General features: G+C 42.9%; 3 protein-coding genes and 1 pseudogene across 25 annotated transcripts; 1 reads left to right on the forward strand and 3 right to left on the reverse strand.

The window, feature by feature from the left end:
• Positions 1–2,029: 2,029 nt before the first annotated feature.
• LOC118999280 (40S ribosomal protein S6-like) lies at positions 2,030–3,025 on the reverse strand (annotated as a pseudogene).
• Positions 3,026–3,526: 501 nt separating this feature from the next.
• LOC118999253 (IST1 homolog) lies at positions 3,527–19,173 on the reverse strand. Of its 10 annotated transcripts, none has more exons than XM_037063712.1 (10): positions 19,154–19,173; positions 16,283–16,321; positions 15,049–15,161; positions 11,962–12,142; positions 11,211–11,298; positions 10,648–10,731; positions 9,662–9,772; positions 6,515–6,703; positions 4,802–4,844; positions 3,528–4,327 (listed from the first exon to the last, which is right to left on the reverse strand). In XM_037063712.1, the coding sequence occupies exons 3-10, from the start codon at positions 15,134–15,136 to the stop codon at positions 4,140–4,142; spliced, it is 972 nt and encodes a 323-aa protein (XP_036919607.1). In that variant the 5' UTR covers positions 15,137–15,161; positions 16,283–16,321; positions 19,154–19,173; the 3' UTR covers positions 3,528–4,139. The 10 variants fall into 10 exon arrangements, with proteins under 10 accessions (XP_036919610.1, XP_036919609.1, XP_036919608.1 ...); XM_037063710.1 differs by lacking the exon at positions 19,154–19,173 and adding an exon at positions 18,462–18,496; XM_037063707.1 differs by lacking the exon at positions 19,154–19,173 and adding an exon at positions 18,229–18,450.
• ATXN1L (ataxin 1 like) lies at positions 18,640–29,515 on the forward strand. 5 transcript variants are annotated; one of them, XR_005069069.1, is made up of 4 exons: positions 18,640–18,728; positions 20,636–20,700; positions 21,887–27,876; positions 27,919–29,515. XR_005069069.1 is itself a non-coding variant. In XM_037063704.1 (4 exons), exon 4 carries the CDS (start codon positions 22,003–22,005, stop codon positions 24,064–24,066), a length of 2,064 nt encoding a protein of 687 aa, XP_036919599.1. In that variant the 5' UTR covers positions 18,640–18,728; positions 20,636–20,700; positions 20,808–20,918; positions 21,884–22,002; the 3' UTR covers positions 24,067–29,515. The 5 variants fall into 5 exon arrangements, 4 of the variants coding, with proteins under 4 accessions (XP_036919599.1, XP_036919598.1, XP_036919600.1 ...); XM_037063704.1 differs by adding an exon at positions 20,808–20,918 and having other exon boundaries at positions 21,884–29,515; XM_037063703.1 differs by adding an exon at positions 20,808–20,918 and having other exon boundaries at positions 21,887–29,515.
• Positions 29,516–33,882: 4,367 nt separating this feature from the next.
• Positions 33,883–52,602, reverse strand: ZNF821 (zinc finger protein 821). Of its 10 annotated transcripts, none has more exons than XM_037063721.1 (9): positions 52,151–52,602; positions 50,738–50,800; positions 48,949–49,619; positions 48,162–48,278; positions 40,386–40,511; positions 37,708–37,853; positions 36,952–37,056; positions 35,603–35,769; positions 33,883–34,830 (listed from the first exon to the last, which is right to left on the reverse strand). In XM_037063721.1, the coding sequence occupies exons 4-9, from the start codon at positions 48,199–48,201 to the stop codon at positions 34,176–34,178; spliced, it is 1,239 nt and encodes a 412-aa protein (XP_036919616.1). In that variant the 5' UTR covers positions 48,202–48,278; positions 48,949–49,619; positions 50,738–50,800; positions 52,151–52,602; the 3' UTR covers positions 33,883–34,175. The 10 variants fall into 10 exon arrangements, with proteins under 10 accessions (XP_036919616.1, XP_036919618.1, XP_036919613.1 ...); XM_037063723.1 differs by lacking the exon at positions 52,151–52,602 and adding an exon at positions 51,476–51,755 and having other exon boundaries at positions 48,949–49,098; XM_037063718.1 differs by lacking the exon at positions 52,151–52,602 and adding an exon at positions 51,476–51,755 and having other exon boundaries at positions 49,532–49,619.
• Positions 52,603–60,878: the final 8,276 nt, after the last annotated feature.

Raw genomic sequence — 60,878 nt, forward strand, 5'->3', positions numbered from 1 at the left:
CTCCTTCCCCTCTAAAGATAAATAAATAAATTTTAAAAATAAATAAAATCTTTAAAAAAATATTAGCTTTCTTTAGGATAAATATCACCCCCACTTTAGACACGAGGAAACAGAAGCCTAGAGAAATTAAATGATTTGTTACACCTACATACAGCAGAGACCAGAATCCAATCTGGACCTTTCAACTTGGAGTGTATCTTTTGGTCCATTTAGTAATTGTTCAGTGAACATGCTGCCTGACTCTTTCCACTGTACCGCACAGTTCCGGGCATACAGGATCTGTAATAGACATTTCAAAAGAGACTGTCCCTACTCCCCAGATAGTAATAATCTCTGGGGAGTAGGGATAGAGGATAATCTGAGGAAAACTAGATTTTTTAAAAATTCTCAAATACAAAAGAAAATTAGTGATATTATTACTCAGTACATAAATCCTGGTTCCAAACAACAACAACAAAAAAAGCAGAAAGGTGAGAGATCACTAGATCAGTGAAAGAGGGCTTTCAGAAGACATGACATGAAGTTGGAATCTGTGGTTCTGGAGGCGAAGGGGGTACCCTCTCTCTTTAGTAGGGATCTCAAATGGCTCAGTATCATCAGCTAAAACCATATGACCTTTACAGCAGATAAGGAAAGCCCTCTCTGCAGAATTGTCAGTGTCTTTCACAAGGAACTCTTCCTACTCTCCATCTACTAGAGACCTCAGCAGAGAAAGGACAGTGCAGAGGGGATACAGCCCTGTAGGAAATACAGGGACCTGAGTCAAAGAGGCAGTTCCACTGGCCTGTTTTGTTATGGTTTGAGTCATCTGAATTTATAAATAAGCCAGAAAGTCAGACAGAAATCAGTCCATCTGTTGTTTATGTAATGCTCTTGCAAAAAGGATTTTTATAATTCTTTTAAGCAAGGTGACTACTCGTAGTTTATCCTGGCTAGGAAATGGTTTAGGAATTAACACTTCGGTTATGACAAAAACCAGAAGGGAAGTAAAAATTACAATTCCATACACTCCACATACTCTTTGACCTCCAACCAAGAATATCGGAAAATGTACTACATGTCCCTGCAAAGCGAAGGCTAAAGCCCAGAAGATATCAGGCGCAGCCAAGCACCTTCTTTGCTTTAGAGATATTTTAAAAGAGGCAGTTCAAAGTGCCTATACCTGAGATGTTTTATGTCATATTTATATTTTTTGAAGAGTAGTTATGCTTGATTTTCAAATGCGTCTGTATTATGTTGGCACTTTTGGAATGAAAAATTACACCAGATACGAGACTGCAACCAAGTCAAACTCCAACTTGAGGAAACGGTGCCATTCTCCCATGTAGGGAAGAGGAAACTGAGGCCGCCGGGGAGCGTGCATTGCCCAGAAAAAGAGCAGGGCTTCAGACTCATTGTAATTTTGTTTCTTTAATATGGGCATTATCATTTGCCTAGAAGGATCCATAGTAAATTGGTTTTGTTCTCCTTCAAGTGAAGAGCCCCATCCTTGTTTCTTTAAAATCAGTCAGCCTTTCATGCTGCTTTAAAATCAGCCTGGGAAGTCCAAAAAGTGTTGAGACACCTTTGTAACTAGGGCCACCAGTTCCTAGTATCTGGTTCAGGGAACACCAGACGGCTCCTCCACCAAGCCCCTCACACATGCCTGACAATGATAGGGTCCCAGCAGATGCCGGGGTGAGGTGTACACTCTTGAGGAGAGGCAGCCAGATTGCAGCGCAGGTCAGGCCCTGCCCTTGGATTTCAAGGATCCTTCCTCTAACCCATATTCTTTGAATGAACTTGTGTTTTGTAAGGAAAACCTTAGAATGAAACACTCAAGACAAACTGATTTTTTTAAAAGAGAGAAGTTGGTATACAGGCATCACTTTTTCACATGCAAAGGGGGCAATGTAAACTCTCTCAGACTCAAAATAGGAATTTGAAATAGAGATTCTGCGTAACTAGTAATTGCATTTAAAAATTAATTTGGCTTTTTTTTCTTTGAGATTTGGTGTTTGTTCTTATTTACTATTCCTCTTAGAAGACCTCATTTTTGACTGGGCTCAGACTTTAAGGTAGAAGCTCTCAGAGAGGACAGCCTATGTCTCTCCGCAATCTGTTCCTGATGTTTTTCTTTGGCCTCCTTCATTCTTTTAGCCAAAAGTGTAGCATATTGTGCAGCCTCTCCCTTATTTTTCTTTGTACATTGTTTCTTCACAGCAATACACCATTTATGTTGCGGGACATATGGAGTAGCAATATGCTGAATCTTGGGTGCTTTGGTCTTAGGTTTCTTACCTTCTTTGTTTAGGGGCTTTCTCACAACATATTGGCGGACATCATCTTCTTTAGAGAGAATGAAAAATTTGTGGATTCTGCCCTGACTGGTGTGGCTCAGTGTATCGAGTGCCAGCCTATAAACTGGGGCAGGGAGCGGGTATCCATTCAATTCCCAGTCAGGGCACATGCCTGGGTTGCAGGCCAGGTCCCTGGTTGGGGGCGTGCAAGAGGCAACCAATTGATCTATCTTTTGCACATTGGTGTTTCTTTCCCTTTCCCTATCTCTAAAAATATATAAATAAAAAATTTGTTTTAAAATATGGATTCTACTAGCTCTTTTGGGACCCAAGAAACAAGGCACAGTAATATCAGTGAGACCAGGAATATCTGCCCTCCCCACCCCCTTTTTTATGATGACCAAGTTGAGAACACAAAGACTGGCATCCACAGGGCAACCCTGAACACATTTGTCCCTTCTCTCTCCAGTCCTCTGTGATCTGTACAGGAATGCCCCTTGCTCAGCAGCAGGCGGACATGGCTATGCATCAAGATATCCTATTTCATGGAAAGACCTTGTTCGTTTCTACCACTAATTCAAACCACATGAACCTCCCATTCTTCTCCCAGAATTTCTGCAGTAACTGTGGCCATACACTTCTCATAAAAGGTATGAAGTTTGAGTTCATTATCTACTTCAATGAATTTCTGGCAGCCAGTGGTTGGGAAAGAGATGTTTAGCTTCATCTTGAAGCAGCTGATCGCCTCTGAGCCACCCCCCAAAAAGGAGAGAGAGAGCATTTGGTAATTTTCTATGAACCTAAAGTTGCTCTAAAAAATAGTTTCTTAAAAAGAAAAACATTTCTGGCTGGTGTACCTCAGTGGATTGAGCGCGGGCCTGCGAACCAGACGATCGCGGTTCGATTCCCAGTCAGGGCACATGCCTGGGTTGCAGGCCAGTTCCCAGCAGGGGACACATGAGAGGCAACCATACATTGATATTTCTGTCCCTCTCTCCTTCCCTTCTCCTCTAAAAATAAATTAATAAAATCTTAAAAAAAGAAAAACAAAAATACCAGTTACACAAGAAACAAACAAAAATATCATTAATTTGGCCAACTTGTTTTCTCAGCTTCTCCTTTACCTAGTCTCACAGAATCACTAATATTTGGTCCAGTAGAACTTGGCAAGCAACCAGAACGGAAATTACTATTTATTGAGCACCTACTAAGTGGTAAAAATCTTTACATACATTATTTCTTTTAATCCTCATTATTTTCCCCATCTTACAGGTGAGGAAAAGGAAGCTTAAAACTAATAAGTGGCAGAATCTAAATTTGAACCCAGGCATAGAAGATTCCAGATTTTTGGAAAACACTTCTTTTATTCACTTTTAGTGTTTGCACATTCCTTAAAATACTCATTTTTAAGAAGACGCGCATTCCTCTAGTTCCTTAGCTCTCTCATGCACATCTGACAGGAGGTACCATTTGCCAAAAGTCTTATTTACAACTAGTAAGTATAGGGATGAGATTTGAATACACACCATTCTGCCTCCTTGGAAAAAGTGATAATTATGAGAGAAATAAGAATCTCAGAGAAAATGAAAGTTTATCGACTAAAATTAATAAAACTCTGTAGGTCAAGAATGTTCATCTAAGAATTACAGAATTTTAAGAAACAGGAATAATTATATGATCAGATGTATATGCACACAAACAGAGACATATGCACATTATTACAGACAGAGAACCACACATTTTAAGAGATGAAAGGAATTCTAAATGAGAAAACTTCAGACGGACACATCAATGGCCATATTAAAATTTGTGCACAAGAGCCCTAAGTCCCAGGCAAATACTCAATCTAGGACTAAGGAATTATGTGGCTTTCTTCAGCATTTCAAGTCTCCGGTCAAGATCTTCAAAATCAACTTCCTCCGAATCATAAGGGTCAATGGAAACGCTTGCTTGAGGTTTGACATCAGGCAAATCAGGCATCAAGTTATCGAAACCAATCTTGGTTCTTGATGCTGCCTTTGGAGAAGTTTCGGGGGTAGGTCCAGAACCTATTCATTTCAAAAAATGTGATTTAAAAAGTCACACTAATATGTACTCCAGAATGAAATTCCTGCCTTAAAAACAATAGGCTATTATTGCTATTGAAAGAACAGTACATAGTATGGCTGGAAAACTAGACCATTCCCCCAACATGGAAATGGTGGTAATAGTTACACTGTGATGATAATCTCCTACAAGGACGGTCTGAATTTTTTTAAAGGCACAATTTTTCAAAACATGTAATAAGGTGATCTAGTATAGTAGTGGTTTTAAAACTGTTTTTGAATTAAAGATCTGTTTCAGATCCTTATCAACTTTGCAAACTACTACTTAGCTACTACAAGTAAACATACTGTCATCCCAATAAATCACTAATAAACTCCTCCCACCAATGGAGGAATGACTCATCTTATAACAACAGAAATATCTTTAATGAATATCAAGCAATATTACCAACTATTTCCAGCATTCCCTATACTTACCAGGAACCAGTACAGGAAGCAAATTGTTCTGATAGGAGTCATTCTGAAAGAAAAAAATCACTGGGAAGCAACTGGTTTGAGTTTCCAACATATTTTTTCAGAGTAAGCCTTGAATAAATATTTCTTAAAATTAACGTAAGTGAACTTTGTCACAGTCAAGCTTTCTGCTTGTTTGAAATGAAGGGTTTTTCTGCCTTTTGGAAATCAGCCTCAGGAATGACTATGGGTTTTGCTTCTTCTGTCACATACAGCCTCATACAAGAATCAAGGAATCCTTTGTATTTGAACCTAGAGACTACTTGTGAAAAAATGCTTCACTTTAATAAAATCAAAGGACTCTTTCTCCAACAAATAAGTGGCAAGAAAAAACAAAGAAGTAGGAAGAAGGAAGGATTAGAGATGAAAAGATTTAAGAGATATATCAACCATATACAATGTGTGGATCTTTTGGGATCTTGAGTTCAACAGAATAACTGTAAAAACACATTTTTGAGACAATTAGAGAAATTTAATTTGGATTGAGTATTATACAATATTAAGAAATTATTTTTCATTGTGTTGGCTATCATAAAGACATTATTTTATATTATAAAAACAAAGGGGGCCTGGCTGGAGTGGCTCAGTGGACTGAGTGTCAGTCTGCAAATCAGAATGTTGCTGGTTCAATTACCAATCAGGGCACATGCCTGGGTTGTGGGCCAGGTCCCCAGTGGGGGGCGTGTGAGAGGCAACTGATCAATATATCTCGCACACATGATGTTTCTCTCCCTCTGTCTCCCTCCCTTCCTCTCTCTCTAAAAGTAAATAAATAAAATATTTAATAAAAAATAATCAATAAAAACAAAGGGTATATGTTAGAAATATATAGAGAAATATTTACAGGTGAAATTATATAATGTCTGAAATTTGCTTTAAACCCTTTCTCTCAAAAAATTAGAAAGAACAAGACAGATGAAATAAGAACAGCATAATACTGATAATTGTCAAAAATGAGTGATGTGTATGTGAAAGTTTATTGTATTATTCTCTCTAATTTTGAATGTTTAAATTTTCCATAGTTTTCTTTCTAAATTAGAGAACTTGCATTCCAAAAGCAGAAGCTGAGTAATACACAAGGTGTTATTCAGACAAATAATTTCAACAAGGAAAATTAGAATTAAGTTATACCTGAAATATAACATTTTAAAAAAAGAATTTCATGGGGTCAGAAATGAAAAGAATGACACAATTTATTTTTGCTTCATACTGAAGGAACAAAGAGTAAAGAAGATTAATGTCTGCGGCTCTTTAGTTTTTACTTACCTGACTTCTCTAGATTTGTGTATGTACGCAGTTATGAGATTTTTACCCTATTTTCAACATGAGAATAAACTGTTCTCGCTCCATATAAATTGAATATATCTAATCTGAAACTTGAGTCTAAATCTCTGTGCATTCAAGACTTCTAGATGTGTCCAGCTCATACAAGTGTTCTTCGTAGTCTACAGTGTGGTATTGTCAAGCAGTTGATGAAAAGCTGTGTGTAGCCCTATTTTCTCATGAATTCAGCATAAAAACATATCAAATGTGTTTTTAAGCTATATTATTACAAATATGCCCCTGGCCTTGAAAACTTCACAAAGAACATTTTACCATCCAAAAGACCCATGTAGAAGTACTTCCTAGCACTACTTAGAGCATCATTTCAGATTCAGTATCCTTAGCCATACAGACCTGTCTTTCATGAGGAAGGGATGAGGGACCAGGAACTGAGGATGGCACAGGTAAGGCCCCTGATGCAGATACTGGCAATGCCTGAAGTGGATCACCAGGTCCAGCTACAGTTCCACCTCCACTGCCACGGGCACCTTGCTTGACATCATCGGTAAAACCAACACTAACCAGGTCTGCCAGGTCTTCAGCCTGAAGCAAGAGGGTAAGAATAATACTGGGTTCTCAATTTATTATGTATTTGTTTATTGCATACCTCCTACATGCCAAACACTATTAGAAAGCACTGGGGAAAAAACTGTGTAAAGGAGACGTGTCTCCTGCCCTTATGAAGCGGTGAGTCTAGTGTAAGTCAATGACAGTTAAAAGTAACCTTCGGGCTTTCTGGCCCTCACACTTCATTGTCTCTGTTTCAATGACTGTGTTCTGAGTGTCTCAGGTCAGGCACTGGTGCACCAATGATTAAGAGCTAGATGTAAATATGCATAGAGATGTCTCCAAGAAAGTTTAGCAGATCTTAACAGTGGTAAACACTGGATTTACTCACTCATTTGCAAACTGTATTGACTACCTAATATAAATCAGGCACAGTACAGGGGATAGCACAGTAAACAAAACAGAACAAAGTCCCTGTGCTCCTGGAGCCAACGATATTCCAGTAGGGGATACAGATAATAAACAAGATCACTAAGTGAACTGCATAGTGTGCTAGATAAAGATAGGAGTGATAGCGAAAAATTATAAAGCAGAGAAAAGGGAAGAGGTGGACAGTTTAGAAACGATAGCCAGTAAGGGCCTCATACTGAAGAAAGTGAGGGAGGGGCCAGGCAGATAGAAGAGAACACAGAGTACAGGAGGTACAAAGGCCCTGAGGTGGGAGTCAGCTGTGTGTCTACGAAGAAGCGTGAGGAGGTCAGCGGACAGTGTAGCTGAGGCAGAGTAAATTGTGGGAAAGTGGAAGGAATGAGGCCAGAGACAAGAGGTGAGAGTAGGTATGGGCAGCCTCTTCAGTTATGGTGAAGCCGTTGCCTATTATTCTAAGTGAAATAAAAAGCCACTGGGGGATTTAAAAGCATATGTGTGAAAAGATCTGACTTAGGTGATACTAACCAGATCTCTGAAGGCAGTATGAAACATCAATAAACGAGGAAGAAGAGTAGAGAAGCAGAAAAGCCAGTTAAGAGGCCCTTGAACCATCCAGGGAAGAGATTATTACAGGTTAGGCCCAGGCTACTGTCAGCAAAGATGGTGAGAAGTGGCAGAATTGTGGATATATTTTGAAGGTAGGACTTGCCGAAGATTGGCTGGGGGCTAGCAGTTGTGAGAAAAGGGAGAGTCAAGGAAGACATTAAGATTCTTGCCCTCACCTAGATTTGCCGTTAACTGTAGAAGGAGTGGACTCTTGCAAAGGGTAAGAGCACTGTTAGACATGTTAAATTTGAGGTGCCTCTGAAATATCCAAGCAAAGATTTCAAGAAGATGGGTGTATATATCAGCCTGGAGTCCTTATCAGCCTAGAAGTCTTAGCTAGTGATATATGTGTAGAAGTCCTCACCATAAAAATGGTGTTGAAAACCATGATGTTGGATAAAATCACTTAGAGAGTAGAGAAGAAAGAGAAGAGGTCCAAGGCTCAGCCCTTGCACACATCTCTATTGGTATTTCAGGTGGCTTTTACTTCTTGACAGTCCCTTTTGGTGTTATCTAGATATTCACAATATCTTATTTTTCAACAAACCATATAACTGTTTGAAAGAAGAAAAAATGGGTAAGAGTCCCTATCAGGAAACCATCAGGAGCAAAGCATCAGAAAAGACAAGTGTGACCCTTAATCCACCCCAATGTGTTACGTGCTGTCCCATCTATTGGCAGGCAGCAGTGTGGGAACACAGGATGGAACAGAGTTCCCTTATAGCTCCATGCCTGCACTAAGCCCAAGTTTGGCATGTGAGTGCAGGGACATCTTTTATAAAGAGGTTACCAGAGCCCTGACCAGGCAGCTCAGCTGGTTAGAGTGTTATCCAATATACTAAGGTTGTAGGTTCAATCCCTAGTCAGGGCACATATGAGGAGCAACCAATGAATGCATAAATAAGTGGAACAAGAAATCAATGTTCTCTCTCTCTCTCTCTAAAATGAATAAATTAAAAAAAGAAGTTAACAGAGACAACTTTACCAATTGCTAAAATAAGTCACTCCCCATATGAGATGATTTGAGAGACGTTAGGGAGATATATATCCCTCTGGCCCTAAAATAGTCACTGACCACCTTTTGGAAGCTTAATGCATCCTCTGGGGCAATGATGATGATAAAGAGCAAAACTTGATTACATTTGTGATGGGCCAGCATTGCATTTAAATCCCTTGTGCATATTAATTAGCTCATTTAATCATCTCAAGAAACTTAGATCTGTTAATAAGCATTAATTATTATTATCCCCCTTCTTTTATTTATTGATTTTAGAGAGAGGAAAGGAGAGGGAGAAACATCAAATTGTTGTTCTGCTTGTTTATGCATTTATTGGTTGCTTCTCGTATGTGCCCTGATCAGAGGTGGAACCCACAACCTTGGCATATTGTGACAATGTTCCAACCAAATGAGCTACCCAGCCAGGGCCTTATCCACCTTCTTACAGTCCAGAGAACTGAGTCTTTGAGAGAGTAAGTCAACTTGCCTGAGATCTCACAATTAATAAAAGGTGGAGCTAGGATCTGAATATGGGTCATTTCACTACTGAACTTAACACCCTTAAGCAAGACTAAATGACAGTGCCTTGTGCCTTTGGCTCTTGTAACCTTTGTTCTAGATCTTTAATAAAGATCTCTTTATTAAAATATGACATATCCACAGGACAAAGTTGAGCTCTTAGGCACTAAAACTATTTTCACACTTCTGTGTGTAACACTTTAGGTACCTTCACCTTTCTTTTCCATTTCACTGTTAACAACTCAGAAGGGTCACCTGATCGTTATCAGAAGTCAGAGTCTGTTAGGAAAAGTATGTGGGCAGACAAAAGGTACAAACTACCTGATTTACAATCCTGACATAGCTATCCTGAGAGCCACATTCCTAAGTAGAAAAAAAAAATCTCCTAGTGCACAATAGAAACCTCAGCTTTAAATCAATTCTCCTTTTTTGAAAGTACTCACCATAATTGCTGCCTTGGATTTATATGGCACATTATAGTTCTTAGCAATTTCTATCAGGTACTGTTCCACTAGAACCTTGGGTAGAGTGTCCACATTTAGTTTACACATGAGCTGAAAAATAAAGAACATAACCAAGTTGGTCACATTCACACCTACAAAATAAGAAGCAAAAAGAATTTAGCTAGTCTTTCACTTCTGTATCAGTGTTCTTCATCTTTCTAGTCACTGTTATTTAAGATGTACGATTGTAGAAGGATCATTAACTTGGCAACAACAAGGAGGGAATCCTCCTTGTATCACAAGACAGCCCTTTCCTGGGTGAAGACCCCTCAAACCAAATAGAATAAGAGGAAGAAAAGAAACATAAGGAAAGTATTTTCTGACTTCATGATAAGTATTTGAATTATGTCAGAGGTGATATTCAACATACACAACAACCAGTGCAGCGAGGCACTATCCAATTAGAATGGATGCCCTGAATGAGGAGCATGTCCACCAGCCTGAAACAGCTATTTCGGCCAGAATTCTGTGGCCAGCTGAATGTCAGTTCTGAATTATGTAAGATGTTCAAAAGTTGAAACTTCAAAGTTTCATTAACATCTTTTCTATTAGTAGGCCAGTTAAGAAAATGTATGTTTTCTTAAGAATCAGCTCAGTTTTCTTGACTCTAGTTTTTTTTTCAATTGAGGTAAAATCAGTTAATAGCAGACAAGTTTCGGGTGTAGAACATGATAATTCGATACCTGTATACATTATAGCACGCTGACCACCAAAAAGTCTAGTTTCCATCTGTCACCATATATGTGACTCCCTTTGAAAGAAACGAGTTCCCTAATTTAAGATCTTTATCCGTCTCTCTCTACCTCCAATGAAAAAATTACTTCCACATATCTTTCGCTCTGCACAGAATTATATGTTTTGAGTTTGCTCAGCTTTTCCCAGACTTCTTGGTTTCAAAGAATATGTGTCTCTGGAAATGGTACTACCCGAGGGCTGACAGTTCCAATCTCACTGGTTCGACACAGTTGACCATATTCTTGGCTGTACTTTGCACACAGCTGATTAGATACCTGCAGTAAACCATCACCAGGAAAGAAATACAGGCAAAATTGATTGCGTTATGGTAGATTTGCTTTAGATAAAGAATCATTGAAAGAGCAAAAATCACTTTCATGTTTCCTCAATGGAATGACATTCTTTTAGCATCAAACAGCATTAAAAATAAAATAAGCACTTTAATTTTTAAGTATCTAATATAAAACTTAAAACCTCTCATTCTAAACACCTTGTAAATTATGACACCCCTTCTCCCACAAAAGAAACACAGTTTCAAGTTTTGGGTTTTTTTTAGGTAATGTTCCCCCACCACCACCATTGTCCTTAAAAACAGTATTTATTTTTAACTCAAAGACCAACAGAAGCAAACACTTTTTTGGTTATCCTTTATGAAAAGAAAGAGCCCCAAGTAACCCTGCAAGTCTACATGGGTAACATTAGCACCCCCTCATTTACAATCATGGCACAGGCGGTTAAAACACATCAAACTCACTATTTTCAACTCAGCCACTTCTGACTGGAGTCGAGGAGCAGCCCAGATAAGTGTAGACACAGATTCAGCCAGACCAGAATCCAGCTCCCTAAGGAAAGCACACAGTTATGAAAATCAGGGCTTTCTGTTCCTCTCTCTTCCCCATTTCAAAGGTATAGCCCATGGACAATATGAAAAAAATAATGTCAAAATAAAAAATTTTAAACTGAAATTAGAATATAAACTTCTATGTACATATAGGTAGATAAAAGTATATATACACATATACATGTTTACACACACAGAAATACATATAAATATACATGTATAAACTGAAAGGAATACACCAAAAATTCTTATCACCAGATTTGGTGATTATGGATTCTTTTTGTCTGTATTTTCCAACTTTTTTCCTTTTTCAATTGTTCATTACAGTTGTCCCCATTTCCCCTCCGTAACTCTCCTCCTGTCCAATATTTGTATTGTAAGAAAAAAGACATCTATTTGGTTTTTATAAAAATGTTTTTTTAAACTGCCATATTTCCTCCAGCAGACAAAAAATACTTTGCATTTTTCAATTTATCTACAGCAAGAAAAAAGCCATGTTTGGCTTTTAAAAATGGATCTTTGCACTGACATACTCTGTTCAGGCAGACACAAACTACTCTGACACAGTCCCGACAAGTTAGAGCCCACCCTCTCCCTCACCAGGTGGTAGCGATGTGCGTCACTCCTTTGAGCCTGAAAAACAATCAAGTTCAATAGGTCTCACTTTGTGGCCTGGATCAGGCCAAACCGGGCCAGCAGCAGGTCACAGTACAGCTCCAGGATCTCCATGGCCTCCACGAGGTAGTCTTCCCGTATAATGTGCTCCACTCGGATCCGAGCTCGCTCATCTTTCCCAGCAGCCAGATAATCAGCAATCTCTTTCCTTGCTTTCTGGGCCTGCTCGGCTGCAGTACAAAACATACATATAGAAAACTGAATGTGCAAAGAGCAGTTTGTTCAATAAAAAGTCAGGTTGCACAGTAGTGTGAAACAATGTTTTTATAAAAACCAATAACCAAACATAAATACACGCTTAAGGTATACCATTGATGCATAAAGTGCTCAGTGTTTCACACTAGTTCAGCGGTTCCCAAAGCATCATCCCCAGATCAGCAAGGGCTGCATCGCCTGGGAACTAGTTAGAACTGCAGATTCTTGGAGCCAACCCCAGCAATACTGAATCAGAAGCTCTGGAAGTAGAGCCCAGCACTCGTTGTCTGAACCAGCCCTCTGGATTCTGACCCCTTTTACAGGCTGAGAACCGCTGCTGCAGGGGGTGCTTGGACTGGTGATCTTTATCGTATCCTTTCCGCTCACCTTTGTTTTCTAAAATGTTCCCTAGTGAACATTCATTGTTTTTCTAATAAAAAGATTAGTTATTTGAAAAAGGAGAATGATGTCATGCTTTGCATTTTTTAAATGTTTCCATACACACAATTCTGTTTGATCCCCACACCACCTGTGTGAAGTTTATATGTTACGTGCATTTTACAGCTGAGAAAATTGAGACTCTGAGAGGTAAAGTGGCTTTCCCATGATCACATGATTTCAAGTAGCTGGTTGAATTGAAAATTAAGGCTAAATCTTCAGACTTGCACATAACTATGCTTTTCCACTATGTTATGTTGTTAAATGAACAAGTAGAGTCATGCTGGAAAGGTAACAACTATAACCTGTCCCATTTGTCATCCACTGCCATAAGTAATGTCTTATTCCTTTGAATTATCAACTGATGACCAAGCCTGGGAAAATAGGCTTTTCACAAGTCGGGAAAACCTGAACCTCCTAATTATATACTCTGTCTGTCTGCCATACCCTAAAAGTGATGCTCGCCATGTCATCATGAATAGACAGAGTTACTCTGTCATTGCAAAGAAATCTTTATATGAAACTATATTTGAATCTGAAATATACACATAAACCTCAGTGCTTGGAAAGTTGCTTAGCCAAGTCCAGGATAGGGCAATGTTCTTTGCCCTAGACATTGAGGGGAAAAGAAAGTACAGGAAAGCTGGACTTACTTCAGATAAATGCTAAACTGCTGTTACATCAATACCAATAACAACAAACATTTGTTGTGTGTCCAACTTATAGTCTGTGTTGCAAATAGAACCCTGGAAGGTCATGATTATTACCTCCTTTTCAAAAGCAATCAATTTAGGTAAAACAGAACCAATTAGCTTTATTTATCTCAGATCACTCAGGTACTTCATGTTTAAATTTCTCCATTTGTAAAAATTTGTCTGGTCAATAAGGTGTATCACTAGATTATCAGGATCAAATAAAAGAACATGTAGGGCACTGACTGGTGTGGCTCAGTGGACTGAGCACTGGCCTATGGACCAAAAGGTTTCCAGTTTGATTCCGGGTCAGGGCACCTGCCTGGGTTGTAGGCCGGGTCCTGGTTGGGGGCATGTGAGATGCAACTGATCAGGAAATTCGGGAAACACCTTTCATGCATTGGTGCTTCTCTCCCTCTCTTTCTCCTCTCCTCTCTCTAAAAATAAATAAACAAAAAATTTATTTTAAAAAAATTTTAAGATTTTACTTATTTATTTTTAGACAGAGGGGAAGAGAGGGAGAAAGAGAAAAACATCAGTGTGTGGTTGCCTCTCACTTGGTCCCCTACTGGGGACCTGCCCTGCAACCCAGGCATGTGCCCTGACTAGGAATCGAACTGGCAACCCTTTGGTTCGCAGCCCGTGCTCAATCCACTGAGCTACACCAGCCAGGGCCAAAAAAATTTTTTTAAAAAGAACATGTAGGCATACGTTTTAAAGTTCACAAGTTCCCTTTACATCATCAGTGTCATCCTCATTGTTCATGGTAACAAAGTGGGAAACACAGGGTTTGCCTAAATTTTATTTATTTTGGGTACTTTCCTTAAGACCCTATTATCTAAGTAATGCCCAGAGATCCTCTGCCAACATTTGGCTAATCAATGCTCCAGAATCAATTTGGAAGTTTGAGTAACCACCCTCTCTACCAATAGATTTTAGTAATTCAATAGTAAACAATACTATTTACAGAGCACTCAGAAAATACATTTACAGGCAATAGTTGTTTCACCTAAATGCCCCTCATAATCAGAAATCATCAGTTTTTCAGTTTATTGAGAAGTTTATCATGCATGTGACCCACTGGAATGAGGAGAAAGCAAAAGGCAACAGAAAATAAGTTGGACTTAAGGAAGACGACACCTATTTCCTCTCTGTATGAATGTCATACCACTTGAGCTGCCACCTGATAGAAGAAACAGCACTGGGGCGGGGGGAGGGTTGGCAGTTTGAAAAGGGTAAGGAAGCCCTTCCAGAAAAATTTGCCTGGAACCTCAAACTTAATAGCTACTGCACACTTGAATACAGTTTGACTAGATCAAGTTCTCTGCCTTAGTGGAGAGAAGTCCAGGAATTGGGACATTGTTTGGCATTTTAAACCTTTGGAAATATCTTTTACAAATTCAACTTCTAATTTTGAGATCACTGTAGAGTCGCATGACGCTTATAAGAAGTAACACAGAGAGACCCAGAGTACACTTTACTGAGTGTTCCCCAATCGTAACATCTTGCGAAACCAAGATGTCGATATCAATTCAGTCAAGATACAGAAGTGTCTTTGGACATTTATAAATGGTTTGATCACTATAATATTCATTCCCAAATTCCCACCAGTCGGAAATATTATTTAAAATTCCAAAGCCAGTGAGGAAAGTCTTAGGAGATTATGTCCCTGGGCTGGGGGGGAGTAGTGAGAAGATTGCGCAGAGATCCGAGAGGCAGCTGGCTGGGCTGCCTGGAGTATCACTACTCACTTTTCTTTCTCTCCAGGAGTTTTAGGCGACTGACAACCAGTTGCAAGTTGGCCCGAAGGCGATCAGCTTTGAAGGCAGAACTGAACATGATTTTATCACAAGGCACAGCAACTCTGAGGAAGTTTCCCAGAGAAAGAAATAGCTGTCAGTGTTGAGGAAGCTCCAGTTTCTCAACATCCATTTTATTCATTCAACAAGCCCCATGCAATGAACCCTCAACTGCTTAGTAATGGCCCGGGTGCACTTGCTTCTCTGTGGAGCAGACGCCCCCCAGATGTGAGTCTTGCAATTCAAGTAGGGGTTTGGTTTCCTCCAGGTTATTTCAATAGTCAGTGGTTTTACTGACATTTTTGAGAATTCTGCAGGAAGTTTCTGACAGACATGAAAGTCTTTAGCAAGCGTCTGAGGAAGCAGAGAACAAAGGGAGATTCCCCTCCTCAAAGGACATACTAGTCATACATGGAGAAATTATAAGACCTCCTTCTAAATAAAATATTAATGCATTTGAAAGGAAAATCCCCATCAGGAGAGATCACACAACATTAAAAGTGTGTGGAAATGAGGACATAGAATTGTTCAGAAAAGTAGATAAAACACAAACTTAAAAATGACACATTTCTACATTTGGATGTCTAGAAAAGCTTTTGAAAAATAATCTAATGCCAGATGTGAATGTGTTATGTTCCCAGAGGAAGCTAAATCTACTAAGTATTTCAATACTTTCAGTGTATGCTTGAGGTTAGTTGTTTTCTGCCTTTGGCATTCAAAGATGAAATTCCTTTCCTAAAATGATACCTTTACACACTGAAACATACAAGCAGGAACATGCGACAGTATGAAAAACACCACCTCCTCCCGTTGTTACGACACACATGCTTTCCCAAGTTACCAGTAAATTCTCTCTGGTTTGATGCCTTAACGTCAAATAGGAAGCTGGGACAGTTGGACTGCTGTGTGAGCTTTCCCTGCCTGTCATATACCTCTAAGGTCAAGAAAAACCACGAAGAGGAAACAGGTGACACAGAGGGCTGGTTGAAACTCCTGCCTGCTCAAGGAGAATAACTAGCAAGGCAGGGTTGGGTGGTTGTTTTCCTACCAACAGGGCAGCTCAAGCTCTCCCATTGCACCAATTCAATCTACATGCATCAAAGGAACTCAATAGGAATCCAGGGAAAGAAAAGAGATGGGAAAAACGTTGAAGTTTAGCCCCTTATTCCCCAAATATCCCAAATACCTTTAAAAATCTCCCTTTGGTTCATCAGTTCTTGAAACTCTGTGGAAAAAACAATAAAACTCGATGACATAAAATGAAGGACTTTCAGATGAGACTGAAAACAGAGAGCAAACAGGTTAACCAGACGAGAGAAGTGAGGAAATGGGGGCAAAAGATTATAAAGGGCAGTCTCCCCACGAGAGATATCTTTGTGACATTTCATTCAACAACTATTTACTGAGCCAGTCACAGTGTTTAAGACCCAGGTTTACTTAATATAAATAACTTAAATAGAGAATTATCCAGATACCAGAGAATAATAGATTTTTAGAAAAATAAGGTAACTTATTTTAGTGTGTTAAATCTAGAAACCATAATAGTTTACTTATCACTAATGTTCCTGTCAAACTGACACTCTGGCTCTTCCTACCATCAGTATGTACGACCAAAGAAATCAGGATGGCTTGGAGCAAAGATTTCTAAAAACAGGACACAGCGGAGATACGACCCACCCTCTTGGGACTGCAGCACCAAACCAGGAAATCACCTGTTTCACCAATCAGAACGTCCTGTTTTTGTTTTATTTTTTTAATCAGACACGCCTTTGCACCACGTAATTGTGTTGATGGCTGGTAGTCAAAAACCCTTTTTTGCTTGCATCTACCTGTGTTTGTTCTTTCAACTTTGCCTGAAAAGCAGATCTATGACTGTGTATCTTGATCTGGGAGAAATTGGCTATCCTTGAGTACACCTGGATGGTTCAAGGGTGTCTGTCAGTTTTGTAGTTTTAATGCCAGTTGAGCAAGCTAAGCAATGAACTAGAATCCAGAATGCCAGTTAGTGCTAAAACAGAATCGCCGAGAAGAAAGGCCACAGGACTTCCCGTTTGGCCAAACTGAGAAGGAAGGTGACTATCATGAATAATATTAATATTCATGAAGCAAGGCCCTTTGATCCAGAAGGCTACAGATCAGAAGCTTCACTGTGTTTCACCCACTGGTGCAAGGTGTGTGTGTGTTTGGAGTTTAATAATTTTGATGATTCTTTGTGCCCATCAAGGTGAAAAAATATCAAAATCGAGATCTAAGAATTGCCTTAAAAGAATCTTAGAGGTCATATACCTTATTTGTATTTTAACTCACTCATTTTAATATTTCTAAGATAATAGTCTCAAAAAATCCAAACAATAAGTCCCTTTTGTTCCCTTTGGCTACCACCCAATTCCACTTTTCTCTCCCAAGATAACCAATGTTAACTAGTTTCACATCCTTCCACTTCTTTTCTGTAGATACAAAAATATATGCAACTATGATGTATGTACATTTTTGCTTATTTTATCACTCAAAATGTTTAGAGAGCTCTTCAATCTACATTTTACTCTCACACCTTCATTTAGTTTAAGCTTCTCATTTTGCAGAACTGCAAACCCAAATCTAAAGTAGTAAAATGACTTTCCTAAGGCTAGATAGCTACAGAATAGGGACCAGAGCACAGCCAGTACTTTTAAAATCAAACAAAAATTATTTATTAAACAGAGTTTGCTGAAACTGAAAGAACTACACTCAGAATACAACCTCTTCAACAGTTAAACTCATTTTTTCTCAGTTTAGTTTGTTGTTTAGTTTGCAGACTTTTTTTTTTCTTACATAGGTGTAATGGAAGTACAAATTCAGATGGTAATTTTTTTCAGCTAACAGAAGTTCATGTTACTATTAAGTTGACTAGTTAACGGGCAATGAACTGTGACCTAATACTCCATCAAGTAGGCAAGCCCTCTTTCCACCAACTAAGCTGCTCCCCACTGCACTAAACCTCTTCCTCTAACTTCTCAGACTCTGAGTTTCCCACTACTTCTTTCACCTTCCCCTAGATCCTGGGTCTGGTCCCTCCTCCTCTCCCTCAGAGGCTTGTCTCAATTCACATAGAGCTCCCATCTTCACCCCTGGGCTCCAGAGGGATCTCCTTACTCTCCCGGGATCGGGTCGCCTCGGGATTCCTTGAGGTTCCCAAATGGAGGCTTCATAAAGCAGACCCAGGAAGAGCAGGCAATGAGGGTCGCTGAACGCCATGCCCCAGGGTTCTGCTTAAGAACCCCCAGAATTTCCTGGGGTAGAAAGACCGCGGGGTCATTGAGGGATCAAGGTGAAGGGTCCCGGCCCAGCCCTATTCACGTGACCCAGCCCCAGTGGGAAGATTTCACTTTTCTTTCGGAGCAGGCACCGGCGGCGACTCGCAGGTGGCCAGCCCAACTTCCCGGCGGCTCCTCCAGGGCGTCACTCTCCGGCCCAGGAGTGACGCCATCGCCTCGCGCCGGGGGCAGGGCGCGCGTACGCCATCTCCGGGCGCCCGACTCGGGGGTGGGGGTGCTGGGTGTGGGGCGGCTCCGGGGCTGGGGATGGCGGCGGCCGCTATAGCGGCGGCTCCGGGACGAGCGGGAGGAGCCCGAAGAGCGCCGTGAGATGGGCCGGTGAGTGTCGCCGGGAGTGGGGGCCCCCTGGCCGGCCTCACTGAGGCCAAGCAGGCCTGGGCTCAGAGCTCCGGAGGAAGTGGCCCCCCCGGACCCCGTTGCCCCCTCGAACCGCGGACCGAGCGAGAGGCCGCGCCTAGACCCCCGCGCACTTCTCGCTGACCCAGTCCAGAGGGCGGCCTCGGGCTCCGGCGACCCCGCGGCTGTGTTCCCACTGGCCGGTGTGTCCTAGTTCTTGGGGCGGGAAGGGGCCCCCAAACAAGGAAGCATCACCTGCGGACCCTAGCCCCTGCTCCTTTGCTTGGAGAGTCGACTCCCCTCCCCGCCCCCACTCTCTAAACGTTGAATACCCAATTTCGAGCCCTATCCTTTTGGAGCAAAGATTGCGAGAGCACAAGAAACCAGAATCCCTGGTGTCTTCCGACCTCTTCTCTGGCGGGCGCACCTCTCGCCTTCACCGAATGAAGGCTGAACTCTGGCAGGGTTCAGCTTTTTGATTCCTTGGTTCTGCTGGCAGCGCTGACAACTCTTTGGAACATTCCTCTTCCCCGTTAGCTCGGTTAGGGTAGCAGGCTACGTCTTCTTTTGAAATCCTCATTGAGCCCCTCCAGAGGCTGAGGTTTCAGGTTCCGAAATGTGTTTTGAGTGTGGGAACCTGGTACACAGGCTTGGCTCTTTGTTGTCATTCTGCAGACCTTTTGCCTCTTTCAGTCCTTTTATTAGCTTGTGTTTGGCTAACCCCTCAGTGACCTAGAGGCAGGTTTTCTTTAATGTTTTAGTTGCAGGAAGCAAGAATCATTCTAGGGCTGAAGATGGGACCCCGCGCCCCTTTTTGGTGAGAATGAAGGAGAAAGCTAACTGCTTTTCAGTTGCTGGAAGCGCCAGCGAAGGAATACATGACGTGTGCCTGCTGTGTAATTTGTGTTTGTGGAACGAGGGCCATATCTTTCCACCTTGTTTTTCTCTCTCGTCACCTTTTTGGGTACGTCTGCACCTTGCCAATCTCAAGAGATAAATGTTGCCTTTAGTTTGGTTTGAGGTTTGCAGTGTTCTGTAGGATTTGAACAGGAGAGTGGGTAGCTTCTCAGAGTACTGGTCAGTCCTGCTTTTTCTGTTTTCAGAGATTAAAACTCTCTTCAGTGCTTGATGTTTCTGGCATGTGTGGATTCAGATGTTGATAGTTTAGCACAAGTTTTGTTGCCCATTGTTAGCTACCTGAGGACCAAGGGAATGTTTTTAATTGACATTCCCTCAAGGGAATGTCTTTCCTGATTTGGCACTCGATACAAAGTTGTCAGTCACAAAATTTTACACACACAGAGGAGACCTTTATTTTAACTCCGAAAATCTGTTAATAAGGCTTCCCCTTGAGTGACTCCCCCTTGACCTCTTTTTCTGCCCCAGAAACATAAATAATTGCTCTTTTTCCTCTAGTGCTGCTTTTCTCATTTAAGTAACCCACACAACCGTGTTTTCATCAGCCCTGAATAAAAATGAGATCTATGAAGTTCATTTTTCCTGCTTCCCGTGTTTCACATGGAAACAATGTTGAGTCTTCCATTTTATTTGTACATTTACCTGAAATTGGGATTGGAAGTAAAGTTGACCTTTGGGAAATAGGTACAGCTAGAGAATGAAGAGTACGATGTTAGAGAAAACAATGAGATTTGACCTGGAAAATTTTTTCAAGGGATGTCTTTCTACAAATTAGAGTTTAAGATCTGGCTTTTTCTCTGTTTAACTGCTTGGGCACTGAGGATACATGTGCTGTTACCTCTAGAGAAGAGGACAAAGCAGGGACTCAGGAGTTTGATGTCTTTGTAACTTCAGAGTTACTTTTCTTGATGACCCTGGAGAGGGGTCAAGGCAAGGCTCCTGCTTACTTTATCTCTATGTCCGACTTCCAGGCGTCCACGCCAGCTGGAAAGACACTGCTCACTACAGCTGCTCAGAAGCACCACTGAAAGCTCAGGTAATATAGGCGCTTTGGATAACTTGTTGCAAAAATAAAAACAAAAAAAATCTGGAATTCAACAGTGGAAAAACAGAACAGAGTGTAATATAGAAATCTCTTTTCAGATCCAGAGAACTGGAGCCTGATTGGAAGATATAGGTGACAAAGTTCATATGCACTGAAGTGTTCAGACCAAAAAGATACTTTATGACAATGGACAAAAGCATGTATGGAAGGTGACAACAAGAGAAAGGGGAGATCTTTCTTACTGATCCTTCAGACCTAAGATAGTAACAAATACGCATGTTCAAAGGAATGGAATTGGAATTTTAGGAAGTGTTGCCTAGTGCAGACCTACAGTGGAAAAGGAGCCACTGACAAAACGAAAAAAAAAAAAGAAAGGGAGTGAGCCACTGACAAAACAAAAGGGAAAAAAAAGAAGAAGGCAAACTGAAGGTGGTTAACGTGAGGGAAAGAAGTCTATGCGAGGTCAGAAGAGTTTTGTTGTTCCTTGGGGAGGAGGAGAAACAAATAAATTGCAGGACACTAGGGCCATCCCCTCCCCCCAGAGCCCAGATTTGAATGTAGTATTTCACAGGGCAAAGACAGTACTAATGTTCCTAAACGTGTAGGGAGCAAGGTGTATAAAAATAGGACACAAGAAAATCTGAGGACTTACTGGCACCTGGGTCCTCGAGGTAGTGGTGATTTGAGGCAGAGGAGGATGAGCCTGAGCTGAGGGGACTAGAGATAGGTGAGTTCATAACCCAAAGTAGGCTGGGGAAAGGAAGTGAGGATGAGGTCGTATGTTTAGGAAAGAAGACGGCACCGTAGTCTTTGGCGGCAAAAGGAGAAAGGAAGAAAGACCCAGCAGCACTGACCATGTATTCAGATACTTCAGGGAGAAGGCTGAGAATAATCATAGGCACAACTAATCACGAAGCTGCTGGTGTCTCGGTTTATTTACGCTTTGTTGAATGCTTGTCCTCGTAGCTCTGTGGTTTTGTGACTATTTTTTCGTATATATCCTAGGCTGAATGAGTAAGGAGGGTAGCATCCTTGTCTGCCCCTCTCTCATACCTCTTTCTTTTTTTCAACAGTCTCCTTTGTTACATCTCCCTATGTGGCCACAGTTCCTTCTATTTCCTTTGATTTGGTTGTCCCTTAGGTTACTTTACTTTGCCTCTGATTTGTTCCCTAGCAGATGTGGGCGCCTCAGCCAGCAGCAGAGAGGGTTCAGGGGAGCCACAGAGAAGCCCCTTCTGATGCCCCAAGGAGCAAGCCAACCCCTTCCAGGCTCCAGGAACACCACAAAGCAATATGAAACCTGTTCATGAGAGGAGTCAGGAATGCCTTCCACCAAAGAAACGAGACCTCCCCGTGACCAGCGAGGATATGGGGAGAACTACCAGCTGCTCAACTAACCACACACCCTCCAGTGATGTCTCTGAGTGGTCCCGGGGGCTTGTGGTGGCAGGGCAGAGCCAGGCAGGAGCCAGAGTCAGCCTGGGGGGTGATGGAGCTGAGGCCATCACTGGTCTGACTGTGGACCAGTATGGCATGCTGTATAAGGTGGCTATGCCACCTGCCACCTTCTCTCCAACTGGCCTCCCATCTGTGGTGAACATGAGCCCCTTGCCCCCCACATTTAATGTAGCGTCTTCATTGATTCAACATCCAGGAATCCACTATCCCCCAATCCACTATGCTCAGCTCCCATCCACCTCCCTGCAGTTCATTGGGTCTCCTTATAGCCTTCCCTATGCTGTGCCACCCAACTTCCTGCCGAGTCCCCTCCTTTCCCCTTCTGCCAACCTTGCCACTTCCCACCTTCCACACTTTGTGCCATATGCCTCGCTCCTGGCAGAAGGAGCTACTCCTCCCCCGCAGGCTTCGTCTCCGGCTCACTCGTTCAACAAAACCCCCTCTGCCACCTCCCCACCTGGGCAGTTGCCACATCATTCCAGTACTCAGCCACTGGACCTTGCTCCAGGCCGGATGCCCATTTATTATCAGATGTCCAGGCTACCTGCTGGGTACACCTTGCATGAAACCCCTCCAACAGGTGCCAGCCCAGTTCTTAACCCTCAGGAGGGCCAGCCTGCTCTGGAAGCAGCCCCTGCCAATGGACAGAGACAAGAGCGAAATTTAGTAAGACGGGAAAGTGAAGCCCTTGACTCTCCCACCAGCAAGGGCGATGGCCAGGGACTGGTGCCAGTGGTCGAATGTGTGGCGGATGGACCGTTGTTTTCAGGTTCTCAGACTGCACGGGTGGAGGTGGCAGTGCCGGCACACCGAGGGACCCCAGACACCGACCTCGAGGTCCAGCAGGTGGTTGGCACTTTAGCTTCTCAGGACTATCGTGTGGTGGCAGCGCAGAGGAAAGATGAGCCCAGCCCCCTCAACCTGTCCCATCATACCCCGGACCATCAGGGTGAGGGGCTAGGGTCAGCCAGGAACCCAGCAGAGATGGCTGAGAAAAACCAGGCCCGAGGGTTGTACCCTCAATCCCATCAGGAACCGGTGAAACACAGACCTTTACCCAAAGCAGTGGTTGTAGCCAATGGCAACCTGGTGCCCACTGGAAGTGACCCAGGCCTGCTGCCCATGGGCTCGGAGATCCTGGTGGCATCAAGTTTGGACACTCAGGCCAGAGCCATCTTCCCAGACAAAGAGCCGACGCCACCCCCTGTTACCTCCTCCCACTTGCCCTCCCATTTCATGAAAGGCGCCATCATCCAGCTGGCTACAGGGGAGCTGAAGAGGGTGGAGGACCTGCAGACCCAGGATTTTGTGCGCAGTGCCGAAGTGAGCGGGGGGCTGAAGATCGACTCTAGCACAGTTGTGGACATTCAGGAGAGCCAGTGGCCTGGATTTGTCATGCTGCATTTCGTGGTTGGTGAGCAGCAGAGCAAAGTGAGCATTGAGGTGCCCCCCGAGCACCCCTTTTTTGTATATGGTCAGGGTTGGTCCTCTTGCAGCCCTGGGCGGACTGCACAGCTCTTCTCTTTGCCCTGCCATCGACTACAGGTGGGAGATGTCTGCATCTCTATCAGTTTACAGAGCTTGAACAGTAACTCAGTTTCTCAGGCCAGCTGTGCTCCCCCAGGCCAGCTGGGCACCTCCCGAGAAAGGCCTGAGAGGACAGTCTTGGGACCCAGAGAGCAATGTGACAGTGAGGGGAAGAGCCAGCCATCAGGCGAGGGCTCCCAAATGGTAGAGCCCTCGCAGCCAGAGCCTGGTGCTCAGGCCTGCTGGCCAGCGCCGAGCTTCCAAAGATACAGCATGCAAGGGGAGGAGGCACGGGCTGCACTGCTCCGTCCCTCTTTCATTCCACAGGAGGTAAAGCTGTCCATCGAAGGGCGTTCCAATGCGGGAAAATGAACCTCTCTCCCAGACAAGACTGGGGTTACCCCAGAGCTGGGCCTCACCGTGAGCAGGCAGAGGATTTGCACATGCCGAGCAAGGAATGGCTCTCTTGGCAGTGAGATTGGAGGGGTGGGGGAGAAGAGGAGGCATGAAGGCAGCCTCCCAAGGCAGGGTCTGTTGCTCATTACCCTGTGGCATTCTTTCAGGATGGCCCCAGAGGATGCTGTAATGGGGGGCAGCAGGCCTGGGCTAAGGAAGGAAGGGGGTACACGCAGGATAAGAGACATTCCAAATATCAGGGCCTCCCTGTTCTTTCCTCCCCATCCCTAGCTCCTGCAAGGGGAAAGTCAGTCTTTGGGAGCAGGTTGCAGAGGGAAGGAGCAACGAAAGAGCCAAATATGATGATACACAGCTTATAGTAGCAGTTCAACTGTCTGAAGTTTTTTTTTCCTTTATTTTTTGTGGTGGAAGGGCAGGAGCCCCATGGTTGGAATAAGAGGGTTCCCACCCAGAACTCTTCTTTTGAGAGCTGTGCACTTTAAAGGGTAATGTTGTTACACAGATGTCCGTGGCTGGTTTATGGGGGAGGAGCGTTCATCTACAGGACTCTGGTGGATCCTGCTTCAGCCCTTTTCTATTTCTCACCATTCCTCCCGCAAGTTTCTAGCACCAGGAGAGAGAGAAACCCCTCCAGGGTTCAGAGTGAAGTACTGTTTTGGTGGGGACTGGGTCGGGGGACTTTGGGTAAGACGTTTTGGCCCGTCTGACCAGGCTCTCTGCATGGCTTCTGGAAGGGTAGTTGATGTAACAAAGCTCCACCTACCCAGCATGCCAGACCTGCGATACTAAATCTCTAGCTGGTAATGGTGACTTTTAAAAGAACTGGTGGCCCCTTTCCCCAGGCCCTGCATTCCTCTGTCTGTGTTGTGCCGAAGTGCCTGCGCGGCTCCCATCCTTCTGTTGCCCTAACCCCTCTGCATGGTTTCTTGACCTGGGCCTAATTCGTAACTGCTCTGTCTTTCTCCTTCTGCAGAATTGGTTTTGTCCACTCTGACCAAGACCTCCAGTGTTTGGTGTGCAGGGTCTCTCTGGTTTCCCCTTCAGTTATAGTCTCTGTTTTTATGAACTGAGAAAGAATCATGTCCCCTCCTCTGCAGCTTATTTGTGGAGAAGTAAGAAGGGAACTGTGCCCTGGGTCAGGGCACATACACCTGACTGGGCAGTGCTCATCCTGGCATTTTTATACAGCTCCTCCCATCTTAATTCCCCTTCGTCTCCTCGCTGTCCCCTTCCACAGTTGACTCTAAGGTTCTGGGTAGTCTTGATAATGCGTCAATACCTTAAGTTGCCTAGATTTTGTGGTGGAGTATTCCTCTGCAAAGAGTATTTTCAATCTTGGTTGCATTTGCCTCCCTGTGTCTTAAGCCCACATTTTTTCCCCCACAACTTTTAGCATCAGCTCAGACTGTGGTATTCTACTGGGTATTGAGAACTAGGCTCCCCCACCAGCTTTCAGGTGGATGGGTGGGTTTTTTGTTTGTTTTTCGGGGGTCTTTAGACTCTTGAAGTAACTCAGGGTATTGTCCACCCAGCTCTGGAAAGGCTTCTCCCAGGGTACGATCCTGGCATGTCCTTGAGAAACATGCTCGGATGCCAATGCCTGGCCTACCATCAGGAGTCTCATGCCTCTGAGGTCTGATCTCTGCTCTGTCAAAGGCTTGAGGCAAGTCTTGTGACCTCTCACTCTTTCACTTCCTCCCCAGCTGCCAAATGGGGATAAATAATCTTACCTACCTCCTGGTGAGGGAGGGGGAGTTCTGAGAATGGAGTCATTCTTAGTGTTCAGGTGCTAAAGGTTGTTCTAGCAGAACAAAGTGGCTGAAACTGGCTTGTTTGTTACAAGTCCTACACTCCGCTGTTTCATTCCTTGAGGGCAGTTACCTGGTTGGCCAGCTTTTGGAGCCTCATCCAAAGGAAGCTGCTGACCTACTGCAAGTACTTAAGTCTCTGGTTCACCTCAGAACCAAACACCAACCCTGTCTGGTGAACACTCAACCTTGTACTCATTTGGGATCATGCCCTTCCCTCTCTGTCCCCTACATTCTCTGAATGCTGCTTTCTTTGGCTTCTTTGCTACCATAGGGGTCTGGGGGGCTGAGTCTTGAGGACTCCTCACGGATATGTTGGCCCTTAGAGAAGGCCTCCTCTCTGACTGTTCTATGAACAACTCACTCCTAGGGGCTATTCATTTGGTTTTCTTAAAAACATCCTCATAGGAAGGCTTATCAGCTGGATAGTGATGTGCACACAGTAGACAAGAAATGTCCACCAGGGGCACCGACTGAGCTTCTTCCTTGTGGGAGCAAATCTCTAACCAGATATAGGCCAAGTAGTTTAAGTCACATAACCCTCTACTACTCAGTCTTGTAACTTCCACTTAACCTAGGAAAGAGAAAATCTTGTGCACCTTGGTAAATTGGGCCCCGGCCTTTCTGCTGCTGTTCCTCTTCTGTCTCTTGCTGGGAAAGCAGTACCAGCAGCTCCCCTGATACTGTGCCATGCATATGTAATGGATTAATACTTGATTTTGCTGAGTTGCAGAAGTGTCTGTTGTAAAGTGTGGTCTCCCAGAAAAAGAAGCTCTGTGCTCTAAATCTTGATCAGAGCAGTGGCATTCCCCTTGCCTTTTCCCTCTGGTTCAGTCTTTCTTCCAGGCATGAAAAGTAAGAGTAACCTATGGTGTGTCCATTCTTCCTTATAGGAATTTTATAAGTTTGCAAGAGACCTGCGAGTGGTTTTGAGAGAGTGAGCATTTGAGTGGGAAGCTGTCAGCTTTCTGGGGAATGGGCCATTGAAGAAGGCCAGAGCCAGTCCCTTGTCAACGGTAGAGGCCAATCCCAGAGCCTGAGGATAAAAAGGACTGCTAACTTCAGCACTAAACAGAAATGACTATACCACTTTAAGAGTAGGGGAAACAGGTAAAGGATGGGTAATACATCCAAGACTTGGATCATCAGTCCTGTCAAGGTTAGTATGCAGGAGGGTGGGGAGGGGGGCTTGGGAGTTCAGAGCTGAGCACTCACACCTATGAGGGGGCGCCCCAGTGGATCTGGACTGACCCTTCTACACTCTTGGTCCCAGCTGGTCAGAACGCCAAGGCGTTTGGTTCGTGCTGCTTTGCCACCGCTGCTGTCTGCTCACTGTCCTGCCTGCTGCCCTTCAGAGCTCCCTGTCCTTTCATGTCCCTGGCCATATAGATGGAATCCAGGCACCCTTTGCATTCTCACCTGTGCAAGTATTTATAGCAGAGTCAAGGGGACTCGGAATTGTATGGCTTGCTGCTGGTGGGTGGGTGATACCAAAGGGATGTGGTTTTAGTGCTCACTGGGAGCCCTTTGGCTCCAAATATCTGAGTGTCTTGAGGGAGAAACCAGCAGGTCCTACAAGTGGGTGTTTTGTATTAATGTATTTCCTTTGTGGTATCTTGTATCCTCTTTTTAAAATAAATGGCGGGGAACCAGGTTAGGGTCTGTGTCAGTATCCTGGAGAAGTTCATTGGCTCCAGTTATGTGGATTCTGGTCTGGGGTTGAGGAAGGGTCTAAAGTTGGATTGAAACAGCCCCTCCGTGGGGTTTAGTTTTATTTTTACCAGTGGGCATCATAGGAGATGCACAGGTTGGTGGTATCATTTAAACTTGCAACAGGTGGGCGTATCGAAGAGCTGAGTGATCACACTGGAGATGAAGTGTGGACGTGGGTTGACTGAGAAAGGGCCTGGGTCCATTAAAGGAAAGATAACCCCATTAATTGGCCATGGGAGATTAGGTCACAGTCTTAAAACCTGATTAATTGGCCATTGGAGATTAGGTCACAGTCTTAAAAGCAAAGTAAATAGGGCAGAGGCCAAGTTTTAGGGAGACTTGTTGGCTTCCTAGGGCTAAGTTTACTGAACCACACTGAAGCTACAATACTTTCCAGATGGGAAAAAGTGTACACTACAGTTGAAGAGCTGAACTGTGCTGGGTTGGATGTTGACCAGGAACCTATTACCCCTTTGCTGGGACACCTTCACCTTCCAGGCTTCCCTGGAGTAGGGAAGGCCTCCTACATTATGCAATAATAAAATAAGCATCTGAGTCTTTGCAGTTGTCAGTTGCTCTTTCAACTCTAGGACCATTCTTTGGACCAGAAGCCTGGTCTGGGCCTAGGATGACACTGGCCCTTGAGATGCTAGAGTTGACTGCACTCTCCTTACCTGCAGACTATGCACAGTGCCTGGGGCAGAAGGAGGAGCGGTGGTGTGGTTTGCCCTGCTGAACCTCCCCAGCAGGAACAGTAGTAATAAATGCACTTTTCACACTAAGGTTTCTTTATTATTTCTGTTAAGCCTAGATTCTCCCTCAGTAGATTGCAGACTCAACAGTCTGTGTGGTCCCATTTTAACTGCAAATGCCCAGCAGTGAAGGTGGCGCCCCAAACTGGGCTCCTGTCTGCAGTGTGCGTGGCAGCAGCCCATGTGCCTTTACCTAGTGTCAAACTCACGAGCATTGATTTCTGTCTTTATGACTGTCATGGGGACTGAGGTTCATCAGAGAGCGTGAGCTGATGACGTGGTAGTTTTACACCCACTCCCTGGACAGGGAGTTTGCACGTAGTTGTGAGCTGTGAGTGGTTAGCGCAGTGCTGGTATTGCTAAAGGCAGGGTTCATCCCTCATTTGCTTGATACTCACATTTGAGAGAATCTTGTGTTGGGGGAGAGACTGACTGTTCTCTTGACAAACTTGAAGTATTAAAAATAAGGCTGTCCCCTACAACCTTCCCAGTCCCGTATAGGATCCCTGTAGCCAAAACAGTGTATGTTCCAGCTGCAGAGAGCAGACTGCTCTCAGCTTGCACAGCACCTTAGGGGAGGGAAACATGGATAGGGAATGGGGTGGAGAAAGAAGGATGGGAATGTCATCCAGTTGGCTTTAGGGTCCCGAGGAATAGAGAAGGATCACTGGGGAGGTCTGGATGGATCTGATTGGTGTAGGAGTTCCCTGTAGATAAATTACTGACCCCCAACTACCATCCCCAGTATGTAATGGCTGAATTAATATGTAATCAACTGCATTGTATCTAAAGCCTTAGAACTAGTCAGGTGCTCCCCCCACCCATACCATTTCTTACCCTCTAATCCTACCTGATCTTTAACAAAGCATTAATAATTCTAAGGATAATCTCTATTTTGTTGTGCTTTTTTGTAACTGTTTTAAATAAATCAATTTGTACTGTATATTTGTATTTTTGTGAGATCCTTTTGCTGTTTTACCATTTTAAGTCTCTGTACTTGGCTACACACAGATTGTATTTTTATTGTTAATGCTCTTCTTATGGATACCTGCATTTAACTTGTGGACTATGTAAACTATATATCAATATCTATATATCTATATATCTATCTATATAAACTACTAGCTTTTCCTTTTGGTGTTTGCGCCTTTTTCCTATCCCAGCCTTAGATAGCCAATGGGTGGGGGTGAGAAGAAGCCTTCTGTGGGCAAGCTTATAACAGAGACCACATGGTACCCATCTTTGTGTGATGAACTCTGGGCAGGTTATGTGAGCTAGACCTGGAGCATGGTCTGCACATTTTGTTGCTGTGTATTTCAGAGACCCAGAAGTCTACCTGTAGGCCACCTGTAGATACTAGCGTAGTTGATGAAAAGGACCTGAAGATGTCTTCATTGGTGGCCTTGTCTCCCATTTTTCTTTCCTCAAGAATACTGTCAGAAATTGCTGAAATAAGTCAGTTCCAATGATAGTTACTGCTTCTAATTCAGAAAGCTTGCCACTCAGGTACAAGATGGACTTACTGAGCATTTACTGTGTGCCCCAAACTGTCCTAAGTGCATTATATATTAACAATCATTTGTTGCTAGTAGTAATATTTATATTTTATGGGTGGGGAAACCAGCCATAAAATAGGGTCAAATAACTTGCCTGAAGTAACACAGCTATTAAATAGCAGTGCAGAATGTTAAATCCAGGCATCTAACTCCTGAGTCTGTTAATAATTCGGAAAGCTACATGAAATAACCCATGTAAAGTGCTCAGAATAATCTTTGACGTGTAGTGAGTGCACCACCACTTTGAAGGACCCCACGGAGGCCTTCAGGAAGGAAGTATGTAAGAGAGAGGCATCCGACTTAACTACTTTCTTTTAAATGTGCAGAACTTCAAAATAAGCTGATTGAAATGTGTGTATTTTTCACAACAGAAATATTCCAGCCTACCCAGAAAGAATTAACCCTAGTTTGGTAGTTGAGGGTGGGGATCCGATAATGCTATTAAGTAACCTTGAACCAATGGAGGTCAGAGAAAAGTCCAAGTTTTTTGTCATGATGTTGGAAGAGGTCCACGTTTCTGGCATAGTTATTTTTCTGGCTACAACTTAAGTAGGGCACTTCCTTCTGGACCTGAAGATCTATAATTATCTAAACTGTACACAACCTTTGGTGCAGGCTAAGGAAAGTTCTGTGCTTGTTCTGTACCATCACAGAAGCTTTTTAGAAATGACCTCAGCCCTAGTCTCCTCCACAGTTTGGCAACCATACAGTCGCTTTGTGCTACCTTCCCCACTACTGACTCGAGCTCTCATATCACCTTAACTCTGGATTATCCTACCTTGGCTCTGGGGAGTAAGTAAAAAAATGAATTTCTTCTCTCAAACATGAGTTCCTTGATGCCGTGGACCTAAATATTTCAACTATTCCTATGAACATATTCCTAAGTGCAGCTGTCTGCTCTCTGGGATAGAATTTTTAAAAGTTTGACAAACTGAATCCTGCCCAGAAAAATAGCACCTAGTCTAAATAGCATAGCCTCTTTATAAGATGCCAGTTTGCATCATGGCCACAGAGTTTTACCATGATACCCACTCCTGTCTGCACTCTGTGTCCTGCCTGCCCAGGCCATGGGGCATGAGGCCAGTGCTGTGCACCAGGCCCAGTCTGCTTTCTCTGTATGTAAATTCACAGAGAAACATGAATGGATAACAACAGCAAGTGATATTGGACCACTAGGAATCAGTAATTTTGCACAGGGAGTTTTAGATGTTTACTGTAGTCTGCCCAAAATTGGAACAAAATTAAAGAAGTTGCTTTGAAAAGTGTGAAAGAAAGCTGCTAGTGAACTCAGTTCTCTTATCAGGAGAAGTACTGAAATTAATGAAGCCCTTGCAGAAAATCCAGAACTTGTCAACAAGTCTTGTTATGAAGATGGTAGGCTGGTCAAGATGACATTGAGTAACCCTGCACAATTAGATGAGTTAATGAGTGAAACAACATGAGAAATGCATAAAGTCTACTGAGTGAAAATGGAGTCCCCTCCTAAATAAAGTAGTATGAAACAACTTAAAAAAAGATGCCAGTTAGACTTCCAGCCAAGATGGAGGCGTAGGTAGACACACTGTACCTCCTTGCACAACCAAAATAAGGACAACAACAATTTAGAAACAAAAAAACAACCAGTAGTGACAGAAAATTGAACTGTATGGAAGTCCAACAACCAAGGAGTTAAAGTACACACATTCATCCAAACCTGTAGGAGGGGTGAAGTTGGGCAGCTGAGCAGAGAGGGGTCAAGGCAAAGTGGCGGCTGGCAGGTCCCAGAGGCGCAAGGTGGCAGCACACAGACCCAGCGAGGCAGCAGATTGTGGAGGCACGCAGTGCACAAGGCGGCTGGCAGACCAGGTGGTCCCACATTGGTGTGCAGATAAACCAGGTGAAACCGGGGAGCGGGACAGACCATGCAACCCAGGGTCCCAGCTTGGGGAATAAAGCCTCAAAACACCGATGGAAAATACCTGTGGGGCTCCAGCACCAAGTCTTTTAACCTGAGTGTTAGCGTTTTAAAGTGACCCCTCAGGAGTTCTGGCTACTGACTAACTGCCTCCCTCACCGCATCCCAGCTGGGACCTCTTGGCAAGACTGTAACTAGGGATGTTTGTACAACCAGACACTATTTTGTGGTTTAAGGAGAATAAAATTGACTACGTTAGGACATATATATACCTGTGGGGGTTGAGGTGCCAGGAGAGACTCCCAGCCTCACAGGAGAATTCATTGGAGAGATCCACAGGGTCCTAGAACATACACAAACTCACCCACACAGGAATCAGCACCAGAAGGGCCTGGTTTGCTTGGGGGAAGCGAGGAAGTGACTGAAATCTGGCAGGGAGCGCAGCAAAAGCCATTGTTCCCTCTCTGACCCCTCCCCTACGTACAGCATCACAACACAACTAGGTTGCCCTGCCCTGGTGAACACCTAAGGCTCCGCCCCTCACAGGTGCATCAAGACAAAAAAAATGGCCCAAACAATAAATCAAAGCTCCAGAAAAATACAACTAAGTGATGAAGAGATAGCTAACCTATCAGATGTAGAATTCAAAACACTGGTAATCAGGATGCTCACAGAACTGGTTGAATTTGCTTGCAAATTAGATGAAAAAATGAAGGCTATGCTAAGTGAAATAAAGGAAAATGTACAGGGAAATAAAGAAAAAAAATACTGATGGGAAAGAAACTGTGTCTCAAATCAATGGAATGGACCAGAAGGAAGAAAGAAACATCCAATCAGAAAAGAATGAAGAAGCAAGAATTCAAAAAAAATGAGGAGAGGCTTAGGAACCTCCAGGACATCTTTAAACATTCCAACATCCAAATTATAGGGGTACCAGAAGGGGAAGAGGAACAGCAACAAGTGGAAAACTCATTTGAACAAATAATAAAGGAGAACTTCCCCAATCCGGCAAAGTAAATAGACTTCCAGGAAATCCAGGAAGCTCAGAGAGTCCCAAAGAAGTTGGACCCAAGGAAGCACACACCAAAGCGCATCATAATTACCTTAGCCAAGATTAGAGAGAAGGAGAGAATCTTAAAAGCAGCAAGACAAAAGGAGAGAATTACCTACAAAGGAGTTCCCATCAGACTGTCAGCTGATTCCTCAAAAAAGACCTTGCAGGCAAGAAGGGGCTGGAAAGTAGTATTCAGAGTCATGAAAGGCAAGGACCTACAGCCAAGATTGCTCTATCCAGCAAAGCTTTCATTTAGAATGGAAGGGCAGATAAAGTGCTTCTCAGATAAAGGCAAGTTCAAGGAGTTCATCATCACCAAGCCCTAATTATATGAAATGTTAAAGGGACTTATATAAGAAAAAGAAGATGAAAATATGAACAGTGAAAGGACAGCAAACTCACAATTATTAACAACCACACCTAAAACAAAAACTAAGCAAACTAGAACAGGAAGAGAACCACAGAAATGGAGATCACATGGAGGGTTAGCAACAGGGGAATGGAAGGGGGAGAGAGGAAGAAAAGGTACAGAGAGTAAGTAGCATAGATGGTAGGTACAAAATAGGGGGAGGGTAAGAATAGTATTGGAAATATAGAAGCTAAAGAACTTAAATGTTTGACCCATGAACATGAACTAAATCGGGGGAATGCGGGTGGGAGGGGGTGTGCAGGGTGAAGGGGAGTGAAGGGGGGGGAAATGGGATAACTGTAATAGCATAATCAATAACATATATATTTTTTTAAATGCCAGTTCTGAGGAAAGGCATCTACTGAGTTTGGAAAATGTAAGCTAGGTTTTAATAGCCCTTGGGTCTCATCAACTTGTAAAAACCCAGACACCTAGGAATCTTTGCTTGGAGAGTTTAAGTTGAGGGCGCCCTCCCTCTGAAAAAGACAACCACTAGAAGTCACTGCCTGAAAACTTCCACCCGGGTCTCTCCCAGATCCCTTCGTTTGCTAGAATGAAATTGAGAGAAAAGCAGGAAAGGGTCACTAATGATAAAATTAATTTATTTGCGTGGGCCACCTTGGGGCCCCACAGTCCTACAACATGCCCTGCAGCAGTGGGCTGAGGAGTCCAGTTCTCTGGAGTGCCTGCACCCTGGTCCAGCCTTGAGCTGGGTCCCTCCTGACCCCATCATCCTGCTCCGACATGCAAGGGGGTGCACAGGTCCACCTGCAACAAACCTGGGCCTTCCTCTGGCAGGAAAGACACGGCCCTGTGGGTGGCTGCAGCACTGATCCGGCTTGAGTGAGCGGGAGGGCAGACAGGAGGGTGTTTGTGACTCAGTGCAGAGAGCTGCTGTTCTGCTCCTCAAAGGCCATCTTGCCCAGGAGCTGGCTGTCCAATTCCACCCCACTCACAGGTAGCTGGAAGAAGTTCATTTCAGCTGCTAAGGCTGCCATGGCAGAAGGGTCCTGGCCGAACTGAGCTCGCAACATCATGTCCATTTTCTCCAGCCGCCTCTTGAGCCTCTTGGCCTCGCGCTCCCGGATGAGCCGGGCCTGCCGCTTCTCCGGGGTTTCATTGGCCCGCTTCAGCCTCATGGCCTCCCGATCCCGCTGCAGCCGGCGTGCCCGCTGCTCATCTGTCTCCTGCATGCGCTGTAGGCGCTTGGCCTCACGGTCCCTCATGCGCCTTACCTCCCGCTCCTCGGGGGTCTCATTGTCGCGCCGGCTCTTCTTGGCTGTGCGCTCTCGTTCCAGCCGCTGCAGGCGTACTTCCAAAGGCTCATTTTGTCGACGAAGAGCCCACTTGCGCACGCTGGGGGTCTGGGCTTCCAGTAGCTTACGGTAGGCAGCGCAGTTGTTGCACACAAGCAGAATTCCAGCAGGATACACTGGAGGACTAAAGGCAATGTCCTTCCCTTCAGCACTGGAGGGGCCCTCACTGTGGGCTGGGGGTAGGGATTCCATATTAAGTACTTCAGGAAGTTTCTCGCTAGAAAGCAAAAATTTCAGATGGTTAGTGTCACCTTCTAGCAAGGCTCAGTGTTCTGACTTACTCTTGTTCTACTAGGCCAGTTGCTCCAAGTTCACCACTAGTGGTCAGTTTGAGTGCTTAGGAGACCTCTTCTTTTTCTCTACCCCTGCTCTTCTTTGAGCTAGGGTGTGCGGCAAGTTTGAAAGCCCACCTGGAGTTAGAGACCGAACCAACTGCCACAGCAAGCCACTAGAAACCAGACGAGCTCTTACAAGGAGCCCTTTTCATTCAAGCCAGAATGGTGGTGTTTGGTCAGAGCTGTGCAGGGCAGTCACGCTATGGAAGGGGGTAGTCCTGCCTTCAGGATGTGCAATTTACTGGCCCAGATGCCTCCTGCCCTGGGCAACTCTGCACCGTACACTAGCAAACCAGACTAGGCCACAATCACAGCGTTCCAGTCTTCCTGAGACAGCAGAGGCTACGTCCTCAACATTAGGGCCCTCTCAGCCCTGTAACTTCTTTCTCCATGCTTATCATGAATATTCTTGGACTTCCCTACATCTCTTTCTAGATGAAAATATTATTCTGATGGGGAAAAGAAACGGGAATTAGTTTTCCTCTGGGGATAGCTAATGGAATGGGCTTTATTTGCCTCATTATTTGTATTTCCAAAGAGTCAAGAATCAGTTGCCTTTGCATTACCAATCTCTAGCCTTTACTTTGACTTGGGAAAGCAGACCCACCCCCAGTAATTTGTTCCCGACACCAGAGGGTCAGGCACCCGGCTAACCTGTTAAACGTGGCATGGCTGGTGAAACGGGCTCCACACACAGCACAGTTAGACCGCTGGTCCTCCGAGTGGATTAAGAGGTGGCGACCCAATGACCCGGGGGAGCTCAGGGCCCGGCCACAGACAGGACACATATAGCTCTTGGCGCTCACAACTGCTGCAGTATGCTGTAAAACAGAGCTTTAATCTGTCACCTCACGCCATCCCCAAGACAATCTACACCCATGCAGGAACTACTTTCTGGGACATAACCCCTTTCCTCAGTCTCAGAAAACAAGGGACTTGCAACTATTTTCCCTGTTTAGCACCTGGGAAAATAAAAGTCTCTCGTGTTAATGGGCTTTCTGAAGGGCCCGGCCATTCAGACCATTGCTCACATTTCACTAGTCTGACTTCTGATACATTCTGGGCCATGTGGCCAAACTGATGAACAATGGAGCTCCAGAGCCATCTTCAGGCCCGTAAGACGTACATGCTCGGGATAATTTCTCTCTGACTGCCTGCCTCACACTGTGCAGCGACCAGTCCATGGGAAGTGAGCAAGGAGGGCCAGTCTAGAAGCTAACTGGGGAGACTGGTATCCAAAAGGTATTTAAGTGCCCGCCTTTCCTTCAATCTTTTAAAAACAGTCTTTTGAAGAAATGCAGCTCCTCATAAGCTATCTATCTTTTCGCTATAACTCAGGCTGCTATGAGTGCTGATGTCTTCTCAATACAGCTTCACAAGGCACAGAGGTTCTGTGACTGGATCAGGGGAAAAAGAACACAAAAGTCTATCTTATCCTGATCCCCTAATTTACACTAACTTTCTCCAGTATTTCAGAAGCATTTACGTTAACTCATTTTTTCTTCTTTAAAACAAAGCCTTTGCCCTGGCTGGTGTGACTCAGTGGACTGAGTGCCGGCCTGAGAACCAAAGGGTTGTAGGTTCAGTTCCCAGTCTGGGCAAATGCCTGGGTTACAGGCCAGGTCCCCAGTAGGAGACGGACACACAAGAGGCAACCACACATTGATGTTTCTCTTCCTCTCTTTCTTCTTTCCTTCCCCTCTGTCTAAAAAAATAAATAAATAAAAATTTTAAAACAAAGCTCTCATTATTCATAGATGTCAGTTTCTATTCCACTATTTAAAATATGCATTAAGTAATTTTTAAAAAATAGTAGCTAATTTTCATAGTATGTCTGTCTAGGAATCCCAGAAAATATTTACCCAAATATTCCACTTATTCTCCAAAATGCTCTAAGGACTGGACTGGAGTTTTAATGATGACAGCAACCACCAAAGTTCCTTTGGGAGCTAAACCAGCTGCTGCCACTTGAGTTCCAGAGCACGTGGCTCTCCACGTCATACCTGGTATACATGAGCAATCAGCTGCTCCCGACTCCCACAGTCTAGCTGGCAGAGGGGACACTGGCAGAGTCCAAGTAAAGGGTCCGAATTCAAATTCTCTGTGACCTGCAATTCAGTAAGTAGGAAATTCATGAAGACTGTTGACCAGTCTCTTCCCTTGCCTCTCCTTCTTTTTACAGGGTACCCTGCTATAAAAAACACAACCTGTTATCACGCAGTATTCTTAGGTTTCCACGTGGACCAAAGTAAAAACTAATGGAGGGAAGGGAATTAAATTTGCACCCATCTTCATTTTATCCATGGCTTCCTGCCATGAGGGCATAGGACTGCCCCAGAGAGAGATTCGCTATTTCCCACACAAACTAAACTCTGTAGAGAGAGGATTAGGTTCCCTCCTGCCATGCTTCTTGCAGGAATCTTCAGGAAGCAATTTAGTGAGGTAACACTTCGACTTCAATTGGCAAGCATACCCGAGCGCACGCCTCAGAAAGTCAGCTAATGGTTTTGCAAAGGTGGATATTCTGTCTGGAAAGAAGTGGGGAGCTTTAGAAAGGAGAGCTATACATGGATGTAGTGACATGTAGGTGGAAAAGGAAACCTGGGCGCGTTAAGAATTGTGTGTCTGAGGTTTGCATAACTGGCGCTTTGAAGGACGAGAGGCTCCACAGTGAAGGCCCAGGAGACTGTCAGAGGCGAGAATGTTCTACATGGCTGGGAGGCGTCTGGGCCGAGTAGACGAGTAAGGGGGTCACTTGCCTCATGCTCTACCACTTCGTTCCCACCAAGAGGCTGCTCTGCATTTTCTAACTCTTTTTCCACTTTGACCACCCCTCCATCTTCCTCCGATGTGTGGGAAGAGACTTCATCTTGTGTGGTCTCCTCTTCATCACCTTCACTGTCACCTGGAACACACAAACTGGTCACTTGTTCTGATTTTTGCACGAATACAGCTTAGGTTGCTTCCCACCCTGGAGTTTGCAGCTATAATAAAAAACATTTTCAGATCTTCCATAACATAGTTTGAATCAGTGTCTAGTTGGGTTCAAATCATGTTAATCGGAAGCCAGCTACAGGTGTTTTTTATAATGTCACACACACACTACAGAGAAAATCTGAGGCAAATTGCACTGGAAAATGGTTATTGGGCCCTGTGCATCATCATAAAAATAGTAACTTCTTACACATGGTCCCCAAATATCTCATACTTCAAATCACACCTCCCATGGACCTCACACCATGCTCATTCCCACGACACACCACCTCCGATCTACCAACACTTCTCACTGATTTAACTTATTTTACTCCAAACCCCCCTGCACAATTTCTCCATGATAGCACATAAACTGTTCTATTCTGAGTCCCACTGGTCTATCCTCTCCCAACAAACTCCAAGGCACACTTAAAGAAACGCCAACAAGTTTTTCTTTCTTCTAATCAATATGGGAGACAGTAGTAAATTAGGTTAAAGTGATGTCACTTTATAGGGAAAGGGCTGGTGGAAAAATTAGTGTAGCAAACAACCTCAGGCAGTTTGTAGCAGTATTCAACTCACTGTGTTCTTATTACTCTGCTGGTAACTCAGCATTCTAGGCCAAATAAATCTATTGTTTCTGTTGGTTCTTTGGATTATCTGATGGATGACTGGCTGCATTAAGTAGAGGGAACAGGTTATTCTTTACTTTAGAATGAAATATAATTGATTGTGGCTAAAGTAAGAATTGAGTGTTTTTGTTTAGGGGACAGGAGATGTCTGATGTCTGCTAGGGGATGTCTGTGGCTAGGGGAACTTCAAGGTTTATTGGGAGCTGGTTTTCTACACAATTTCTTATAAAAAGGGAAAAATTTTCTAAAAAAAAGAATAATAACAATAACAAAGGGAGTGCTGTCTGAAAGGAAAAAAAGATGTGCTAGTACCTTGAAGACCACAAGAGGAAGCCAGGCCTAGGGAAGCCGCCAGACTCCAGCCCCTTCCCAACCCCACCTGCATCCTGGAGCCTGGGTCTGACTGTGAGCAAGAGAGAAACACAGGCTAAAGTTTCACCAGCTCCTGCATCAGAAGTAGGACTCGGCTTTCCTACCTAGCAGTGTTTCTTGCCTTCTCTCTTCTCTCCCTTGCACAATTTCTAAATGCATCCGTATCTGGGCAAAACTGGTTATATTCCTGTTCTTCCTAAGGAAGGCTAACTAAATCATCTGTCAGTAGCATATCTCTGTTCGATCCCCCACGTGGCTGGTGGGCTGGATTTGGTATGGTATGTGAGCCTCATCCCCCAGCCCACCTCAGTGTGAATCCTCCTCAGTAATGAAGGATTGGCACAGGTTAAATCATACCATATTTTCTCACCAGCTTATCTGGAATACTTGTAAACTTAGTCTAAGACAACATTGTATCCAACATATTTTTGTAATTTATCAAAAATCCAAATACATGTCTCTACAAGAAAGATTTAAAAAAGAATAAGTATTCTATCCAGAGGAGTCGTGCATCTGCTCCAGAATGGAAACCAGTTAGACTTTTATACACATTGCCATTCCCACCTGTTACTCAAACTGGTGGCTCTCACAGGTTTTGCAAAAATATCTGGGTTCATTTTTCTCTACCTGAGTAATTAATTGCTAAGTTGTGGGGCTTTTTTTTTTCTAAATTATTGGTTTGAGTGGAAACTGCAGCTCCTAGAAGGTTGCAGAACTCTCCCCCTCTTCGTTCTTCCACAGCCCCAAATGTGAAGAAAAATTTGAAATGTCTCTGATTTGACACGCATAATAACCAGCATTGGATGAGATTAGGAAAATATAGAAATCATCACAGAAACGAACATATCCCAAAGTGTATTTATTCAGGCAGGTCATGGAACAGGCAGTCCACAAGGCTCAACCAGCTACCAGCCACTGTCTTTTCCATCTCTTAACCACAGGGATCTCCTTAGGACTCGGTGTGGGAAGAGAAGACTTGGCGTTAACATTTTATATGATGCATGATCTCATTAGTATGCAATGTCTCTTGAATAACATTAAAACTAGGCCCTCAAGCAAAAGTTTCACTAATGCCATTCTTATATTTTATTAATTATGAATAAATCTATCCAAGGAGACAGAGATTTTTAAAACTTTTCATTTGACCTAACCCAGGGGCTGCTTGGGCACAGATCTCTCCTGTGCCCCTGTCTATCACCATCGTCACAAGCCTACCTGTGTATGGCACTGCGCCAAGTACAGCAGTCCAGGAGTGAAAAGCAACACCACACACCAAGCCTGTTCTCTCCCTGGGTAAGCGTATGCCAATTCACCTTAGCACACCTTTGGGAACACTGAGGATCCACAAGTTTCCTTCTTCATGTCTTCCTCCCAACCCCATGCACAATCCCCAGAGCACACACACTGTGATAATTCTTCTCCCATTGCCCTGAGTCATTACCAGAAGGTGCAGAACTCACTGCTACTGGAGTCCTGATCTCTTAGTTGTTGGATAGCTTGTCGCTGACTGCCAAGGTCTCCAGGAAAATCAGTTTTCATCATCGCCTGGCGGGCTTGCTCTTCTAGCCCAGCAAATACTTGTTCCCCTGGTGGTCACAAGGAAAAATAGTCAGGCCACCAGCTGGGCAGCACATCCCCAGGCAAGCTGGTTGGAAAGTCAGACCATTCAAAGGCAGGAGACAGGCAGGTACCCTGTGGTGGAGTCATTCATCTCCAAGGTGCTTGTTGCCTAGAACTGTTTCTGGGTGCAGCTACTCTTCCCAGGCAGTAAGCCAGATGCTCCAGAAAGCATCATTTGCTTCCCTTAAATCCTCCTAATCTTGACTCACTTTCAAAAGGTGATCAATTGCTACTTTACAAATTTAGCTTCAGAATCTCAATTCCATTTACAACCTTCCTTCAGAATTGGGGAGACAGTAGCAAGAAGCAAAGGGAGAGATAAAGGCAGGACAACAAATCTGGGCACAATCTGTGCATCTTATCCTACTTCCATTATGCCCCGAGTCAGTGTCTACCTCGGATTATTAAAGAAGTGCTTCAAGTAATCCATCTAGACAGCAGTATCTAATCCCATCTTTCATCCGCTCTCCTTCTAAGGCATGTTCTGCAAGTTCTTCCTTGACTCCCTTTCTAAAGTCTATCAGAATTAGCCATAAACAAATCTACAACTAGTTGAAGAATGGATTAAAAGGAGGACAGGTATTCTATGAACCAATTTCTGATGAGGGACAAACTTCCTGAAACATGCCATTAGTGTCCTCAATCCAATGACCCAATGTGTGTTTTTTTAAAATGAACTCTGCCTGGGATCTGTGTGGTTACTAAAGAGTTAACATTTAAGTGCTCTTTTATTTCCAAGAGGCCAGGCATAAGGAGAAAAGAGAATTGGGTTTCTTGAGGTTTCCATTATCTCAGTCAGAGTGGAAACTACAGTCCCCATTCTCCAGCCGCTATGAGAGAATAATAAAAAGCCCTAGTGAAATGTTTGGCAACAGACCAACAGCACTTTCTTACTGAGGAGAGAAAGGGAAGTAAACAGGCTCAGGTTCCAAGGCAGGAGACAATGATGTAGGAGAAATGAACAGGCCAGTTGGTCTGTACTACTAGTCCTTAGGCACTGAAAGAACTGAAGTGAATTAGGCTTCAAGTGATTGCTTAGGCACTCATTCAGCAAGTATTCACTGAATGTTAACTATATGCAAAGTGTTGAACACTAATAATAGTATTTGGCACTTCCTAGCTCCAGACACTATGTTAAGTGCTTTATACTTGTTACCTTACCTTAACTCCCTGTAAAATTGTATTTGGTAGGTATTACTAGCCTCATTTTACTTAGGGGGAAACTAAGGTCTATGGTGGAAGTAAGTCTTCAAACCCAGAGGTCTACCCAACTCTAATACCCATATTCTTGAACTGCTTTCTAGTAGAGATGTAAGCAGGTGGCCAGGCAGATTATCAGTGGTTATGCTGTCTCTGTGCAAGAGCGACTCCAGTCTTAGTGTTACTGCTCCCTTCGGGTCACGAGAAACTGATAAACACAACTCAAGTGCCAAAATAACGTTCTTAGGGCCCATATATGACAGAAGGAGCCATCACTTTGATGGTTCTGATACCATGTGGTAGTACCATGCCTGGGTTAGAGTCCAAATGTACTGCAACCACACAGCCCGGAAGGAATGGAAAAATAAGCTGCTTAAAGTTCATTTTCATAATATCCAAGATGACATGCTTGATACGAATTACTGCTAGAGAAAGCAAAATATGAATTCTGTGTTACTGTGTCTTCTCTTCTTTTTTTGCAGAAGTAAAATATTTAACTTCTCCATTTTGGTCCCACTGTAACCACATGGCCATGCCAACGGAATGGTTACTGAATTCTTCTGGGTAGATGTGTGTTTTCAGACCTGGTGACTATAGGCATACAAGGCACTATGGAACAAGTTACGTATTAGCTTGTAAATAATAATCAAGGGGAAGATCATTCTCATCACTGATGCTGCTCAACTCTAAAGAAACCTGGCCAGAAACCAGCTAGGTTTATAGCATATTTAGAATATATGAGGTCTGCCCAGAAAGTACCCACCTATAATATATGAAATATAGATATATACTGAAGATGCAAGATACATGAAACATTGTACACAGGACAATGATGCCTTAGTTCCCTTCAAAGTAGGCACGTTGGGACCTCACACAGTTCTCCCAACTACCATCACCTGCCCCATCATATTTTCCTGAATCCCACTGATGGGTCTGAAATCTCTTCCCTTTCAAAGGCAATTTTAGTTTTGGGAAAAGCCAGAAGTCACAGGGCACCAAATCTGGACTGTAGGGGCTGAATGACCTGGGTGGTTTGATGTTTCACCAAAAAACTCTGCATGAGACATGAGGCATGAGTGGGCATGTTGTTGTGATGAAGCTGCCAATCACCAACTGCCTATAACTGCGGTTTCCTGAATCATCTGAATAGTTTTCACAGAGGAATGTTCAAGCTTAAAACAAAATTTGATGCAGATTAGTTGCTCTACTCGCTCAGTCATTTTGAATGCAATGGCCACACAGTGCACATGCTCACTCAATGGCCCCCACTGACTAGTGCAATGCGGTTGTCATTGTTCACACACGCACATTCCAGTCCACTCTCTAGGTTACATCAATTCCACGTAAATCGTTATCGTTATATTAACAATGGTTGGATATTTTTCCAGACAGACCTTGTATACTTTCCCATTCCTTCTTATTAAGGAATCACCCACTGGATTAGTAAAAGGGTATCTAAAAGTATATGTACCTTTCAATATCAGCTAGTAATTCAGTTTGGTCTCTATCAAATGGAACTTAAATTTTATTTTTGTCTAAATGTTTTGTTTAAATATTTAGGCCTTCACAGAACAGAGATGAGTCTGTTCCATGTGACTTCCCTATCCAGGACTTTTTGCCCACCCAGGCAATCTCATCTAGGACAGCTGGGATAAATTGATTATATCATTCCTTGTTGGCAGTTCGGGGAGAACAACTGTGATTATATATTTTATTCTGTTCCTGACTTGAGAAAAAAGGCTAAGGTAAACTTTATTCCTTGGGGCCACTCCTATTTTAAACATCAACTAGAGCAAACTATATAAAAATCAAGAAAAAAAACCCACATGATTTTGGCAGAACTCACAGGAAAAGATGTGATTTCCTGGTAGTCATTATTTACCTAATCCCTAAAATCTGGCTGTCCAGAATTATCCTTTCACAAGCAGATGGTGATACTTGCTAAAAGTATGTCATAATTAAGTATAATATGATTCATAGAGATACTAGAGATTAAAGAAGTGTTATACAATTGCGTGTTTGTGCAACATAGAATTATTATTTTCTTCTATCTTGAGACTGTTGGAGTAGGTTAAAAAAAATCCTCTAACTCTAGATATTGATGTAGGGCAACCATCTTCTCTAACACAGGTATTTGTCTATTAATAGTTGAAAAGGAGTCATCTAAGCTCCCACAGTAAAAAAGCAAGGTGTCATCTCTCCTTTCTTTAGTATGAAATCAAGATATGGTTTGATTGGCTAAGGCTTTTCAGACCAGATGAAAACAAGGCCATGCAAGCGAGTTTGCAGAACAGAAGAGAAGCCTGAAATGAAAGTTACCGGAAAGACAAAGATTTTAAAATTCTCTTTCCTGAGTCCTTGGTACAGTTAAATATAGGGGTGGCCAAAAGTAGGTTTACAGTTATCTGTATTGAAAATAATACAGTACTTAATAAATAATAACACAAGAATAAACTATTTCACATACTCACAACTGTAAGCCTATTTTGCCTGCCTCAAAAATGCAATTTCAGCTGAATGAAATTAAGTATAGCAGCGAAACATATTCCAACAGAGCAGATGTGAAACTCAGAAAAAATAAACTAGTATTGGGAGAGAGGATTCCATTTCGAGCTGACAATCTCTGGACCCCCAGTGCCATCACATGTTGGGAACATAACCATTTACCTCACAGGGAAGCTCACAGAATGGATGAAGATAAAACAAGTTGTACTTTTTAGAAGAGAAGGGACTACAAAGGCTTTTTTCCCTTCTCTGTAAAAGCCAAAAAGCTTTTAATTTTAATTGAAAGTTTTTAATATGTACATGCTATCTGGAAACAGAAACTCTTAAGAAAAAGTTTTCCTTTCCTTAGTGGTTTGCTTGGTATAAACACACCAAATGAGAGTGTTCAAGGCTCTCATTTTCAAGGCTCTCTAGAAACAGCTGATAAGCACTTACACTCAGAAGGGTGAGATGAGAAAGAATGGAGGGAGGGTCTAACAGATTTCAGCCCATTATCCCATCTGTGACTAACAATTCTAGGATTTTCTTGCAAAAACTCTCAACAAGTCTATCAATGAACTGGGTAAAACACAAGAATCTGCCTGGATATTTCTGAGATACAGAGTCAGTCCTGATGAAGGCCAAGTAAATGTCGGAGCCACCTGCCCTCTGACCTCTGAAGTGGATCGGATGAATGCTACCTCCCTACAGCAGTGGGATCTTAATATATTCTTTTAGATGGGCTTTGAGCTTTAGGCCACATAATCTTCTTCTTCCCAGAAGGCAGATCAAATGGAGCTCAGCCATTACTCGGCTCCAGTGCTGACTGGCTTTGATATTGAAGCAGAGCTTCTGTAGACTTTCCTGCCTCCCAGACCTTGAGTCCATTCTATTTACTTTAAATAGATGAGGAGCATTAAATTCAATATATTTGATTGGTTCATTTTCACTGCAAGGGGATAGGATATGCAAGTGGTCAGAAGACTGAAATTACCAATTTCTACTTACCATTATTGTCATGGGCAATGAGAAGATGTACTTTCAAAACAGGTAGGACCCTGACTGGTGTGGCTCAGTGAATTGAGCACTAGCCTGTGAACCGAAAGGTCCCCGGTTCCATTCCCAGCCAGGGCACATGCCTGGGTTGCGGACCAGGTCCCCAGTTGGGGGCTTGCAAGAGTCAACGGATGAATGCATCTCACACACTAAGATTTTTCTCTTCTTTCTCCCTCCCTTCCCATCTCTCTAAAAATAAATACTTTTTTTTTAAGCCCTGGCTGGCGTAGCTCAGTGGATTGAGCACGGGCCTGCGAACCAGACGATCTCGGTTCGATTCCCAGTCAGGGCACATGCCTGGGTTGCAAGCCGGTTCCTTGCAGGCTAACTACCAGCAGGGGATGCACAAAAGGCAACCATACATTGATGTTTCTCTCCCTCTCTCCTTCCCCTCTAAAAATAAATAAATAAAATCTTTAAAAATAAATAAATACTTTTTTTTTAAAAGATAGGATCAGCTTCAGTCCCCAAATAGTAAATAAACAGAAGGTCCTCAGAGATCAGCAAATCCCACTGCCTGTTCTTTGTCAAGCCCACTATAGCACCTAAGAAGCCCTCACAGTTCTCTGCCCAGATGTGGTGATGAAAACAGCCCCTCCCTTGGGCCTGCTTTCTAGCTGTGGCTGAACATTTCTGTTCACAGCCCTCTTCATGTCACTCCCACAGAGGCCACAAAGTCCCACCCACTCCACTACAATATAATGTTCCCTCGCTCTGGAAACTGCTTTTCTGCAGCTGTGGATGTGTGACATTCTCTCCTCCATAGCCTGGTTGTCCAACTGTTTGTCTGACTCTAACACCAGCTCAACCTGGTTTGACTGAATATAGTGGGAGGAGATGCAGCTGGTGGATACCTGTATTATGCTGTGTATAATGCGCACTTTTTTGCCTAAATTTTTGAGGGAAAAACAAGGATGTGCATTATACATGGAAATTAGTACTAAAATGTGGGTGCATGTTATACACAGCAAAACATGATATATGCTATGTGGACACAGGCACAGACCACACAACCCCCTGGCCTGACCACAATCCCATCACCCACCTACCTCCTTTCCTCAAATCTAACCAGTCTCTCTGGACAGAAGGTCTGTATAGGTAAATGCTCAACTCCTATGACTGCCTTATTCATGAACCCAACATACCTCTATGAAGAGCACCTTTCCTGCCCTGCCTTCTTAGGGGTCATATCTGTGTCTTTTATCAATCAATACACACTTTCAACCAGAGAGAAGACAATCCTCATAAGCCACTGTGTCGGACTACCTATGCTAGAACACTTCATTTTCTTTCTTATCAACCCTCATATTCAGCCCCACTAAGTTTTACTGTTTAGCAGCAATTTCTAAAGCCTTCTTAAACCACGCACCTTTGTATTAAGCAGCCTTCCATACCCACCTAGAATACATTCCTAGGAGCATTCAACTTGTCCTGTCTTATAAATTTTTTCAGGACATACAGAGATTTGCTACCATAATTTCATTATATCTGTAAGATGTTGAAGTCCTCTTAATTCTTCAGCTTCTACTGTTTTCTCTCCTACTCTTGAAATCACCTAATAAGATAAGGCACACAAGGTCTGGCACACGTATGTTTTTAAAGAAATTTTGATCCTCTTCTCTTAACTCTGTCTAATCTCAAATGTAGGGGTTTTTTTTCCCTTTTAAAAAATCTTTCAAATGTTATACCACTGAATTCTCTTTAAATGTTGCTATACTTTATTTGGTCAATCCTTCATCATAAGGAGCTATTCATAAATAGCTCTTTTATAAACACTTGGGGGAGGAAGCTCATCTCCCCAGGTCACAGGAAACTCATTATCTCAAATCTACATAGATATATTAATATTAATTTTACAGGGTACTTTAAGATACTGAAATACCCACTATGAACAGTACTAGAGGTTGAGAGGGATAGCAGGAAATATACATGAGACATGGTTTCTGCCCTCCTGGAAGTTTATAATCCAATTACCAAAATAAGACATACATCCAAAACCATTGAGAAATAATGCAAGGCAATAGTGCCTACCTGGTCTTTCTGTTACCAGTCTCTCCCTAACGTGATCCATCCCCAAATACTGCCTTCTAAAGTCATTCCACTCTCCCTGCTTAAAAACTGTCAGGAGCTCCTTACAGTCTACAGAGGAAGTTTGAGCTTGGCCTGGCCTTTAGGCCTCTACAATATAGGTTAAATATCTCCAACCTCATATCCTTCAACTTCTGGACAAATGCTTCATCCAAAGTCTCCTTGTCCCCTAAACATATCACATGTCTCCCCACTTGTATCTTTACTCATATCTTTTTCCTTATCTGATTTTACCTCTGCCTTCTTTTTTCAAAAATTCACTTTCTACCTTTTAAGACCCAGTTCAAGTTCATGGTCCAGGGTCTCTTGCCATCAAGCATTCCCTTACTACCTCAGTCTACGAAGTTCTCCCCCTCCTCTCAACTTCTGTAGCACAAACAGTCTGCAGCATCACTGTTTGGCACTTAGCACACGCTGTGATATATATGTTATATTGTGTGTGTGAATATATATCACACAGATACACACTTCATCTGTTACTACATTTATAGTCTTATACATCCTTATGTTATTTTACAGCCCAGGCAACTAGCACAAGTCTTTTCACAGAGCAGATATCCTATAAATGTTTGTTAATACAAATACTAAGGATGAATCAAATGCATCTACTCCCAAGACAGTTTCTAACACCTTCTCCAGCAACCAAACACACTTTAAATCTATCATGTTCAATACCTAACACTTTTTTCTTCACAAATTAGTGCGAGCCTCTAACCTAAAATTCGGATTACTCTTCCATTCCAACCCTCAATGTTCCCAGATTCCAGAAGAAAAGTCCCAATACTCACAGTGAACTTTATTTGGATTTGTCTGTTTCCGACGGGACATGTTTCCCTAATCCAAGAGCTCTGGCCTTTCCCAGTTTCACAACTGGATATCTTACTATCTCCTTGCAGGGTGCTGACCTATAACAAAAAGGATATTGTTAGCACATGTCATTTTGCCCAGATAGTATACAAAATTACTTTAAAATATTAAAAAAAATAGTTCTTAACAATATAAAACTCACCAGTCTTTAATAATTGAACTAATTAAAGAAAGAAACAAATGAATACATCTATAGTACAACATCAAGGTCCCAAGAAGTTTAAGAGGGGACTCCTTCAAAGGATTTACAGAATTCCACTCTAAATCTGTCTGTGGAATCCAGAATATTGCTCAGTGATTGTGATCACAGGATAGAAAAGGAAGAAAAAACTCAGGCAAACATTAGTAGTACTGCGAGCTCAAAGGAATAAGCCCCCTGATTGTAAACGGAAGCAAAAAAAGGCTAAAGAGGGAGCAGCTCACATGCCCACTGGAAGTCAAGCCCTGCAATACACACCAATGGGAGACTCCCGGTGTTTTTCACAAAGTTATCTCGCCAGGAGGTAACAATGGCATCACATCACTGAGACAAACACCACAGGAAAGAGAGCCCCTCCCTAGTGAGGCAGGCACAGTGCTGGGCACCATGGATGACAGGGCACTAAAGCAAATCAGACTTCCAATGTTGAAGAGGATCCCTCACAGGAAGAGCCAGGTGCCACCCACATTCCTGAGCACTAATTCTGCACCCCAGTGGGGAACACCAACCTGGCCCTGCTCGCATGCTCTAGAGCAGTGGTCAAAGTTAGTAACTTCAGTGCTCCCTCTCAGTCCAGCCTCTGTGTAGCAAAGAGATCAGTGGGAGAAACAGAAAAGCTCCCCAGATGAGAAGTGCTGCGGAGACATGCACCTGCTCCCCTGAAATAGGAGTGAGCAGATACGTAAGTCTAAAGTGTCTGGTTAGTTATGACTTTCCCAGCAGTAAGTGTTGTTAGCGAGTCTGAAATGAATTAGTATTGGAAGCTGTGAAATTTTCTTCGAAAGATAAAATTAATAAACAGACACAGATTAAAGAGAGATAGATTGTTTTTCCTACCAAAGACAAGAATATGGATCTGGTCACCCCTTTTCTTTCAGTTCCTGCCTTCTCAAATTCTATTTATGCTGAATGAGCAAATATAAAATTGTAATTCATTGCCTTATGCCTTGAAGAAGCATTATGGGAGGCTACTACTAGCTATACTTTGCACTCCATCCATTTAGTGAAGACTCACCTCCTGTTATGCCAACTAATTCCTCTATGTAGCTAGAAAGGACCTCAGACCTGTAATCAGATCCTGCCTCCCCTTACCAAAAGAAGAAAGAAACCGCAAATGGCAAAGACAGGCCTCCACAGGAAGTGGCAAAGGAAGCAGCTTTCAGGCAGTCTTCTATCATATCTGCATATCAAACACAGTTCTTTTTCAGACCTTTAATTAAAATAAACTCCAAACACACATAAAAATCAATTTTAACTTTTTAGAAGGCTTAGTGCTCATGCTAATGATATGTGTTCTCTATTTTGAGTTTTGTGTAGATCATTTTTTCTAACCATGTTGTTACTTTATTAATGGAAGTAGTGAATGCCTATTACACTTTGAGTAACATACACTTTTCCTGTAAGTCTGTGGAATTGCAAAGCGGAAAACTGAATAAAATGCAGGTTATCTTTCATTTTTCTAGAATTTGCAGAGCTACATCTCTCCATTGCATAAAGAAAATATGAAATCTTAACTAATCTTTAAATTTCCTCTCCATGAGGATTAGAGGAACTGTGAGATAAAGGTAATAGAGATTCTTCTGAAGGAAGGCAGAATAATTTGAGGCAGGCTCTATTCAGATCATCTCGGTAAGACAACAGTTCATTATTAAAGCTACAAGTCAGAAACAGATGGGCATCTGCATATTTAAATTGGCAATGTCCACTGCATCTCACAATCCTCCTAGTGGCCAAATGGGGAACTGGCCAGATGGTACCCACTGGAACCTTACACCTGAGGGATTAAGGGAAAATTCTGCAAATACTCTCTCCCTCCCTGAGGGAGAAAGCCTGTAGGGCAGAGGATTCTTGAAAATAAATAAATAGCATTGAAAGCACATTCTTGACCACACACAAGATCTCAGGGGTTAGACAACTGCTTTTTATTAAAAGCTAATAAAATTCATAGACACGCTGCCCTAAATGTCACTCATACATTTTAACACTGCCTCAGTTCCCAAGCCCGAACCTAAAACCAACACAAAAATGTAAATGGATAGCTGCCTGAACATCACCATCTCGAAGAAAACCAGGACAGGAGGACAGGTAAACGGTGAGATTCAACTCTTTGAAAAGGAAGGCAGCTTTGTCTGTCTTTAGAAAGAGGTGGAGTCCTTGGTGGAGGGGGGCAACTTTCCCCTTCACACTGCTCCTGCTCTCCCACAAGTGTTAGGTTGCAGCTTCCAGGACACACCACAGACTTCAGCAAAGAAAAAACGAGTGAAATCTAAGCCTTAAGAAAAGAGAGTGCACTCCCACCTCCAGCTCTGGTGCGATTCCCACGGAGGAAAGTAAACTCGCCTGAATCCCAGTGATCGGTATCTGCCAAAAAGGAGCGGACAAGAAAGCTGGTCAAGTAGTCGCCTCACTGTTCTCCCCGTCCCTACTTCTGTTTCGTCTGGAGCATGGGTATAATCAGTCAAGATGGTCCCTTTGGCTTCTTCAAGCACAAGCCAGGTAGATGCCCAGGAATTATCAGGCGAAAGCCAGTAAGCCAGTGATCTTACGAGGCGGCTCAAATATACCCTCAGACAGCACAGCCTCCTCCAAAATCTATATTTAGAAGCCTCACTGAAAGGCGGCTGCACGGGGCTGATACCCGGGTCTGCACTCTCGGGTCTGCACTCCCGGGTTTGCACTCCCACGCCCATCCTCCCCCTCCCCCCTCCTCCCCAGCCTGTCAGACGCCGGGGCGGCCCGGCTGTTCTCCGCCAAGCCGGACCTGGGCCCATGCGGGGAGGGCGGCTGCGGGACACCCCTCCCGAGCCAAAGGGGAGAAAGAGGAGGGCTGGCGGAGAGCAAGCTGGGTCCAACCCCATCTCAGAAACCGGGCAGGGGTGGGTCAGAGCCTGGGCTGCCCCCCAGGCCAGAGCGAGTCACCAGCCCCCTCCCCAGACACGGACAGACAAAAGACCCACAGCCAGTAACCCAGGGTGGGGCTTGAAGAGCCCCTGCATCCTCGGCCTGGCCCCATAGGGCAGTCGGGGGTGTTTTTACCGGGCGCCTCCGCGCTCCGCGGCGCTCCGGGTCCCTGGGCCCCGCCTCCGGACAGACTGACTGCGGGACAATGGGCCCCAGGCTGCAGCTTGGGCCGGCCAGGCCGGGGCTCTCCGGTACTGGGCCCCAACAGACGAAGTAAAGCTGCGGGCCGAGCCGATGGCGGTGAGCTGAGGGGCGGCACTGCAGTCGGACAAAGCCCACAGCAGACAGACAGACGGAGGGGGAAAAGATGGCGACGCGGGCGGCGGGAACGCGCTGCTCGCGCACCGCAGCGAGTGAGGCGCGTGCATGAGCCTCTCCTCTCCCCCTCCCTCCTTCTCCAACCCCGTCCCTCTCCCCGCTCCCCAGCGCACGCCCGGTGTTGTGGGCGGGGCTTGAGGGGGGGTCTCGGGAGGCAGGACTTAACGGAGCATCCAATCCCAGACGTTCGAGAGGGGCCTCTGCTGCATCCTCCAGCCCCACAGACCACCCAGCCTCGCACCCTCCTCGGTCTTTCTCTAGCCTTACAAACTCCTCTGCTCCCCTAACCCCTCCTGGACCTGTAAACTCCACCGTGACAGTCAGCCCAGATCCTGGTTTCCTACCCCACCTTCAAGTTTAGCCACAAAACCCACATCCCCCAACCACAGCTCCACCACAGGCTCCCCATCTCCTTAGCCCAACCTTATTCACCCCCTCAACCGAAGCCGTCTTCCCTTGATTCCCCCACATTTCACTGTTTCTTCCGCTCCCAAGGGCCTTTGTGGGATGGGCTAGGTTCAGCTGTCAGCACCTCGGATGAGAAAAATCTTTAAATTTTTCTTTTAGACTTTTAAGTCTCCAATGTGATTCTCTGTAACAGTAGCTGTACTACGGGCAAAGGATTAATTTCCAGCAGAGTAACTTGTGGCACTGTTACCACCTAAGGGACATATGGGACGATTGAGAGTGGTTAGATTTCCTTCCTAATAACACACCTCCTGTCCCTATCATCGTCCCTTTCTAGTTCTTAAGTACTTTCCTTTACTTCTCATTCCTTCTTCTTGTGGAATGCCTGAGCCTTCCTCCGACATAGCTTACTTGGAGAAGTAGGGAATGCAGTGGGAAGAAGTTAGAACCTGGTATTAGAAGACCCAGGCTTGAGTCCCACTCAGCTCTGTCACTGATGAGCCTGGTGGCTTTGGACAAGTCACTTCCCTATTCTGAACGTCTGCTTCCTGAGATGTAAAATGGATAATAATGTAAGAGTTCCTACTTGTCTCTACTCTCATGAGTAGTTGGGTTCAGTAAAATGAATATATGAAAAGCATTATGCAAATATTTCTTATGATTTTTGACCTCACAAAGGCAGAGCTAATGAGAATGCTGACCCTTGCTTATAAGCAACAAGTCCTGGTATCTGCATAAAGTGCTCTTGCAAAATGTCCTTCCCATAAATCTCCAATGAGATGATATCATTGTCTGTCTTGTGTTTAATGTTAGACAATGGCTGTATTAGAGGATCTTGGTCCTTCACATTCTGTCGTAAAAAGTTCATTCATTCATTCATTCATTCATTGTGGCTTGGTTATTTAGGTAGGAGTTATATTATGATTGTTTAACTTTGATTAAGGAAGCATTTTGATTTCATTTAAAATTTTAATTCCTAGGGAGCCAAAAATGGAATATTCTCATCCAACCAGAAAAATTTAGACAGCTTTGTATAAGAATGCAAGCTGGAAAAAAAATTGGCTCTTATATTTAACAGTAATTCTTGGTGAGTTTAGACTGAGGAATACAAATACGGCTTTATGATGTCACTTTTAAAGCTGACTTAGTTGATATTTTCAACATGAAAGCAGCCAGCAGGTAAAGCATTAGAAGAAAGGCTCCAATGAAATTTCTTGGCTTCATCATTAAGTTACTGTATAAGGCTGGGCATTTCCTTCAGTTGCAAATAAAATGGGATCATAGTAATACTATTTTTATAATCTTCCTGTGCCATAAGAATGCCTCTGGGGTGTTGTGATTCAGGATTATAATACAATAAAGGAAAATTATAAAATAAGGAATTAATTTATTTTTTCCTCTGCTCTTATTTAAACTTGACTGTTTTCATTAATCATGGATTTTTTCAGGTTCACTTTTTATTTCTACATTCCCAATCCACTCATATGGTTATACTATTATTTTTTCCACTTCAACTATATTAACTTTCCCTTTAAATATTTTCCTGATCCATTTTATATTTATTGGCTCCTACAATGACCTTCTTAGGGCTTTACATTATAATAGTATTTGTAGGATAATTTAAAGAACTTCATTTAAAAATTTATTTAAGATAGCCCTGGCTGGTGTAGCTCAGTGGATTGAGCATGGGCCTGCAAACCAAAGGGTCACTGGTTCAATTCCCAGTCAGGGCACATGCCTGGTTGCAGGCCAGGTCCTCAGTAGGGGGTGCACAAGAGGCAACCACACATTGATGTTTCTCTCCCTCTCTTTCCCCTTCTCTTCCTTTCTCTAAAAATAAATAAATAAATAAAAGCAATCTTAAAAAATATTTGAAATATAATTCATATACCATGAAATTCACTTTTAAATTATTGTTTATGTTGCTACAGTTGTCCAAATTTTCCCTTTCAACCCCCTCTGCCCAGTTCTCCCCCAACTTCCATAGTAAATCCCCACACCATTGTCCATGTCCATGGGTCCTTCATACATATTTTTTGACTAATCCCTTCATCCTCTTTCAAAGTCCCTATGTTCCCTGTCCCCTCTTCTCAATGTCCGTTTATTTCATGATTCTATGCCTCTAGTTCTATTTTACTCATTATTTTGTTCATTAGATTCCTTTTATTGTTCATTGGTGAGGTTATATGGTATTTATTTGTCTTTCATTGACTGGCTTATTTCACTCAGCATAATAGTCATTGGTTCCATCCATGCTGTCACAAAAGGTGGGAATTCCTTCTTTTTTTTCTATTGCATGATATTCCATTGTGTAAATGTACCACCGTTTTTTAATCCACTCATCTACTGATGGGCACTTGGGCCGTTTCCAATTTTTGGCTATCATAAATGGCACTGCTATGAACATAGGGATGTATAAGTTATTTTGAATTGATGTTTTGAGATTCTTAGGGTACATTCCCAGCAGTGGAATCACTGGTTCAAAAGGCAGCTCCATTTTTAATTTTTTTGAGGAAATTCCATACTATTTTTCCACAGTGGCTGCCTCAGTCTGCAATCCCACCAACAGTGCACTAGAAATTCATCCTTTGAAAGTGGCTTTTAATATATTCACAAGGTTGTTCAACATCACCAGCACCTAATTTTAAAATGTTTTCATCACCCCAAAAAGAAACCCCACATCCATTATCAATCATGCCCCAATTCTTTCTTTCCCCAACCCCTGGCATCCACTAAAATAATCTATTTTCTGTCTCTAGAGATTTGCCTATTCTGGACATTTCTCTTAAATGGAATCATCCAATATGGTGCCTTTTTGTACCTGGCTCCTTTCAGTTAGCATCGCGTTTTCAATGATCATACATGTTTCAGCATGTGCCAGTATTTCATTCCTTTTTATGGCCAAAAAATAGCATTGTATAGATATACAGTACCACATTAAAAGAAATCCTCACCAGAAATGTTTTTTTAATTGATTTTAGAAAGACAGGAGGGGGAGAGTGGGAGAGGGGGAGGAAGGGGGGGGACAGAGGAAGAGAAAGGAACATCGACTGATTGCCTCCCTTATGTGCCCTAAACCAGGATCAAACCCAAATCCTAGGTATGTGCCCTGACTAGGAATTGAACCCACAACATCTCAGTGTACAGGAATACACTCCAACCAACTGAACCACTGGTCTAGGACTATAGTACCACATTTTACTTCCATATCATCAGTTGATAGATATTTGTGTTGTTTCCACTTTTTGGCTATTCTGAATAATGTTGCTGTGAACATTTGTGTATAATTTTTGTTTGAACATGTTTTCAATTCTCCCAGGAATACAATTTTTATTTTTTAATTTTTAAATGTTTTATTGATTATGCTATTACAGTTGCCACATAGTTTCCTCCCTTTTGTTCCCCTCTGCCCTGCACCCCACCTTCCACCAGCATTCCCCACCTTAGTTCATGTCCATGGGTCATACATATAAATTATTTGGCTTCTCCACTTCCCATAATATTCTTAACCTCCCCCTGTCTATTATGTACCTACCATTTATGCTTCTTATTCCCTGTACTTTTTCCCCATTCTGCCCCCTACCTCTCCCTGCTGATAATCCTCGATGTGATCTCCATTTCTGTGATTCTGTGATTCTATTCCTGTTCTAGTTGTTTGGTTTGTTTTTGTTTTTGTTTTTTTAGGCTCACTTGTTGATAGTTGTGTGTTTGTTGTGATTTTACTGTTCATAGCTTTGATCTTCTTTTTCTCAGATAAGTCCTTTTAACATTTCATATAATAAGTGCTTGTAATGATGAATTCCTTTAACTTGACCTTATCTGGGAAGCACTTTATCTGCCCTTCCATTTTAAATGATAGCTTTGCTGGATAAAGTAATCTTGGATGTAGGTCCTTGCCTTTCAAGACTTTGAATACTTCTTTCCAGTCCCTTCTTGCCTGTAAGGTCTCTTTTGAGAAATCAGGGGACAGTCTGATGGGAACTCCTTTATAGGTAACTCTGTCCTTTTGTCTTGTTGCTTTTAAGATTCTCTCATTTTCTCTAATCTTGGCTAAGGTAATTATGGTGTGCCTTGGTGTGTGCTTCCTTGGGTCCAACTTCTTTGGTACTCTCTGAGCTTCCTGGACTTCCTGGTAATCTATTTCCTTTACCAGATTAGGGAAGTTCTCCTTCATTATTTTTCTAAATAAGTTTTCAATTTCTTACTTTTCCTCTTCTCCTTCTGGCACCCCTATGATTCGGATGTTGGAACATTTAAACAAGTCCTGGAGGTTCCTAAGCCTCTCCTCATTTGTTTGAATTCTTGTTTCTTCATTCCGTTCTGGTTGGATGTTTACTTCTTCCTTCTGATCCAAACCCTTGATTTGAGTCTTGGGTTCCTTCTCTTCACTGTTGGTTCCCTGTACATTTTCCTTAATTTCATTCTGCATAGCTTTCACTTTATCCTCTATTTTGCAACCATACTCAGCCATTTCTGTGAGTATTCTGATTACCAGTATTTTGAACTTTGCACCTGATAGGTTGGCTATCTCTTCATCACTTAGTTCTATTTTTGGAGCTTTAATCTGTTCTTTCATTTAGGCTCTATATTTTTTTGTCTCAGCATGCTTTTTACATAGTAAGGGGCGGAGCCTTGGGTATTTACCAGGGTGGGACAATCCACATCACTACTGTGCAGCATGTATGTGGGGAAGGGGTCAGAGAGGGAACATTGCCACTTGTTTGGCTCTCAACCAGGCCTTCAGTCACTTCCCCTGCTATGCACAAGCAAAGTGGGCCATTCTGGTGCTAATTCCTGGGTGGGTGGGTTTGTGTACATTTTAGGACACTGTGGGTCTCTCCAACGAATTCTCCTGTGAGTCTGGGAGTTTCTCCCACTGCTGCAACCCCCACAGGGCTTTACAGTCAGAGGTTTTGAGGCTTTATTTCCCTTAGCTGGAACTCTGTTTTGTGTGGTCTGTCTTGCTCTGGAGTTATTTCTCCTAGTTATCCACAAGCAAATGTGGGACCACCTGGTCCTCCACCCATGGCCTTGCCACACATCCGCTCTGCCCCTGCTGCCTGTCTCCACCCCTCCTACAGTCTGGATGAATGTTTCTTCTTTAATTCCTTGGTTGTTGGACTTTCATACAGTTTGATTTTCTGGCAGTTCTGGTTATTTTTTGTTTTTAAATTTCTTGTTGTCCTTTTTTTTGTTGTGTAAGGAGGCAAAATGTATCTATCTACGCCTCCATCTTGGCAGGACAGGACAGGAATGGAATTTTTTGACTGTATGGTAACTTTGTTTAACTTCTTAAGGAATTGCCAAACTGTTTCCCAATGTGCCTGCATCATTTTATATACCCACCACCAATATATGAGGGGTCCAATGTCTCTACATCCTTGACTACACTTGTTATTGTCTTTTTCATTATAGGATCACAGTGGGTATGAAGTGATATCTCACTTGGTTTTGATTTGCAAGTCCCTGATAACTAAGTATGTTGAACATCTCCTCATGAGCTTTTTATTGACCATTTGGAGAATGTCTATACAAATGCTATGCCCATTTTAAAATGGAGATGTCTTTTTATTGTTGTTTTGTAGGAGCTGTTCTTTTTTAATATTTGGGACACTAGACCCTTATAGGATATGTTTGCAGAAATTTTCTTCCATTCTGTAGGCTGTTTTTTCACTTTCTTTACCTTTACAGAAAGGAGAAGGGCGGGAGAAAATGATGGAGAGAAACGTCAGTGCGCGAGAGAAATATCGATTGGTTGCCTCTTGCACACCTCTAACTGGGGACCCGTCCCACAGTTCAGGCCTGTGCCCTGACTGCAAATCGAGCCAGTGACGTTTTGGTTCACAGGACGGCACTCAATTCACTGAGCCACACCAGCTAGGGCCTTTTCATTTTCTAGATAGTGTCCTTGCAAACACCAAAGTTTTTAAAAATATGAAATCCAATTTATATTTTTTCCTTTTGTTGCTTGTGATTTAGGTGTCATTTCTAAAAAAATAGTCAGGGAGATTTACACCTGTTTTCTTCTAAGAGCTTTATAGTTTTAGCTTCTAAGTCTTTCATCCATTTTAAATTTATTTTTGTGTGTGAGGCAGCAAGGTACATCTTTATCGTGCTTGTGCATATGGTTTTACCAACACTATTTGTTGAACAGTCTATTCTTCCCCCATCAAACTGTGTTGTTATTAATTGACCGTAAATGTTTGGGGTTTATTTCTGGACCCTCAGTTCTATTCCACTTATGCATATGTCTGTCCTTATGCCAATATAATACAGTCTTTTTTGTTGTTTATTTTTGTTTTTGGATAGAAGCAGCTGCCTTTAATTGTGTAATACAGGTTTTTAAAAAAATTTTGTCATACAGTCTTGATAAGAACATCATATTTTAAGGAGATGGTTTAAATTTTTGAGTTTATATTTAAAATCTAGAGTTGTAAGTTTTCACTCCTTTGAACTCATTAAAGAAAAACCAAATTTTTCTAAGATGATTACAATGATGATAAATGTCATGAAAACAGTTGAGTTGAGAATTCTTTTTTAAAAAAATTTTTATTTAGTGAATTTCATAGAGAGGAAGGTGGAGAGAGAGAAAGACCAACTTGTTCCACTCATCTGTGTATTCATTGGTTGATTGAACCCACAACCTTAGTGTATCAGGATGATGCTCTAACCAAAGGAGCAGTCTGGCCAGGGCTCTTTAGTACTTTCTTTTAATCTCATAAGTGAACCCAAATCAGAATAATAACTCTAGTTTAATGTATTTTTCATTTATTGATAAAGTCAATGTACATGAATTGAAGGGAAAACTAGTAGGTAAATTATTTTGGAAATATAGATACATGGAAGGTATATGTCAGTTGTCTCAAGATCTGGGTACAAGATTTCATCCTGGCTTTTAAACTACTGACCTTAGCTTAGTCACTTTATAGCTCTAAACTCCACTTTCCTCCTGTGATAACTAAAAATCATGTTTGTATCTATAGCTGCATCATAGTAATATGTGAGTCTCAAATCAAGGTAATGTGCTTCTAAGTACCCTGTAAACTGCAAAATGCCAGAGATAGTTAATACTTGTATATAACCCTAACTAACAATAAGTTCTCTGAAGAACCACTCCATAGATATTCTAAAAGTGCTCTTGAATTTTTCTTAGGTCTTAGGAAGACAGATGTTCAGGGCAAATTACTCTCTGCCCATCTTCTCTCCCTCCTCTCTCACACAACGTGTAGTACTGTCTTCTACTGCAGGAGTCAGCAAAATTTTTCTGCAAAGTGCCAGGTAGTAAATATTTCAGACTTTGTGGACAACGTAGGGTTTTGCCACATATCCCCCTGTCCCTTTTCTTTTACAAACCTTAGCAATGTGAAAACCATTCTTAGTTGGAGGGGGCCTGTACAAAACAGGCCTGACTGATTTTGGCCTGTAGGCCTGTTATGGACTCATTCTTTTGGGTTCAAGCAGTTTTAGTTTTAGACACTAGTTACACTCATTTGCACAAAAAAGTGTTAATGATTAGTTAACCAAACAAATATTTTATGTTACTTTTTATTCTAACAGCAAAACAAGATTTTCAAGCGAAGCACTGTGAGTTGGTTTGGTTTTTTGATTATGTTCAGTACATAAAAATGGTCTCTGAATAAAATTGGTCTCTTTAGGTAGGGACAAAGATACTTTTTTGAATAAGTGGCTGGTTGTGGTACAATCCACATCAATGTATTATAGGACAAACAATTACAAAGGGTAGGATGTAGGTGATGATCGTTGACTCCAAGACATTGCTGAGCAGAAAGAAATTTTTGTAAATGAATCATGTCATTTTTAGCAAGATATGGTCTCAACAACACCTTTCACTTGTCTTTACTCTCATTGTTTAAAACCAAGTTGCAATAATGCCAAGGATTCTAAAAGTTATCTAAACACACTGTGCTACTGAGGGCATGGGGAAATGGGAACTCTCATACATTGGTGGTGGTGTTGTAAATTGATACTTCCCCTTTCAAGGGTGATTTGGCACTATCTGTTTATGTTAAAAATATACCTATCCTTTGACCCAGTTCTTCTGCTTCTGGGAATTTACCCAATAAGTACAATCCATGTAGGCAAATATCTAGTCATTGCTGCATTGTTTATAGAGGCAAAATATTGGAAATAACCTAAATGTCCATCAATGGAGCAATATGTAAATTTGGAATAATATATTAAAAAATTAATAATGGCATGGAAAAGTGTTACACAGGTCTTTCATTTTATTATACTCTTCATATATATTTTCAAATTAGTAAAGATGATAAACTTTTTGTACTCTTAAAAAACATAATAAAGATATTGAATTCAGTCCCCTTTATTCTCCTTTTAAATTAAATGAAAAATAGAATGAAAATATACTTATTGCTGGGACATTGGCTTAGACCAGTGGTTTCTGGGAGAAAACTACCATTTCCCATGTAGATATATAATAGCCTAGTACATGCACATACACCCACACTTTTTTTCTTTTTAGCTTTTAAAATGTATTTTTAAATTTTTATTGTTTATGCTGTTATAGTTTTTCTGGCTTTTTCTTTCTTTCTCCACCTCCATCCAACTCCACTCTCTCCCATCCCCAAGTTAACCTGCACATTGTCGTCTGTGCCTCGGGGTTGCACATAAATGTTCTTTGGTTAATCCCCTCACCATCTTTCATCTTGTCCCCAGCCCCCCTATCTGGCAGCTGTCAATCTGTTTTATGTATTCATGCTTCTGTTACTATTTT

The sequence above is a fragment of the Sturnira hondurensis genome, unplaced genomic scaffold, assembly GCF_014824575.4.
Source record: "Sturnira hondurensis isolate 20B ecotype Veracruz unplaced genomic scaffold, ASM1482457v3 Scaffold0014745, whole genome shotgun sequence".
Taxonomy (NCBI): Eukaryota; Metazoa; Chordata; class Mammalia; order Chiroptera; family Phyllostomidae; genus Sturnira; species Sturnira hondurensis.

What these genes read in the sequence shown, in the direction of transcription:
- LOC118999253 (XM_037063712.1), bottom strand. Translation starts at nt 15,136, where the DNA reads ATGTTCAGTTCTGCCTTCAAAGCTGATCGCCTTCGGGCCAACTTGCAA. An exon ending in GGCCTGATCCAGGCCACAAA is followed by an intron (nt 11,299 to 11,961) that starts GTGAGACCTATT and finishes TGCTTTCCTTAG; the next exon opens with GGAGCTGGATTCTGGTCTGG. An exon ending in GCTTCCTGTACTGGTTCCTG is followed by an intron (nt 4,328 to 4,801) that starts GTAAGTATAGGG and finishes TGAAATGAATAG; the next exon opens with GTTCTGGACCTACCCCCGAA.
- ATXN1L (XM_037063704.1), top strand. Translation starts at nt 22,003, where the DNA reads ATGAAACCTGTTCATGAGAGGAGTCAGGAATGCCTTCCACCAAAGAAA.
- ZNF821 (XM_037063726.1), bottom strand. Translation starts at nt 48,201, where the DNA reads ATGTCCCGTCGGAAACAGACAAATCCAAATAAAGTTCACT. An exon ending in AGATCAGGACTCCAGTAGCA is followed by an intron (nt 37,854 to 40,385) that starts GTGAGTTCTGCA and finishes TGTGTGTTCCAG; the next exon opens with GTGACAGTGAAGGTGATGAA. An exon ending in AGCCATGCCACGTTTAACAG is followed by an intron (nt 34,831 to 35,602) that starts GTTAGCCGGGTG and finishes TTTGCTTTCTAG; the next exon opens with CGAGAAACTTCCTGAAGTAC.